This window comes from Camellia sinensis, chromosome 1 (assembly GCF_055761805.1).
Source record: "Camellia sinensis isolate YWXY chromosome 1, ASM5576180v1, whole genome shotgun sequence".
In the NCBI taxonomy this organism is placed as follows: Eukaryota; Viridiplantae; Streptophyta; class Magnoliopsida; order Ericales; family Theaceae; genus Camellia; species Camellia sinensis.
In genome coordinates this window covers 95,084,152-95,156,240 of record NC_138961.1, presented here as the reverse complement: position 1 = coordinate 95,156,240, position 72,089 = coordinate 95,084,152, and the positions used below count along the sequence as shown (strand labels likewise).

General features: G+C 37.7%; 1 protein-coding gene and 1 long non-coding RNA gene across 5 annotated transcripts; both read right to left on the bottom strand.

The window, feature by feature from the left end:
* Nucleotides 1-32,220: 32,220 nt before the first annotated feature.
* LOC114314967 (alcohol-forming fatty acyl-CoA reductase) lies at nucleotides 32,221-64,821 on the bottom strand. Of its 4 annotated transcripts, none has more exons than XM_028261535.2 (10): nucleotides 64,653-64,821; nucleotides 64,423-64,526; nucleotides 49,482-49,684; nucleotides 49,243-49,343; nucleotides 47,236-47,428; nucleotides 45,321-45,482; nucleotides 44,682-44,763; nucleotides 33,790-34,071; nucleotides 32,680-32,764; nucleotides 32,221-32,581 (listed from the first exon to the last, which is right to left on the bottom strand). In XM_028261535.2, exons 1-9 carry the CDS (start codon nucleotides 64,729-64,731, stop codon nucleotides 32,726-32,728), a joined length of 1,245 nt encoding a protein of 414 aa, XP_028117336.2. In that variant the 5' UTR covers nucleotides 64,732-64,821; the 3' UTR covers nucleotides 32,221-32,581; nucleotides 32,680-32,725. The 4 variants fall into 4 exon arrangements, with proteins under 4 accessions (XP_028117336.2, XP_028117334.2, XP_028117338.2 ...); XM_028261533.2 differs by having other exon boundaries at nucleotides 32,680-32,807; nucleotides 64,653-64,820; XM_028261537.2 differs by lacking the exon at nucleotides 32,680-32,764.
* On the bottom strand, nucleotides 57,973-59,688 carry LOC145796075 (uncharacterized). The gene is made up of 2 exons (XR_014336803.1): nucleotides 58,727-59,688; nucleotides 57,973-58,656 (listed from the first exon to the last, which is right to left on the bottom strand). It is a non-coding gene; the product is annotated as an uncharacterized LOC145796075 (long non-coding RNA).
* Nucleotides 64,822-72,089: the final 7,268 nt, after the last annotated feature.

The following is a 72,089-nucleotide window of genomic DNA, read 5'->3' as shown; positions in this document are numbered from 1 at the left end:
AGTGTTCAACATTGTCTCCTTAAGACAGATTTGTCCTCTCTAGGGTGCTCATAGATTATGGACCTCCATCTTTCACGATGAAATGATCTTTCACAAACAGTAGCAACACTACAAACTGTTAGCACAACGAACACACTCTATATATATACTCTTTCTTACAGAAAATATATGCAGTAAAATACAGAGAGCAATAGCAAAAGTAAGAGCAAGAATGGCAAAATTGATTGCAAAATCCAAATGAGAGACTGACTATTTATAGGAGAATTGGTGGCTTTTCAGAACAGATTTCAACAGGTAAAAACTTGTCGAATAGATTTGAACAGATAAAACCTATTCAGGTCGAATTTAAACAGGTAAGAACCTGTTCAGTTACAAGAAATATGTGCATTGGACCAAACTGCCAACGTTTAGAAACGTTGGGGTCAATTCGGAATTAATTTTGAATTTCAAACCGAAATTAAAATTCCAAACGGTAGAATTTAATTTAAGACAAATAAAATTCAAATGTTTTGGGCCAAAAAGATATGCATTGGGCCGGACAAGCCGAATCCAACCTCACACCACACACCCAAGCCCAGCCTAGCCTGCCCGACCGACCGGACGAATGGCGGCAGCGGCACATTTGTATTTGTTTTGGGTCCAATGGGTCCAGCCCACTTTGCACATAACCTCACCCTTCCACAAAACTTGGGTACCCCTTGGGGCCCTCCCCAAGATGCAAACCCAAGGCTTATAAACCACACCAAGTTTGCCCACCAAAGCAATATGGGACAACCGTAGCTCCATCCTTTATGGAAACTTCACCAAAACACCATTTTATGGAGCTCATTTTGGCATCGATTTCCCATTCACCCGAAAATGGTTTTAGCAACCAAATATACGACGTGAATCGTTACACGGCAAAGAACACGTTGCCACATGGACCCACCAACTTTGGCGCATGGGTCCTATCTAAAAATTCAACCAAAGTTTAGGAAAAATCTTACTATAAAAAAAACGTCTATGGTGACGAGAACACATGATGAAAAAATATTTTGTCTCCAAATATACATGTTTTAGTGATGAAAATAAGATTTCGGCTCCAATTGTACTATTTTTAGAGATGAAAAACTAATTTCGTCACCAAATGCTTAAAATCAAATAAAACAGTAGGTGACAAAAATTTTATTCGTCTCTAAATTTTATTTTTCGTCACAAAACAATTTCCCACCCTTGGAAAATTTGGCGGAAGATTTGGCGCCATTTTGGAGACGAAATTTTTCGTCACTATTGTAAAAAAATTTAGAGAGGAAATAATTTTGTCTCCAAATGTATTAATTTTAGAAAGGAGTGTCACCAACTGCTTAAAATCAATAAAAAAAATAAAATTGAACCACATATATCTCTCTCTATTTAGATGCATGTATTTTACTTTCTATATCTCTCTGTCACTCCCTCACCCATCCATCTCTGTCACACTATCCGTCCATCTTTGTCGCACTGGCTAACCCGCACGTCACCGGCCGGTGTGAGTGCTGTTGTATGGTGTTTGGTTGGGTTTTTATTAATCTTTATTTGTGTCATACAGTTTGTGTTGGTGGAATTTGATAACATAATACACAGGGGGTATAGGTGTTCTCTTTGATAGTTCTAATGGGTGCTTCACTGTAGAAAGTGTAATAGTGGATGTTAACTGGCTGTTCATAAGTGAGTGTTGGGTGTTTAAAGGTTTTACAAAATAGGATTACATCCGTAGGCACATATATAAGTATCTTTTTGTATTTTTGTTCCATAGGCAAGAGACAAATAGAAACTAGAATTTCCCATATGTACTGTATGTTGCATGATTCTTGTAATATTTATTAGAGTAATTCATCTACTTTTGATTTGAGTTTCTTAAAGTGGTCAAATGCGTTCTCACCATTCCAATGTTATTGTTTTTTGTGATATGAAGGTAATTGTCCTAGTTGATCTAGCTTGAATCGAACCAAATAATATACACGAATGTGAGGCAAGTATATGGGATGAAATATAACACATTAATACATACAACCATGGTAAGTCAAGTAAACCACATTTGACATGCATTTGAGCACTCAGGAACACTTCACACAAAAAGTAACACATTTTCAGCAGATTTTAGATTAGTAGGAGCCAAAGGATTGGGTTGGTAAAAATACTTTGGGACCTTTTTAGGTTTTGAAAATTAACAGAAACATAGAATAATAAGTTTACTTTCATTCCCAATTTCAGAATTTGCATAACCTAACCAGAATTTTTATCTATAGGCCATACACCATATTCTATCTAGATTTGACACACTTTTAGGATAATGAGCATTTCTCTCAATCTACCCATTGCTCAAATAAATTTTGTTGGAAAGAGGACTAAAAATGCTAAGTTTTGACATAATAACCATCTTAAGATGATTTTTCTAGATTTATTTTTTTTTTAAATACTCGAAGTGGACTGTTTTCTCGAAACACAGGGCTAGATTGTTTGAGAAAATTGTTTAGACTATAAAAATGTCTAATTAGGGGCAACCAAAAATGTCACATGCTCTAAACACCTCAAAGATCATCCCCTACATTCAGTTTTTGAAAAAGAAGTAAGTTTGATATTTTCCAAGAGTGATAAAGTTGCAGTAGTCATGAAATCAGCAGAAAATACAAGGTAGCATCACTTATTCATACTAACACCTAAACTTACACCCCATTTCCAAGCATACCAACATTTTGTATATGCACAAGACATGATAGGAGGTAGATTAAGAAGACTAAGTAGGATTGGAGAAGAGAACAGGGGTGTGTAATTTACCTTGAGGCTAGCTTTCAAGTTCTGCTTCCTTACTCTCTCTCTCTCTCTCTCTCTTCCTCCCTCTTTTCTTTTTTTCTTTTTTTAAGTCTCAAACTCTCTACTCTTCTTAGTTCAATAGCTCACAAATGAGAATGAGGGACAGAGAGAGGTGAAAATATATATACATAATATACACTGAAGAATTGGAACTAGGGTTGCATGTTTGTCCCCTTATTTGCAAAAGAAGTGTGTTGTTCTGCTGAGATTCCCACAAGTTACAAGGGAATAAAGGAGCATAGGAGTTACAAGGAACTGATGGAGCAGGGATTTGCCACCCCTTCCCCAAAGAATCAGATCAAACACACTTAAGGGATTTATGGCATATATGAAGTTTGAGTATGAAGTATCTGCCTACACAGTGGGTCATGTGGCATCCAAAACGACATTTGGTCTTGGTTGAGGATTCCACTGTTTGGATGTGGAATGCTGGCAAAAGTGTCTATTTAATCTGTTTTCAGTCATGCTAATAGTGTGACTTGTGGTGATTTTACACTAGGTTGTAATTGAACCTTAAGCAAAAAATCTTGTTTTGTTTAAGGCTGTTGTCACGGCTTGAATCATTTGAATGTGTCCTACATCATAACTATTACATGGGAAATAATTCTAGGTGGACAATGGCAACTTGATATTGAGAAATGCTATTATGTGCTCATGGTGTATTGTCACTTGATTTGGTGAGTTGGAATAATGCCTTCACAAGTATCAAACGCATTTAGTAAGGCCAAATTGCATTTAGTTTTCATTATTTTGGATAGTTTGGCTTTTCCCATTTATTTAGGTGTTGCCTTTTTTCTTTTTCTTTTTTCCCGATGAAAGACTATTGATCATAGGTGGCTAATGTAAATTTAGTGAGTTAAAAAGCATGGCCTTGTGGATGCTATGAATTAATTTGTTGTTGTTGCCCTACTGTTATGCTGACTATGGCTCCAGCCATGCTCATTGTTGTATTCTTTCACCTCCGTAGCTGTTTTGCTGCTATGATTCCTTTTTGCAGCAGCTTTGTGGTTTCATGCTGTCTATAGCCCCGGCTCAAGCCTAGACCAACCAATAAACATGATAAACATGAGAAGAAAATAGCCACCAGTGAGTAAATAAAGTAGATCAACCAAGACTATGTAGGGAAAAACACATACCACACTTGGTTGATGGCCAGATGTAGGAACCAGATTATATAAAGAAGAAAAACAGATTTAGAGCTATGGCTCTATCATATGTGAAAAAATCCAATAATGATAAGTGGTTTGTTAGCTCCTGGAGACTTCCTAGAACAATTCTCAACCGTTGAGGTTATCTATTTTGTTTGAGGGTTGAGTGGTGGTGAGCATATATTGAGCGAGCCTGTTGTTGAGAGAGTGAACTATGAGATTTATACACCACCATGCCACCACGTCCACCACTACCTTCATTCCACCACCACCACCACCACCAAACAAAGAAAAAAATTTCTCCGGAAAACATTTTCTGAAAAAAGTTTTCCATAGAAAATGTGTTCCACAAAAACAAATGCAACGTTACAAAGGATAACCCAGATTCTGAGGTACTACAGTATTATGAGTTTCTCACCACAGGTTGAAGTATTTTCAGGGCCTGCTATGCCTTCTCTAACCAATTTAATGACATTCTAGCAACAAGTTAATAAAGCATTCAAATAAGTTTAAACAAGTTAATAAGGCTAAACAATTGTGGTAAAGCTTTCAAAGTGTACTCCATGTGAATAAGGCTAAACAAGTTAAAATAAGGCTAATGTTCTGTTTTAGTCTAATGTGAATAAGGCTAAAATAAGACTAATGGGAATAAGGCTAAACAAGTTAATAAAGCATTCAAAGTGTACTCCATGTGAAATTATAGATTTTTCCTTCTTTCCATGCTCCACACAATTTTCATTTGTACAGAACTTCACTATTCTACTAATGTTTTGTTTCAGTCACTTAGGAAATGAAAATGTTTTGGCCATATCCTTGGAAACAAAAGAAAATTACGTTCCTTGATTGTAAATGTGTAAATTCATCAATTTAGGAACACCATTAGTAAGAATTTGGTAAATAAAAACATTTAAAAGGTAAAAAGGATGGGTAAATTCAACACTTACAGCCTTCCATGAAGAAATAATATAAAATGAATTGGTTTGTTCTGGTGTAGCTGGATTTGAGGATTGTGAGGATTACTAAACTATGGGTTGAGTGGTGTGAGACCATATATCTATGGGTTTATACTAATTTTATCTTTTGCCTATTGTAGACCGCCAGAAACTCCACTTCGTGCGCCCCCCTTTCGGAGAGGGCGCGGATTGTCGTTCTAGCTACTACAGTTCCGACTCCTGTCACAGTTCTGAATCTAATCTCACAAAGTGCAATGCAAGACTAATAAATCACCAAAGAGTCCAAATTCGGCAAATCATTTTGGAAAATCAATTTTAATAAAAAAGCGCCAAACATGGACTGCTTTACCAGATTTCAAAGTCGCCACCTAAATATTTTGTTTTTGGGAAATTTAAGAAACCCTGACTTGTGCCTAAGGCCAATTGTCCGTCATCACCAAAGTTGTCTCAGCTCGGGAACTTGGGTACGAGAGGGGAAGGTCTTGAAACGAGCACCCCTGCTCACCCGATCAAAGATCGGCCTCTACTAACATGATATGTTGTTTTTTAAAACACATGTGTTCTTATTCTAATTTATTAGCTAACATTACTATGTGATGTGCACAGCATACAAGTATAGACTCAATCGCAAGAATTGGAACAAAACATCTCATGCTTGTTTTTCGAAAATGGTTTGAAAGTGCTACTCACAAGTAGGCTAAGACGCGGATTTGCCACTCTCAAGTGGGCTTAAAATATGATGATTTGCCACTCCAAGTGGGCTTAAAAACGCACATTTTGATGAATCGTTCCAATTCAAGCGATGAAACCTTCATCCACAGGCATTTATGCAGTTAAACACTTAAGCAGTTAGCCTCATGGTAAGCATGCTATCATGGCAGTCACTTACACACATCCAAGGATGCTAAAGCATAAACACTCACAGTGTACTCCGAGCCAAAACAGAAGCTATGTTAGAAATCAATGCATGATCCTAGCTATGTTTGAAATGCCTAATGCAACACAAGCAAAATGTAACTAAAATAGGCTCGGCTATCTAAGATGGCATATGAATGTTACACTTTGATACATGTACTCAAATAGGAATTGAAATACAATGCAGTTTGAATGATGCGTCGAGCCCGGTGTATGCAATACGAATGAATGATTCACGCATGCAAAGCATAAGTATGCTAATTGAAATATGCCCTAAAACTAACCATCAAAAGCTGATAAGGAACAGGGAGAAAGAAATGGGGTTGGAAGACATGCATCACACACACACACACTTATTACAATGATTTCCCTCTCGACGGAGGGTCCGAATAATAAGCTAACTAGCTACGCTAATTAAACTAATTATTACAAATTAACTAATTAACTATTCTAGCTAATTAATTATTACAAATCATATTAAGCTAATTAATTACAAAAGCATGCAATTAACTACAACTAGCTAGTAAAGCGGTAAAATGGCCTCGCGGATGAGGGACATGCATGCTCGGTCGGCTTCCTCCCGGAAATCCACTACTGTGCCTCATGATGCCTCTATTTGCACTCTATTGGACTTCTGAAAATTGTGCCAACTTCCAGATTGTTTCTGACCCACCTTAGGAACATGCTGAAGGATGGTCGGCCAAGAGGGATGGCCATTGGCCAGAGTTGATGGCCATTGGCCACTTCTGATAGCCATTCGGCAGCCTTGGTGGCCGGTCGGCAGCTTTGATGGCCTGTCGGCCACTGCTTCCTATAATTTCTCCTTTTACTGCAACAGAGCACAAGCAGGGGCATGGCAGTGTATTTACAAGGGAATGTGTGTACCACTACACTCCTTATCATGCCTCAAGCTCAAAGGAGTGTGGTACTCGACTCTCGGGCCACCAACCGAGTATCGCAATGCACGATGGCTGAGAAGCCAAGTTTGTACAAGTCAATAAATGCACAAATAGACTCGATGAGCCTCCACCCTATCATGCACGATCAAGGGTGTCGGCCACTAAGAAATAAGGCATGTTTCATCACTTTGAGTATGAAACGTCCCTCGTTTCTCATGTTTGGATTAACATCCAATCCAAACACATGCAATGCAACACAAACATGTTATCTTGGAATGTTTTACTTCAATTCAATTTGTTTACTCATTTTAGATTACCAATTAATCCTTTAACCGGTTAAGTCCAAAAGTGAGAAGTCCTCTAAATGGAAAGACGGACTAAGCCACAAGCATCTTGAACATGAAAGAAGCATCATGCCGTTGGTTAGTAGAAACCCTCAAGAGAAGGCTAAAACCATTAAGCATGAACGCCTCGATTTCGTGCTCAAACCAACAAAGGGCTTAAAACCACTTTCCAAGTGATATAACAAATGAAGAATGGGATGCAATGACATAAATTCCAACACTGAAATAGTATGCTAAATGACATCAAAACACGAAAATGATGCATGCAAGGCATACTCGGAGCCGAAAGCATTGAAACTGGCAAAGAGCATAGCACTATAGGCATACAATACTAAGCCTAAATGACCAAACCAACCCCAGACAGAGGTTAAATATACCAAAACAGTGGCTGAAATATGCTAAGATCAAGGCATATAACACAAGGAAAACATGCTCATTTGATGGCTCGCAAACAAGGCATGAAGATTCAACTCTCAAACACATTGAATGTGATTCCCCTGTTCCGTAATATGCTAATCGGTCCTTAATTTAAATATGATTATGTGTTAGATATAATTTTTTGTGCCAATTATGTGAATATATGTGATTTTGAAGTTCTAGCTGTTCACCGTAAGAATATTTGTTTGAATAATCTTTTTGAAAATTAAATTGAGGGCCTTACCAGCCACAGAACCCGGAATTGATTTCGCCATTGTGATTGGCATAATTTTTAGAGCCTACGGTGAACTTTAATTGAAAATTTGATTCGGACCAGATTAAGCTGAGTCAAGTGATGAATTGGTGCCCAATTATTTTATTCTTATTATATTGACTTAGTGGGATTTGTTGTGTTTTAGCATTACACCTCATTTCTCTCCCTTAGATGATTTAGGCTGATCAAACTCTAAGAAAAGAAAAGAGAGGGCCGGCTGTTAGAAAGAGAGGGGGAGAATTGGGTGATTTTGGCTCAAAGTTTGGGGAACTTGAAGATCAAACCCAAGATTTTGTTATAGTTTGGGAGATTAAACTCTTAGGTAAGTAAACTCATGGATTTTTGTTTGCAAATTTGTAAATTCAAGTGTGGTTAATGGCCAAGAACATGAGTTAGCTTTATTATAAGGAAATTGAGTTGTTTGTGTTCAATTGAAGGTCAATGAAGGCATGCATGTATATAATTGTTGTGGAAATGCATAATCTAGCATGTATTGAGTTAAACATGAAAATAAAGGTGTTAAATCTTACATGCAAGCATGCTTTTGTTGTATTCCATGAGAATGAACACCATTTGCATTGTTTGGGATGGAAATGAAATCAAGATTAGCATGCATGTTTGAATAATTAAGAGATGGGCTTTGAATGTATGATTTTGTTTGTATTAGAATTGAGCTTGAATTAAATTGAGCCATGCATGTACTTGATTTATGAAATTGGGCTCCATGAAAATGTGCTTTGGTGTGTATAGCATGTTAGTACAAGTATATGTGAAATTGGAGCCATTAAAGCATGAAATGATGGTTTGAATGTTGAAGGGAGCTCAAGAACTCAATCTGGAAAACCCAGATTTTTTATGTCTGCTCGAGCGGGGTGATTGCCGCTCGAGCGGAAAAAACGTGCCCCCAGCACTTTTTGCAGAATTGGAATTCCGCTCGAGCGAGATATCTCACGCCCGAGCGGGGAGTTTTGTAGACAGGCCTTCCACTCGAGCTCTCTATTCCACGCTCGAGCGTATTTTTCATGTAACCAGTACTTTTGCAGGCCTTAAGGGTCCGCTCGAGCGGGTAAGTTGACGCTTGAGCGGGGACCCTGTTCTCTGAAATTTTGTATGCTCGTCTTGTGTTTTGTTTTCCGTTCTCTTTCACTTGTAAGCACTCTTAGGCATATGTTAAGCATTGTAAATGAGTTAATGAGATAAGAATAAAGCCTAAAGAGGAATATGTGAATTAAGGAACGAATTGAATGGTTAATGACCCTTTTGTGTTCATGGAATGTGTAGGGTCAAGCTCCAGGGCGAATCCACAAGCCGATCACTGTGAGTAATATCGATATTTGAAAGTTTAGCAATGTCCAACTGTTTCTTCCCTTATAAGTTTTATGAGTTGCTAATTGGGATTGGGGACAAAAGTCTGAAACGAACGAATGAATGGACCGAAGGTCGTTTCGATATGAATAAATGGACCTAAGGTCGTTTTGATAGAAATAAATGGACCTAAGGTCGTTTTGAAATGAATGAGTGGGCCGAAGGCCGTTTTGACATGAATGATTGGGCCGAAGGCCGTTTTGACGTAAGCGAATGGACCGAAGGTCGTTTGAACAGAAATGAATGGACCGAAGGTCATTTCGATAGAAATGAATGGGCCGAAGGCCGTTTCGACATAAATGATTGGGCCGAAGGCCGTTTTGACATGAATGATTGGGCCGAAGGCCGTTTTGACATGAATGACTGGGCTGAAGGCCGTTTTGACACAAATGATTGGGCCGAAGGCCGTTTTGACACAAATGAATGGACCGAATGTCGTTTTGACACAAATGAATGGACCGAAGGTCGTTTTGGCACAAATGAATAGACCAAAGGTCGTTTTGACATAAATGAATGGACCGAAGGTCGTTTTGACAAGACATGAATGAATGGGCCAGAGGCCGTTTCGACACGAAAGTGTAAATAGGCCTAAGAGCCAGTTTGATATGAAAGTTGAAAAGGCTGCAGGCCAGTTTGACACAAGTAATAGTTTGACAATGAAACGAATGAATTGGGCCCGAGGCCGTATGATGTGTTTGGAACCTCAGTTGCTTAACTTACATGTGTCTATGTATGTATATACTAGTTAAAATGTAAATTGGGCCCAAGGCCGTTTGATGTACATTGTTCCAATGTATCTTCTTTATTTGATATTATTCACTGGGCTATCGCTCACGCTCATTCATGTGTTTGTAGGTGAGCCAAGAGAAGTCCAGACCCAGCCTAAGTGAAGTCTATATGGAACAACTAAGGTTTTGAGAGAGTCAGCCCTTGTGTCTCACGCATAAGACCCGTCTTCGCCCTTTTGTCATGTATTTACATTTTGTCAGGTTGGCGAAGTTCCGAATACGTCTGTACGTAGTTTTGCTTGGCTGACTTAGATTTGAATGGTCCTGTCTGTACAGTACTTATGTTACTATACTTTCTGTTGTGAGTTATTAACATATGTATGTCTGGAATGTTATGATGTGCATATAAGCACGGCTCTATGGACAAAGTTTTAAAATTGCTTCCGTTTGGCCCCTTTTACTCTTATGAGTTTTTTCTTATTTGGTTTGAGGCCGTAGGTAATCTCGTGATTACTGGCCGGTTATGGCCTTAACCCAGAGGGGCGGGTTCGGGTCGTGACAGAGTGGTATCAGAGCACGAGTTAATAACTCACGCACTTGTCCAAAAGTGCAATGAGCGTCTAGAAAAGATCTAGGATGCATTCATGTGATAAGTATGAATTCGAAAGCATCGAGAATATGCTTAAGTGTTTTGATTTGGGCAATTACGTGCTATAAGTTATGCTGTACTTGCATTGCAAATTGTTTGACTACATACGCTCTCTAGTATATGCATATTTGTAGAATCTTTTGTATATTGTGTAATGCAAGTTTAATCAGATGGTGAGTAAGAACTCCATAAAGTTATGTTTAACTTTAAATATTTGTTGATGATATGAAATGACAAGTACCCTGGAATGCTATGTTTTGTATGAATGATTGTCCAAATTTTCCTGGAACGTAATTGTGGTATCCTTAGCAGAGGCCCTCGCCCAGGGGACATAATACTGTGGCTTATGGTCATGAGGCCCTAGCCTGGGAGAAATAATACCGTGGCCTATGTATGAGACGTGTTGCCGGTACCGAAGGTTCCATTATGGAACTTGATATGCTTGACCAATATGATATGCTATGCTAAAGGGAGTACCACACATGATTTGAATGTGAGATATGAATTGTTACACTAATGTGTACAACAAGTTTGTTTTGTTATAATATGCATACATGAATATATGAATCATGAAAAGTTGTTTATGTGCATTCAATTCTGCCTACGGGTGTCTATGTGAAACATGAACATGATTTGAGTATATAATTACTTAGTAAATGTTCAACATGCGATATCTGATAAGTACGCAATTATCTGTTACGTATGTAATTAATTACGTACGATATGTGAAATGAGAATATAAAGACGTGCCTATGTGTGACTATGTGTTTATTTTTGTATTGGACATTCCCGTATTTGGCATGATTTAATAAGAGTTCGTGTAGAACGTGGTTAAAGTAAGGGCATACGAGTTGGCAGACTCTTTTACAGCCCGACCTGATAGACTGGAAAGAATGGTACAAGAAATGGCAGAGATCTTAAGACAACAACGTCAGTTGCTGTTATGGTAAGAACTTTTGCCACCACCAGTGTAAGAAACGCCGAGGAGTCGTTGTCGGATTTCGGGGGCTTGTCATAGGTGTGGTAAATGGACCATATGGTAAGGAATTGTCCCCGAACTGAACAAATGCGAGTAAATCTTCTGCCTCAGTTGAATTCGTACCAATGGTGGGAATTGCTAATCAGGATAGAGTAATTGTACTCGTCCCAAAAAGCACTCAGAATACTGCAACCGTTATCCCAGGTATCAAAGATGTACAAACGTACTAATTCAGAATCAATCAGCACATAAGCATTTGATTCGGTTCAGCATATTTTTCCATATCTGCTGCATGTGTATCTGGATTGGTTAGACCTACATGATCAAGACCGTGTTCATGGGAGATATATGGCCCGTTTGGGAAATTTGTGAAATACGTTTTGGGATATTGATTGACTCTGCACATGCACATGTATATCTAAACCTATGCTCAGGTTGATTTGCTATGTTACTGTCTTCAATGACTAAACCACTGGAATTGTGACTTTGTGATTGTATAACTGAGTTGAGCACCCCAAATAATAAACTCTGCAAGTTACGAGACCATGCATTTTGATTGGTAGAAAATTGACTGGATTATGTGACTATACTGGGCTCGACTCATAAACCTACATTTTGTGACTAATTTGGAACTTTTGCGTAACAGACCCTATCTTGTGTACAACCGAGGAACTCTGTTTAATGTGCTACTGTGCACCATGTTCTCGTATATAAGACTTGTTTGGGAATTGCTGTATTGATTATGGTACATACCTCCTGATCTGAATAACTGCACGTTTATGCAACTACCCCCGAATTTATGTAGTCGATGCCATATTGTACATGACTTGAAATGCTTTGATATGAACAGTTGTGATGAATAATTTCGATATGATTTTGAGAACTGATGAACTTAGGGCAGTTGAGAAACTATCAACCATGTACCTAAGCAAACGAAGTATGCCTTACAGAACCGAATGTGCCCTATTTGAGAAATTTTTTATCTAATTCGACCTGATAGAACCTTTGCCTGATATTGTCTTGATGGAACCCTCATTTGATATAATCTGATAGAACCTTTGTTTGATTTAATTTGGCAAGACCTATGTCGGGATTGGGTTGATAAGACCCTCTATCTAATTCGATTTTGTTAAATAGCCAGATTATTCTTGGCGGAAAAACTGTTAGACCCAAAACTTGAATTCGTTTGGAATACTTGACTTATTTGAAAGACCTTTTGTGGGCTGTCAACAGATCGATCTAACTATGAACACCGTTGAGAACCAATCTCCAACTATTGAGGACATATGTGTTAAAAATGAACCGAATTGTACAAATCCCATGATTGGGTGTCGTAAGGAGTGTTGTTCCATTTTGTTTGTTTGACGCTATGGGAACCGATGACGGTAGATTGATTTGATTTTGAGCAGTACTGAACATTTGTCTTTGACTGATCAGAACGTGTTTTGTAAGGGAGAGTGGTTGCTTCAGTGTTACCAGATTTTGGGGAAATTAGGTTATAGCGAATGGTGTTGTGTTGGTTTGATGACATTCTTAGAGTGTCCTTTCGTGCTAGGGGACATTAAGCCTATGTAGCACCTTTGATTGAGATACCTTTTGCCACTGACGGTTTCGTACGGGTGGGTTTGACTAATCGATCTGGAATCGGCCACCGACGGTCGCGAACGGGTGTGCTTCGATTCCGAGACGGTTATTCCTTTGTTTTGTTCGGAATGTCATCCTTTGGTATTATGTAAATGTTTTAACATCCAAGAAGCTTGAAAAACCCTGATTGTCCGGAAATGTGTGAATTTAGTACGTCTTGTGAATAACTGCTCAGTGCCATTATATTCTGTGATTGGGGCTCTGAGGATGTGTAAATTGGGTCTAACATGTGACTAACTGTTTTGATATTATCTTTGACATCATGGGGATTAATATATGAATTGCCTTCTGCTTTGGCGACTATGAAATAGTGTGGAAAGACTCGATGGAGCAGGAAATTGAATATTGAACTGAATTGTAGACCGTAACCGGTTGAATAAATTGAGAACACGTGTATTGTGTTAGAAATTGACTGCTTCGATGTTATTATATCTTACAATCAGTATTATGGGGATATACGGACTATGTGCATTGTATGGGTAATTACTTCGATACTACCTTTGTTGATTCGAGAAATAGTATCTGGATCCACCTTATATTCCTGTAGACTTTTGATTGACTTTGGATAACCGTGATAAGTCACTGAGCTAAATACCGAATTGGATTGTGGATTGTGGGATTGTTAGAGAATGAATCGAATTTTTGTGACAAGGAAATAGACCAACCGTCTATGGTAAAGTTAGTTGGCATTTGAAACATCTAATGTTGGCGACCTATTGTGAAGAAGGAAATTGTTGAATTTGTGTCTAAATAATTTCGGTATCTATAAGTCGAAGTTGAACATCAGGTATAGACGGGGCTACTTCGACCTCCCTCTATTTCGGAATGGAATTAGGGATATGTGATTATGAATTTCATTGTTGGCCTACCTTAAATACTAAATTGCTCGTTTCCTCCCTGTGAAATTTTTGTATAATGCTTGTAGAGTAGCCGCTGTTACATCGATAAGGTTGCTTGTTTGCATGGGGTCCCAATATCTATTATTTAAACAGGAACCTAAAAATGTGTTCGGATTCTAACAAGCCTTCAAGGGCCAATGGGGACTGAATTGTGATTCGGCGTTGTTTTCCATCCGAAAATCGATGTATAATTAAAAAAAGAACTTTTGGGAGAAATGCTCCAAATATGTGCAGTAGATTTTTCGGGGAGTTTGGGGGATTTATCCATTGTTGGCAGACTTTTCTTACAACCACAGCCTACACTCTAGTTGGTGTGACACCATACAAGTCTTGTATGGAGGAAAAGTTGAGTCTTTGACTGATTGAGAACAGAGTGTTGCTTGATTTTGAGACTGACTAGATAACTATCAAAAGGAATGGAACCATTGAATAAGAAAGTATTCCGAATTGTTTTCGGCTACAGGTAACTTAAGTTTGGAGGACCAAACATCCTAAAGGGGGGAAGACTGTGATACCCCTGTTCCGTAATATGCTAATCGGTCCTTAATTTAAATATGATTATGTGTTTGATATAATTTTGTGTGCCAATTATGTGAATATATGTGATTTTGAAGTTCTATCTGTTCACCGTAGGAATATTTGTTTGAATAATCTTTTTGAAAATTAAATTGAGGGCCTTACCGGCCACAGAACCCGGAATTGATTTCGCCATTGTGATTGGCATAATTTTTAGAGCCTACGGTGAAATTTAATTGAAAAATTGATTCGGACCAGATTAAGCTGAGTCAAGTGATGAATTGGTGCCCAATTATTTTATTCTTATTATATTACCTTAGTGGGATTTGTTGTGTTTTAGCATTACACCTCATTTCTCTCCCTTAGATGATTTAGGCTGATCAAACTCTAAGAAAAGAAAAGAGAGGGCCGGCTGTTAGAAAGAGAGGGGGAGAATTGGGTGATTTTGGCTCAAAGTTTGGGGAACTTGAAGATCAAACCCAAGATTTTGTTATAGTTTGGGAGATTGAACTCTTAGGTAAGTAAACTCATGGATTTTTGTTTGCAAATTTGTAAATTCAAGTGTGGTTAATGGCCAAGAACATGAGTTAGCTTGATTATAAGGAAATTGAGTTGTTTGTGTTCAATTGAAGGTCAATGAAGGCATGCATGTATATAATTGTTGTGGAAATGCAAAATCTAGCATGTATTGAGTTAAACATGGAAATAAAGGTGTTAAATCTTACATGCAAGCATGCTTTTGTTGTATTCCATGAGAATGAACACCATTTGCATTGTTTGGGATGGAAATGAAATCAAGATTAGCATGCATGTTTGAATAATTAAGAGATGGGCTTTGAATGTATGATTTTGTTTGTATTAGAATTGAGCTTGAATTAAATTGAGCCATGCATGCACTTGATTTATGAAATTGGGCTCCATGAAGATGTGCTTTGGTGTGTGTACCATGTTAGTACAAGTATATGTGAAATTGGATCCATTAAAGCATGAAATGATGGTTTGAATATTGAAGGGAGCTCAAGAACTCAATCTGGAAAACCCAGATTTTTTATGTCCGCTCGAGCGGGGTGATTGCCGCTCGAGCGGAAAAAACGTGCCCCCAGCACTTTTTGCAGAGTTGGATTTCCGCTCGAGCGAGATATCTCACGCTCGAGCGCAGAGTTTTGTAGACAAGCCTTCCGCTCGAGCTCTCTATTCCACGCTCGAGCGTATTTTTCATGCAACCAGTACTTTTGCAGGCCTTAAGGGTCCGCTCGAGCGGGTAAGTTGACGCTCGAGCGGGGACCCTGTTCTCTGAAATTTTGTATGCTCATCCTGTGTTTTATTTTCCGTTCTCTTTCACTTGTAAGCACTCTTAAGCATATGTTAAGCATTGTAAATGAGTTAATGAGATAAGAATAAAGCCTAAAGAGGAATATGTGAATTAAGGAACGGATTGAATGGTTAATGACCCTTTTGTGTTCATGGAATGTGTAGGGTCAAGCTCCAGGGCGAATCCACAAGCCGATCACTGTGAGTAATATCGATATTTGAAAGTTTAGCAATGTCCAACTGCTTATTCCCTTATAAGTTTTATGAGTTGCTAATTGGGATTGGGGACAAAAGTCTGAAATGAACGAATGAATGGACCGAAGGTTGTTCCGATATGAATAAATGGACCTAAGGTCGTTTTGATAGAAATAAATGGACCTAAGGTCGTTTTGAAATGAATGAGTGGGCCGAAGGCCGTTTTGACATGAATGATTGGGCCGAAGGCCGTTTTGACGTAAGCGAATGGACCGAAGGTCGTTTGAACAGAAATGAATGGGCCGAAGGTCATTTCGATAGAAATGAATGGGCCGAAGGCCGTTTCGACATAAATGATTGGGCCGAAGGCCGTTTTGACATGAATGATTGGGCCAAAGGTCGTTTTGACATAAATGACTGGGCCGAAGGCCGTTTTGACACAAATGATTGGGCCGAAGGCCGTTTTGACACAAATGAATGGACCGAATGTCGTTTTGACACAAATGAATGGACCGAAGGTCGTTTTGGCACAAATGAATAGACCAGACATAAATGAATGGACCGAAGGTCGTTTTGACAAGACATGAATGAATGGGCCAGAGGCCGTTTCGACACGAAAGTGTAAATAGGCCTAAGGGCCAGTTTGATATGAAAGTTGAAAAGACTGCAGGCCAGTTTGACACGAGTAATAGTTTGGCAATGAAACGAATGAATTGGGCCCGAGGCCGTATGATGTGTTTGGAACCTCAGTTGCTTAACTTACATGTGTCTATATATGTATATACTAGTTAAAATGTAAATTGGGCCCAAGGCCGTTTGATGTACATTGTTCCAATGTATCTTCTTTATTTGATATTATTCACTGGGCTATCGCTCACGCTCATTCATGTGTTTGTAGGTGAGCCAAGAGAAGTCCAGACCCAGCCTAAGTGAAGTCTGTACGGAACAACTAAGGTTTTGAGAGAGTCAGCCCTTGTGTCTCACGCATGAGACCCGTCTTCGCCCTTTTGTCATGTATTTACATTTTGTCAGGTTGGCGAAGTTCCGAATACGTCTGTACGTAGTTTTGCATGGCTGACTTAGATTTGAATGATCCTGTCTGTACAGTACTTATGTTACTATACTTTCTGTTGTGAGTTATTAACATATGTATGTATGGAATGTTATGATGTGCATATAAGCACAGCTCTATGGACAAAGTTTTAAAATTGCTTCCGTTTGGCCCCTTTTACTCTAATGAGTTTTGTCTTTTTTGGTTTGAGGCCGTAGGTAATCTCGTGATTACTGGCCGGTTATGGCCTTAACCCAGAGGGGCGGGTTCGGGTCGTGACATTGAAGGAGTGGAAAATGTGAGAGTGTGGAAATGACATATGCTCTAAAATTACTGCCAAGTGATGCCATATCATGCACACATCACAAATATAGCATGCTAGTGGTCTCAAAACTCAAGACTAGTGAATCCAATTACACTAGAGTTATACAAAGCAAGCCATACATGACCAAGACCACTTTGGAACAGAGTTTAAGAATGCTAAATCAAGGCCAAAATCATGCTGAAACAGAGCTAAAGCAAGCTAGAATTAGAGGCATAAAGCATGATGCATGTTAAGCCTACAAAGAGGGATTGCACTACAAGTACAAAAACCAAGCAAGAGGTGACCCCACCAACTAAAATCAGAGTTAAAGCATGGAAAATAATGGCTAAAAACATGCTTGAACTAAGCAAATTCAAGGCACAAAGACATGCTACTTTGCAAGGCCACAAGTAGGATTACACTACAAGTGCAATAAGCATGCAAGAGGTGACCAAGACAGCCAAAAACAGAGTTATGGAAGGTCTGAAAAGTCACAAAAATGATCCCAAACAAAGCCACAAAGAAGTAAAAACACATGCTCATTTGGTTGGCCATCAACACATGCAAACAAGAGAAGAGGAGGGGGGACCACCCCCACCTATTTGGGATCTCAAAACTTGGTTTTTGCCAATGAAAAACCTCTGAGTTTTAGCAGTAAAAAGGCCCAAATAGTTGGATTTGAAGGTGGTGAGAAGTTGCACAAAAGGCCTCACAAGACAAGGAACAAAAAGAGAGAACAACACCCTAGCCAAACAAGGCACAAACCAACACTTTTAGGACTGAAAAGCAGAGGAAAAATAGAGGTTTTTGTATATCAACACCACCCCAAAAACAGCCCCAAAGTAGTTGAAAACTATGGCAAATCAATAGTGCACAAATAGCTTAAAAGGGATAAGGGGTTACCTTTGAAGCACAACAGCAAATCAGCCTCTTTTCTGAGCCAAACAACCTTCCAACATCCCAAAAATAGGTTCCAAGGGACCTCAGCCCAATGGTGATCAACTTTGATGAAGGAAGTGTATGCAAATATGTAAGGAATTCTCACTTTCAAGCCTAAAACAAGAGGAGAGAGGGATAATTCTAGAGAGGGGAGAATTTTCTCACAAAGCTTCTAGAGAGAGAGGATTCTAGAGTGAGAAGCTCTCAAATTTTCTCTAAGCCTTCAAAATGTTCTCACCTCCTTGAATATATGAGATATGGCTTCATATATAGCAAAAAAACAAGAGCTTTATCGAAATATCTAAGCTAGGACAGGTGGCACAACCTGGAAACAGCTGGAGGACAAAATATCTTCAAAAATTCTGAGTTTGGGTCACTCTTGGTTGGCTGGCCATCTTTTGGGCCAACCTTCTACTTGTGATGGCCGACTGTGCACATTTGTGGCTGACTACAAATTCTGCTCTACAGGTCCAACTTCAAATGGGCATAACTCCTTCATATGGACTCCTTTTCAGGTCATTCTTATGTCCAAATTGAAGCCCCAGAAGTAAAATTTCAAATGGTGGCAGCTTTGCATCAAAATTTCAACTGTGATAAGAGATATCCCTCTTTTAGTGAAGCCTAGTCAGTTTCGGTACAACCGGATTGATGCCCAACTTCAACCAACCATATATCCCCCATCCGGACTCGGCTTTAGGAGATTCTTGAGTGTAAAATGAAGCCCTGGAAGTATTCTTTCCAATGGTGGTTGCCTCATAGCTAAGATCCAAGTGTGCAAACAGATAGGCCTGATTTAGCGAGGATCATTGGACTCTCTCTTAGCGATTCTGGCCCATCTTCTTCTCCAACTTGGTTTCTTCCCTCTCCTCCAATTTTCTTCAACTTCAAACCCCTAGATAAGGTGTTTTGAAAGATGTTTTAGAGATTTCACCTATCTTTCATTCATTTCCACTTTGTCCTTGCTCGGTTTGCCGAAAAATGCAACATTTAACAAAATGCGCGCATCAGAACATCGCAGAAACTTTGTTTAAAAAATGTTTTGAAAGAGAGGGTTTTAAAGTCTAAAATCTTTGGTCAAAATAGTTTTAGTCCAAAAATGGGGTGTAAGGTTGGGATTTGACTCTCTCATTGCCGTAGAAATTGAACCTTTGCACTGCACACCTCATCACCAAGTAAACAATCAGTAGCGCCCAAGTCATAAGGGCGGTCAAAAATGGGGTGTCTACACCTATCTATGTGTATCTTCTATTGCAGGTATAAGAGGGAGTATTGTGAGTTTGAGTATTATGTGGTTCGCAAAAGTGGATTGAGTGTAGTAAGACCAAAATTGTGTGTAGATTCCCCAAGTACCTATTTTTCTTGATGAGTGTGAGGCACATTTGTGGGTTGAGTGACTTAGGAATTCATTGTGTGGTGAGATTCGGTACAAGTTTTGTATTATCTAGATATGATGTTAAGTGTACCGATTCATTTTAGTTATAATTTGCAGAACTCACCAAGGTGGTGCTAGTGTCACTGTATAATTGTGTGTAAACCTGCATCACGTGCTTAAGGCGTTTGATTGCTAAATTATTTGTTTGCCCTCACACAAATATTTGTTGTTTTCGTATCCAGAAGTTCGTTCTTAAATAACTTATGAAAAGAGTTAGCTATGTAGTTGTAATAACCCGACCCTCTTATATGTTTTACATCTCTAGTTTATGTGAAATTATATATTTAATGTGCAATTTCATGCTAAATTATGCTTACATGTGGGAATTTGAATTATGTTTATCTATCTGTTAATTATTGGAGCACATCTGTTAAAATTAAAATGTAGAGTGGAAATTTAAAGCCGTCGAGGCGCGATAAACTGAAATTAAGTATGCGAACATGTTAGTAGGAATTTTTAGAGCCTTTTGGGAAGTTTAATTAAAAACTTATTTCATCTGATTCGTTACGACCCGTTTGGAAAGCTTAGAAGCTAAAAGCTTATATAAGTGTTATTTGTAACTCCCTTTTTGAATTCATTCCTTAACATAAGTTGAGTGAAAAAGTCTAGAGAAGCTTGAAAGAGAGAAGAAAGAAAGGGGGAAGAAGGGGATCAACAAAATTTAGGGATTGAGAAACTTGCAGGGAGCAATTGAAGAATCCAACTTAAGGTGAGCTTAGATCATTAATAAATCCTTAATTCCTCTTCGATTGATTGAATTAAACTTTGACTTGGAGTATCTTCCCTCCTTGAAAACTAGGGTTTGGTTGTGAGTAATCAATTTTACAAGTGATCATGACTCTCTCGAGTGTGTGTGGTTGAAATTGATCTTTATGATAAGTTAAAAACTCATTATTTTGTGTGTTGGAGCTTACATGATGCATATGCATGTCTATCTATATATATACAAATATTTACATAGTGAGAATGAGAAATTGATGAAGGATTGGAGATGTAAAGGCCCAATGAGCAAGTTTTGATCTTAATTGATTACAATCACATGCTTATGTGTTGATTTTTAGTATGTATCTACGTTGAATTTGGCTATGGAACTACCCCTTGTGCACTTGGAAATGTTGAAGTTTCGGATTGAAAAACAGGGCAAATGACCGCACGTATAGGGCCCATGGCCGCACGTGCGGGAGACTCAGCTGCACGTGTGGGGCTCACAACTGCACATGCGGAAAACAGGGAAGAAGGTTGAATGCATTCTGCTAAAAAGGCACGTGCGGCGTACCATTCCGTACGTGCGGCGGGGGACTTCTGCACGTGTGGCCCAGACTAAAAAATTCCAAAACTTTCTTTCATCCTTCTCGACCCTCTGAATGTGTTGATATATCCATGATGTTCCTATAATGTATTTAATTACATATAATGTAACGAATCGAATAAATGAGAATTGAAAGGAAATTAAGAGTAATGTTCCGTTTCTGATTTATATGCTGTGTGTAGGGCATTTGTAGCAGGGAACCAGTGTTCACCTGCATCACAGTGAGTGATAGTAGCGTAGTATCATGCTTTATTCACATTTTGTGTTTTGTTATATTAATGGAAATCTTGGAAACTCTTATGAGCACTTTGGGTCATAAACGATAAGTTTGATATGCATTAAATCTTGAAATATGAAATATGGACCCGAGGTCATTCGGTTGTATTCTGTTACGCCCTAGGCCATTCTGTATTCTGCTGGGCCTGAGGCCATTCTGTATTCTACAGGGCCTGAGGCCGTTCTTTACTCTGATGGGCCTAAGACCGTTCTATTCAATATGGGCCCGAGGCCATCCAGGAACGGAAAAAGAAATAAGTGAGATTATGAACAATGAATATCGACTCATGTTTGTACTTTAGTTTATTATACTGCTATCATTCACTGAGCCTTGCTCACTCTATTTTTCCTGGATGTTTTGTAGGTAACCAGCTTGCAGGTCAACCCTAGGTCAGCCCAGGAGCCTGAAACTAAGCCATTTTGCTGAGTCACCCATAACTAACTCTTTTGTTATGTTTTTTAGGATCCCCTAGGATTACGTGTGTTGTTAATTTTGGGATCAAACAATATGTATGTAAGTTTGTTACTACCTAACTTCTACATGGGTCTTTTGTATATAGTATAGAATGTTGTGTATATATATAGTGATGCTACACGATCCTGGCATATAGTCACAGCTTGATGAATGTTTATTCTGTTATTATTTCGCTTCTGTTCAGGCCTTGAGTTTAAATGGCATTCAGAATAGATAAGTTAAGGCTTTGAATTAGGCCGGTCACGTCCAAACTTTTAGGGACAGGTTTGGGTCGTGGCAATTGGTATCAGAGTATGAGTTGCTACCTCACAGACAAGTTCATTGAGCATTAAGGCATCTAGTAAGGATATAAGTTATAGGCATGTGATATTTGGTGCATATACATATACGATAATTATGGATATATATATATATATATAAATTGGTAATGATCATGATCCCTACCTACTTGAGTATTTTGTATGTATTATAATTCATTGTTATGTAGAACATGGTGAGGACCAGAACAGATGATCAGGAAGATGCCACAACTGTACGGTTGGATAGGATGGAAAGAAAGATTGTGGAGATGGAAGAAACTTTGAGGCAACAGCAGCAACAACAACAACCACCACTACCAGTACCTGTACCACCGCTAGAGGCACGAGATTACCAAGTGAAGGATAGGACAATTACACTTGCTAAGGAATTCAAAAAGATGAAGCCGCCCTCATTCAAGACAGGAATTGAACCAATGTAGGCAGAAGCGTGGGTGTTAGGTACAAAAAAGCTATTTGAAGTTTTTTCTTGTATTGAAACCCAAAAAGTGCAACTTACTGCCTTTACGCTTGAAAATGAAGCACGGACGTGGTGGATGCTCACAAGAACTGTATAGCAGGGGTTAACATGGGATAGATTTTTGGAGTTGTTCTATGACAAGTATTTTCCCCAAAGTATGCGAGATAAGAAAGTGACTGAATTTGAGACCTTGAGACAAGGAAACAAGACTGTTGCAGAGTATGAGGCTCAGTTTGCTGAATTGGCCCGTTTTGCACCATATATGGTGAATACGGATTACAAGAAGGCAAGAAAGTTTGAGGGTGGGTTACGAACTGCTATTCTTGATCAAATCAATGTGTTGAAATTACCTACCTACGTCGATGTGTTGGAAAGGGCAGTGATCGTTGAGGGTAATGTTGCCGCTTAAAGCCGGATCTCGGAATGGAGAGGGAAAAGATAGAATACTCAAACCTTTAAGGGCTCGGTGACACCACCAAGTAAGAAGTTGAATTCAGGAGCTTCTAGTACATCCGCTTCCACCTGCGATTCTGTACCAACTTGTCCAAATTGTGGAAAGAAACACCATGGGATCTACTACCGGGTAACAGGGGCATGATTCAAATGTGGGAAAACAGGTCATATGGCTAGGGAATGTCCGCAAAAGAATCGACGGAATGGGAACAGAACTACTGCAAGCTCAGCTAGATCGACCCCTACCCTCACTATGAAAGCAGCTATGAAATCCACTAATGCTAAAGATACCGCCACACAAGGAAGGGTGTTTGCGCTGATTCCAGGTGATGTACAAAATACCGAGGCCGTGGTATCAGGTATAATTTCTATTAATGGTTATTCTAGGAATGTGTTGTTTGACTCAGGCTCTACCTATTCTTTTGTATCAAAAGCAATTTCTAGTCATTTAAATAGGCCAATAGAGCCACTACCTTATGTTTTGTGTGTGTCCTCACCAACGGGAGAGTCTGTGGTATGTACATCTATTTATTTTGCATGTGAAATCCTAATCAGGGGTGTATGGGTAGATGCCAATTTGCTGCCTCTTGACATGACTTATTTTGACATAATATTGGGGATGGATTGGTTGAGCAAGTATCATGCGACTATAGACTGCGTCTCGAAGCAAGTTATGTTCCAACTCCCAGGACAATCTGAGTTTACTTTTAAGGGAGAGGGTAGTTTCCCTACCCTATTTGATTTCTGCGATGAAGGCGTGCAAGTTACTACAAAAGGGTTGTCAAGGATATTTGTGTAGTATTTTTGGTGAACAACCGGTGGATAGGGGCATTGATGCAATTCCAATTGTGCGGGATTTTCCAGATGTATTTCCAGAAGAGTTACCAGGGGCGCTAGTGGATCGTGAAATTGAGTTTACGATTGATATAGTGTCAAGAACACAGCCTATTTCCAAAACCCCTTATAGAATGTCACCCGCCAAAATGAAAGAGTTGAAGATTCAATAGCAAGACCTCCTTGATAAAGGATTTATTCATCCGAGCACTTCCCCTTTGGGGCGCACCAGTCCTTTTTGTGGAAAAGAAAGATGGGACCCTTCGGTTGTGTGTGGATTATAGGGAGCTCGATAAGGTAACTATAAAGAACAAATATCCATTGCCCAGGATCGATGATTTGTTTGATCAATTGCAAGGTGCACATGTCTTTTATAAGATAGATTTGCGGTCTGGGTATCATCAACTGAAAGTTAAAGTTGAGGATGTCGAGAAAACTACCTTCCGAACTCGTGATGGACATTATGACTTTTTAGTTATGCCGTTTGGGGTCACTAATGCACCCGCAGACTTTATGGATTTGATGAACAGAGTTTTTAAGCCCTACCTGGACGATTTTGTGGTTGTATTTATTGATGACATCCTTATTTACTCAGCAAGTGTGGAGGCTCGTGAGAACCATCTACAGGTAATTCTTCAAACTCTTCGAGATAAGAAACTATATGCGAAATTAAAGAAATGTGAATTTTGGTTACATGAAGTAAGCTTTTTGGGACATGTAGTGGCAAAAGAGGGTGTTGTTGTTGACTCGCATAAGATTGAAGCTATTGTGAATTGGCCAATGCCTACCAATGTGTCAGAAGTGCGCAGTTTCTTGGGTTTAGCCAGATACTACCGACTGTTTGTTCAAGACTTTTCCAAAATTGTGGTACCGCTTACTCAGTTAACTCGGAAGGGTGTTTTGTTTGCATGGTCGAAGCAACGGGAATCTGCTTTGCAGGAACTAAAGACAAGATTAACTACAGCACCTGTTTTGGCCTTACCATCCAGTAACGAAGGATTTGAGATTTACAGTGACGCTTCTCACAAAGGGTTGGGCTGTGTACTTATGCAAAATGGAAGGGTTATTGCATATGCCTCTTGTCAACTGAAACCCCATGAAAAGAACTATCCCACGCATGATCTTGAGCTAGCTGCTGTGGTTTTTGCTTTGAAAATATGGCGGCACTATCTATATGGGGCTAAATGTGAGATTTATACCAATCATAAGAGTCTTAAGTATTTCTTCACTCAAAAAGAGTTGAATATGCAACAGATTAAAGACTACGATCTACAAATCCATTATCACCCCGGTAAAGCTAATACGGTTGCAGATGCCCTCAGCAGGAAGAGTACGGGGAACTTGGCAAACTTGCTCACAAGACAAAAGGAGTTACAACGTGACTTGGAAAGGATGAACGTGGAAATAGTGTTAAATGATAAAAATGCAACAGTAGCGGCAATGGCAGCGAGACCGGCAATTATAGAAGAAATTGAACAACGACAACTAGAAAATGAATTTCTACAGAAGATTTGTGACAAACTGAAAACGAAACCAAGGCCTGGGCTCATAATTGAGAATTCGGTGGTGAAATTCTAGGGTAGGTGGTGTGTCCCCAATGTACTGAAAATCAGGAGGAGCATCATGGAGGAAACACATAGTTCCAAATTTGCAATGCATCCTGTTGGCACAAAAATGTACCACGACTTGAAGCAGAATTTTTGGTGGCTGGGTATGAAGAGAGAAATCGCAGAACATGTCACAAAAAGTTTGCAGTGTCAGCAAGTGAAAGTGGAACACCAAAGACTGGCAGGCCTACTACAACCCCTTCCGATTCTAGAATGGAAGTGGGAACATTTAACTATGGATTTTATTATGGGTTTACCGCGGACTCCTCTGGGCATGAACTCCATATGGGTCATTGTTGATAAACTAACTAAATCAGCTCACTTCTTACCTGTAAAGACTCAATACAATGCAGATAAGCTGGCTACTTTATATGTGGATGAGATTGTGCGACTACATGGTGTTCCAATATCAATTGTGTCTGATAGAGATCCAAAATTTGCATCAAGATTTTGGCGAGGTCTGCAGGATGCCTTGGGCATAGAATTGAAATTCAATATAGTCTTCCACCCTTAGACAAATGGTCAATCAGAGAGGACCACACAAACACTAGAGGACATGCTTTGAATGTGTGCTTTGGATTTTAAAGAGAGCTGGGAAACTCATTTACCGTTGGTAGAATTCGCGTACAACAACAGTTACCACTTGAGTATAGAAATGGCACCTATGAAACCCTATATTGAAGAAAATGTCGCTCCCCTGTATGCTGGACTGAGGTCGGTGACAAATCTTTGATTAGGCCAGAGATTGTGCATCTAATGACAGAGAAAATTAAGATTATTCAAGAAAGGTTAAAGACCGCACATAGTAGACAAAAGAGTTATGCAGACCATCAGTGAAGGGACTTGGAGTTCGAAGTGGGTAAGTATGTTTTTGTAAAAGTCACACCAATAAAGGGGCACTCGAGATTTGGTAAAACGAGTAAATTGGCGCCCAGATACGTAGGCCCATTTCAAATCCTGGAAATGACAGGCCCAGTAGCCTATCGTGTTGCTCTCCCACCGAATATGGAGCAAGTGCATGATGTATTCCACATCTCAATGTTACGGAGTTATTTGCAGGATCCATTCCATGTTATAGATTATTAGCAAGTTACCTTGGATGACAAATTGGTTTATGAGGAGAAACCGATTCAGATTTTGGATCGGCAAATGAAGCAGTTGCGAAGTAAAATGATTCCTTTGGATGACAAATTGGTTTATGAGGAGAAACCGATTCAGATTTTGGATCGGCAAACGAAGCAGTTGCGAAGTAAAATGATTCCTTTGGATGACAAATTGGTTTATGAGGAGAAACCGATTCAGATTTTGGATCGGCAAACGAAGCAGTTGCGAAGTAAAATGATTCCTATGGTAAAAGTAGAGTGGCAAGAGCATTATGGAAAAGAAGCTACTTGGGAACGAGAGCAAGAAATGAGAGAACAATACCCAGAGTTATTTACAACCTAACGTAAAACAAGTTTGGGAACCAAACTTATTTAAGGGGGGGACAATGTAATAACCCGACCCTCTTATGTGTTTTACATCTCTAGTTTCTGAGAAAAATATATATTTCATCTGCAATTTCATGCAAAATTATGCTTACATGTGGGAATTTGAATTATGTTTATCTATCTGTTAATTATTGGAGCATATCTGTTAAAATTAAAATGTAGAGTGGAAATTTAAAGCCGTAGAGGCGCGATAAACTGAAATTAAGTATGCGAACATGTTAGTAGGAATTTTTAGAGCCTTTTGGGAAGTTTAATTAAAAAATTATTTCGTCTGATTCGTTAAGGCCCGTTTGGCAAGCTTAGAAGCTAAAAGCTTATATAAGTGTTATATATAACTCCCTTTTTGAATTCATTCCTTAACATAAGTTGAGTGGAAAAGTCTAGAGAAGCTTGAAAGAGAGAAGAAAGAAAGGGAGAAGAAGGAGATCAACAAAATTTAGGGATTGAGAAACTTGCTAGGAGCAATTGAAGAATCCAACTTAAGGTGAGCTTAGATCATTAATAAATCCTCAATTCCACTTCAATTGATTGAATTAAACTTTGACTTGGAGTATCTTCCCTCCTTGAAAACTAGGGTTTGATTGTGAGTAATCAATTTTACAAGTGATCATGACTCTCTTGAGTGTGTGTGGTTGAGATTGATCTTTATGATAAGTTAAAAACTCATTCTTTTGTGTGTTGGAGCTTACATGATGCATATGCATGTCTATCTATATATATATATAAATACTTACATAGTGAGAATGAGAAATTTATGGAGGATTGGAGATGTAAAGGCCCAATGAGCAAGTTTTGATCTTAATTGGTTACAATCACATGCTTATGTGTTAATATGCTATGTTTTTAGTATGTATCTACCTTGAATTTGGCTATCGAACTACCCCTTGTGCACTTGGAAATGTTGAAGTTTCGGACTGAAAAATAGGGCAAACGACCGCACGTGTGGGGCCCATAGCGGCACGTGCGGAAGACTCAGCCACACGTGCGGGGCTCACAACCGCACGTGTGGAAAACACGGAAGAAGGTTGAATGCATTTTGCTAAAAAGGCACGCGCGGCCCGCACATGCGACGCATCATTTCGCACGTGCAGCGGGGGACTTCCGCACGTGTAGCCCAGACTTAAAAATTCCAGAACTTTCTTTTGCCCTTCTCGGCCCTCTGAATGTGTTGATATTTCCATTTGATGTTCCTATAATGTATTTAATTGCATATAACGTAACGAATCGAATAAATGAGAATTGAAAGGAAACTAAGAGTAATGTTGCGCTTCTGATTTATATGCTGTGTGTAGGGCATTCGCAGGAGGGAACCAGCGTTCACCCACATCACAGTGAGTGATAGTAGCGTATTATCATGCTTTATTCACATTTTGTGTTTTGTTATATTAATGGAGATCTTGGAAACTCTTAAGAGCACTTTGGGTCATAAACGATAAGTTTGATATGCATTAAATCTTGAAATATGAAATATGGACCCGAGGTCATTCGATTGTATTCTGTTGGGCTTGAGGCCGTTCTGTATTCTGCTGGGCCTGAGGCCGTTCTGTATTCTGCAGGGCCTGAGCCCATTCTGTATTCTGTTGGGCCTGAGGCCATTCTGTACTTTGATGGGCCTAAGGTCGTTCTGTTCAATATGGGCCCGAGGCCATCCAGGAACGGAAAAAGAAATAAGTGAGATTATGAACGGTGAATATGGACTCATGTTTGTACTTTAGTTTATTATACTGCTATCATTCACTGAGCCTTGCTCACTCTATTTTTCCTGGATGTTTTGTAGGTAACCAGCTTGCGGGTCAACCCAGGAGCCTGAAACTGAGTCGTTTTGCTGAGTCACCCATAACTGACTCTTTTGTTATGTTTTTTGGGATCCCCTAGGGTTACACGTGCTGTTTCTTTTGGGATCAAACGATATGTATGTAAGTTTGTTACTACTTAACTTCCACATGGGTCTTTTGTATATAGTATAGAATGTTGTGTATATATATAGTGATGCTACACGATCCTGGCATATAGTCACAGCTCGATGAATGTTTATTCTGTTATTATTTCGCTTCCGTTCAAGCCCTAAGTTTAAATGGCATTCAGAATAGATAAGTTAAGGCTTTGAATTAGGCCAGTCACATCCAAATTTTTAGGGGCAGGTTTGGGCCGTGACAGTAGCCTTTATGAGCCACAGTCTTATATATAGTTGAATCTTGTTTCTGATATATGTTTTCCATGATTATGCATGAATCTGCTAGCAAACAAATACACCATGATTCAGGTGTTGGCTTTATTAGATGGGATTTATGCTTTTTTGGTTGTTGACTGGTTTTGTAGAGTTAGTTAGAACAAAGTTACTTTTCAATGTAGAAGTCAAATGACATTGGGGATCCAGAAAGTTTGGTGTTGCATTTAAAATGTTTGAAAATTATGGAAAATGCCACATTCCTAAGTATGGACAATCAGGTAAATTGAATATGCTTCCCCTAGCAGCCCCCCAACACAAAAAAAATAAATAAAATAAATAAATAAATAAAACACACACACATATAGAGATTAAGTCATGGTTAAGTAAATTTGCTATTAATTTTTGCATTATCATTTGTTTCACTTTTGGCAATTATTTTTGTGTAGAGTCATTTGCTTGAAATGAAAGGAAACCTCAACCATCAAGGTTCTCACCGAACTTTCACAAAACTCATTATAAGTGTCATCAACATAGTCTCAGGTATCTAATAGTGCTAGATGTTAACTTTTTCAATTTATTTTTGGGTTTGTCTCCTATGTTAGTAATGTCGCATACATCAATTCATATTTTGCATAATCTAGTTTACATTATGAACAAATTGCAAGGTTTCAAAAGTTAGAAAAAAACAAAGAAAGAAGATACAAAGTATTATAAAGTGTTTGAGGAGGAAAGATATCACGGGAAATTTTGAGAGTGAGGAAAGTTCAGATTCTGACGAACAAGCTTCTTGGTTAGTATATTATGTTTCTATGTTAATTTAGTATAAACTTTCTTCTTCAATTAGGGTACAATAAAAAAAACTAGTTTGACATTTAGGCACGAAAGGTCCCCGAAAAATAGTGAAATATGCATATAAAGGCCCAGAAAACAACATAAACACCTTGAGACAGAGCAACATAAGTTGTGCAAACTTGCAGAACAAGCACGTGGCTCTCGATTTGAAAATTACTTTGAAATTTTCACTATTCCAATGCTTAGGCACGAAAATAAGTCTTGGGGAGGGGGGAAAGCTTCAAATAGGCACAAAAAGGCTCGAGAAACATCATGAACACCTCCAAAGGAACCAATGTAAATTGTGAAAACTTATAGAACAAGCAGGAGACTCCCAAAAATTTACCATTGTATTCCAAACTTATAGTAACCAATGTAAGTTGTGGAAACTTACGGAACTAGCACGGAACTCCCAATTTGAAAACTAAGTAGAAAAATTCACTTTTTTAACACTTAGGCTTGAGAATAGGCCATCGGGGGGTCAAAGTCGTAAAACAACCACGAGAACGCCCAAAGAACGCCCTGAACACCTCAGGAGGGACCAATGTAAGTTATGGAAACTTACGGAACTAGCACAGGACTCCTGGTCTGAAAACTAAGTCGAAAATGCACTTTCCCCAACACTTAGGCTTGAAAATAAGTCATTGGGGGCCAAAATCGTGAAATAGACGCGAGAAGGCTTGGAAAACACCTCGAATACCTCGGAAGGGACCAATGTAAGTTATGGAAACCTATGGAACTACCACGGGACTCCCAATTTGAAAACTAAGTCTGAAAATGCACTTTTCGAAAAATGTTAAATTGTATATTTTATTGATAAGATAGTAATTGTCTTCCTCTTTTTATTTTCTTTTTTTTTTTTGATTTTGTTTTGTTGTAGATTGAAGATTGGAGATCGACGCGTTTGGTAATCTGGAGAGCAAGAGCTTGCTCATTTTGTGTTTTTGTTAATATTACTTTACATGTATTTTGATTGCGTTGTAAAGTTTGTATTTTTGTATATATTAGGAGACATATTTGGTAATCTGCACTTGACATTATATTTTTGTGGATATTAGGAGACACGTTTTTTGTGGATATTAGGAGACGTGTTTTGTAATCCGCTGTTGATATTGTATTTTTGTGAATATTATGAGACATATTTCAATTGTGGTATTTATGAAAATGAATAAGTTTTTGTATTGATCTGTAACAGATATTTTAGTAAACATGTTATTAAAATGGGCAGGGAATTTTTAGTGAAAAAAAAAATTGAAAATTTAAAATATTACCCCCATTTTTAAAAATGTTAATTATTATTAGCGATAAAAAACTGTCGCTATTAGTTTTCAAACAACTTTTCTTGATGAATAATTTTGCCACTAATGATATAGTTCCAACAAATAATTTCGCCACATTTGCTGAATATTTCGTCACTAACTTGAAATATTTTGCGACAAAATTGTTTTTGTCATTGAAGAATTTTGTTTTGTGCTCAGTTTAGTGACAAATTTTTTCGTCACCTTAATCTATATCAATGGTGAGGATACATTTCGTCACTTAAACCTCTATCTTAATATTTTGTGACGAAATATTTTGTCGCCAAAACAATTAAAAATAAAATATTATTTAATTATAGTGACGAAATGGATGTTATAGAGGATGAAAAATTCAACATTTAGAGACAAAGGCCTTGCTTGGTTTGTGTTTCCCAAAAATTTTTGGGAAAAATTCTCTACAAATAAGTTTTTAAAAGTAATTAAACCAAACAAATTTTTCCAAACAAATTTTTCCAAAAAAATTTCCCAAAACTTGTTTGGTTTATAAGTTTTCCAAACAAATCTCTCTCTTGTACACATCAAATCAATTACTTTTTCCAAAACTCTCAAAATAATTTTCCAAAACATCTTTTGAAAAAAATCAAACCAAATAACTTTTCGTACTTTTTATCTCTAAAACTCATCTCCCAAACTCAAACCAAACATACCCAAAAAATTTCGTCTCCAAAAATGAAGAATAGGCAACAAAACAATTTTTTATCACCAGGTACTTTCTACGACGACAAATAGACGACGAACGTGGTGACAAAATGTTTTTGTCACAGATCATTTTGGTGACAAAAATTGATGTTTGGAGACAAAATCAGTCTGTCACCAAAGGCCATTTTGTTGTAGTGTCTATTTTTGTCAATCCATTTTTCCAAACCATTTCTTACAACAAACACATTAGCAACCAAAAAGTAAATATTCATATTACATGTCTCTTAATCAATGAAATATATCAAATTGGGAAATTCTTTGAGATCTGAGTTCTCCCCAAACACAACATATATATACTATATTAATTTTTCAAGCAGATCTCGAGTTTGATTTTCAAACTCTTTCTCAGCTCAACTTGTTTGCAGTCCTAGTCATAAAGTCCAATTGCGACAATCACTTAAACACATATCTTACTAAGCCAGGAATGTGAGTATTCATAATGTAGTCTTCCCAATTAATGCCCTTAGGATCAAAGTAAAACACGTCTGTCTCAACACCGCTCTCTCTAGCTACCATGCGCAACTTTTCTGTGTTGATATCATCATATCTGAATCCAAAAAACAAGCTCATTAGTAGCAGTATTACAATGATAATCACAAGTAAATTTTCTTAATACGACTACATAGGTAACAAATATATACTTACATGCCCTTAAAGAACAAGTATGGTCGATAAATTTCAATCATCCGCATCACGTGGTTGATCTTTCGACGCAACTTGAGATATATGCCTTGAAAATATTGGCAAGATGCTATATTTACTAATTCTAATCCCTAAAAGATGAAAAAAAAAAAAAAAAAAAGAACATATGAAAAGAAAAATTAATAATAGAAGAGACAAGATCAGTGTTGTATAAGTAAAAATTAGTATTAAACTTAGTTTCTGAATAGTGAATCATATGATCATTCTAGTGTAATGCTTTGCTTGGTTACGGGGAAATATGGATTAAAAGAAAAGAAATTTTCAAATCTTAAAATCCCTTGTCAATTGGAATTAGAGGTTGGTGAAAAGCAATCCTATAAGGTTGTTTTTTATTACACACCCAAGAGAGTTGCGTAGAAATGAGGACAAGTGCCATCCATATATAGGCCTCTTTGTGTCTCTCCATTAAGCGTCACATCTAATTCAACCCAACCATTGAATAACAAAAATGCTTTAGAGATGAGGTGTGGCCCAATATCTGTCCATATGGATTTAAGGTCTACCCTCATTATTATAAGTAATAGTTGGTAATTTAATTTGTAAATTATTGAGAAATCGTCAAAAGGATAGTTGAATAACTACCATCCATCAATTTGTAACTCGACAAAATAGTTCTTCATTAACTTAGAGGAGTGATAGTATTGCAAAGTCATCCTTCAATATTATGGTTTTGTTAGACCTAGAAGTATTATTTGCTAGGGCTAAACTCAAATAAAGTCTTACGAGTTTGTCGCTTTGGGCTACATGCCTAAAATATGCCTCCAGAATAGAAGTGTCATGTTAAGTTCATTTTGGACATTGTTCTCATCCAATATGCAAGATGCCAACATTCTTATTTGGACGCAGCTACAACTTTGCATTTGATATCATGTTAAACTTGTGACCCAATCCCCCCCTAAAACCATTGTCCACTAAAACCCAAGTCAACAATCGACATCCCGGGTTTTATCTCATTGGGTTCCAAGCCCAAAAGATAACTCAAAATTAAAAGCGTCACACACTTGCTATTAAAATAAAATTAAAAAAATAAAATAAAATAAAAAACAAACAAACCTTGAGGGGAAGCAAGTAACGAAGGGTCATGTATCTGTGGAAGCTATCCATGGAGGTGAGTAGTGTAAAATTGCCAACAATGACAGGCTTTCCATCTTTACCAATCCATGGATGCTCTGTGAAGTAACGCTGTCCATAATCTTTAAGACAAATTAGTATAAAAGGGTTTGCTACTGAAGAACCCACATGGTATATCATCATCTCATCAGAGGCTGCAAATGCTTGATTTGCATGAGCCACCATTGCTACCATCATTGCATTCACCACCATATCTCCTGGGATCTGCGGAATCTTCTAAATATTATGAGTATATGTATAAATGATAAATGTCGTCGGATGAATTCATCTCCCATGTAGATCTACAATACAAATGACATGCCTACTCATAAAATTTATTATATTCAAAAATAATTGTGAATTCTTTATTTTCTCTTATTTATTCTATCCAAACAAAATAGGTGAAAAATTATATTGTCTTTTACTCATACAAACGTAATGGTGAGAAACCGTAATCATTTCTTTTCTTCTCACCTTGGTCAGAAATCACAATCATTTCTTTTTTCACTTCCCTTCACAATCCAAACGGAGTAATGACAACAATGGTAATGGTTGTGGATGGTAATAATAGTGAGATTGTAACGGTATATGTTGATACTAATGAGTAAGTATTTATAAATTCAGTATAACTAAATAAATTTTTGGCCATTTAATTGTTTTTTTAACCTACATTTTCAGAACCACTTAAAATTTTTAAGTAATAATATTTGTGATTATCAAACATGCTTAATTAATTTTTACTTAATACATTTAAATTTTATTATTAAATCAAATTATCAAGCATTACCTTAAATAATTTAATTAATTTATATTTCTTAATAAAATGACATCATTGCAACCTGGGACCGTCCTTCGAATGAGTCTTTTCTTTACTAGTATATATATAATATAAATAAGTAAAAATAAAATAAAATAAAATATTTATCATATATATTATATTTAATTCAAGTGATTAGTTCGAGTCTCATACTCATTATTTGCTTATTTTTATTTTTTTTAATAACAAAATAGACACTTGACATTAAAGTGAAAGATCATTTTAATTTTTAATAACAAAATAGACACTTAACATTAAAGTGAAAGATCATTTTAATTAACAAGGCATTAGCCTAGTTGGCCACCATACCTTCCTTTGGACTTAGGTCATGGGTTCAATTCCCTTTTGGCGGATTGAATTAAGAAAGTGCAAACACTTGATGCTTTGCCAAGGATTGAGAGATCTTTTCCTATAGGTGCTAATCTAACAACTAACATTTACCGATTAAAAAAATAAAAAATGAAAGATCCCTTTAAGACACCAACTAAGATATACCCTTTATTAGCAAGTATAGATAAATACTGTTGTTCATCTTTGTGAAATTAAAGAAATAGATTTATGAAAAAATCAAAATTATATACCAAGAACACATGCTGATAATTACAACAAAATTTCAACAGAAACACACAAAAGAATAAAAAATAGTAAAGAAACCAAACCAAAGCCTGCACGGTAGCAGTTTCCTTAAAACAGATTTCGCCGCCTCACGGGTCGAGTGCTTAAGGAATCCCGGCGTCTGTCTACCAGGATACGAAGGTCAAAACCAGCTTTGGCAGAAGCACTCTCTGTCTAGCTTAGCAAACAAAACAGTGGCAGCACTCTCTCACTGTAGAAATTTCTAGCAAACTGACTAAAAAATGGAAGAAACAATTTCTGTGTTGTGAAACTTGACAGGAGGGTCTCAATTTATACATGTATAGAGGAGAGAGGAGAAGCCTCCAACCTTTATGGCTGGTCATTAATACACCATTAACCTCTGAAATAAAGGCAAGAGTTACAAACCCCATTAATACAGGAGTTACAAACTCCATTAATGCTCTATTAAACTCTGTAATAAAGGCAGAAGTTACAAACCCCATTACCTCTTTCATGAAGCTAACTTCATGAGGCAATTTCTCATTCAAATGTCAATGGTTTTTGGCCATTCTATTTGTGGTGTAAAGATCTCATTGCAAAGTATCTAGACCCACTTAGACCCAACTCAATAGATGGTTGGGACCCACTTTAATATTTAATTAAAGTCACCAAAAACCCAGTTTTTTCCAACAATCCCCCACATGAATAAAAATTGACCGAATGACTCAACAAACGAACACCGTTCAACAGTAATGACTCGGAGAGTGAATACGACGAACTAACCCCGACATCAGAGAAGGTAGCTTTTAGCTTTGAATCTCTCCCTGTGAAAACCTATCGAGTTTACTGGCTGATCAGTGAATATGACATCTTGAAGTGCTCTGTCGTTTATGTAAACTGAGACAATAAATCTCACACGGGAATTACTCCTACCACCATTTTGTTCTCACTGGTGTGCCCTGTATGGCCCTGGACACTAGCCTGGTTCAGCGAGTGGTTTCAAAGAATCTTGGCATGCCCAATTCTTCTAGAAGCGGCCCCACTTCACACTCACATAGGTGACTCTACTTGAGTATCCTGCAATACTCAGCTCAACAGCTTAACACACTAGAGTCATTAAAAGCTCAGCTTAACCTCTACACTTGCAGGTATCACTGATAGAAGGAATGGCTGGAGGTTTAACCTCCTCGGTGACATACCACCGTTACACGCAATTAGGTTGTCCCATTGAACCTAGATCTTGGGATCTCCAGTCAACTAGGTTGGGTTTCCATTCTGGTAAATTCCAAAGGCCTCAACCCCATTCATTTTGACGACGTTTCGACTAACACTCGATTTAACCCTTTGGTTAGCGGATCCGCAATGTTGTCCTTAGACTTTACAAAGTCTAAAGAGACAACTCCATTCGAGAGTAGTTGTCGTGTGGAATTATGTCTACGACGGATATGTCTAGACTTTCCATTATATATATTACTCTGTGCCCTACCAATTGCTGATTGACTATCACAATGAATACAAATAGCAGGCACAGGTTTAGACTAACGTGGAATATCTTCAAGGAAATGGCAAAGCCATTCAGCTTCTTCCACTGCTTTATCCAAAGTAATAAACTCTGATTCCATCGTTGATCTAGATTTACATGTTTGCTTGGAAGATTTCCAAGACGCGGCTGCCCCACCAAGAGTGAACACATATCCATTAGTGGACTTTGAGTCCTTTATATCTTATATCCAATTTGCGTCACTATAGCCTTCAAGCACCGCTAGATATCGAGTATAATGCAGTCCATAATCCCGAGTGTAGCGTAAATACCTTAACACCCACACAAAGCCCTTCCAATGAGAAGCATCGGGATTACTTGTGTATCTACTAAGCCTACTAACAGAGTAGGCTATATCCGGCCTAGTACAACTCATCAGATACATTAAACTTCCAATTACCCAAGAATATTCTAACTGAGAGACACTTTCTTCATTATTCTTGGTCAAGTGCAGACTAACGTCTACTGGTGTCCTAGACACACTTGTATCTGATTTACTAAATTTCTCAAATATCTTCTCAACATAGTGAGACTGAGAAAGTACAATTCCACTAGATGTTCTGATAATCTTAATACCTAGAATAACATCTGCAAGGCCTATATCTTTCATGTCAAACTTAGAACTTAACAACTTCTTGGTAGTTTTGATCATTTCATCGTTACTACCTATAATGAGCACATCATCAACATATAGACACACAACGACATAACCTCTGTCAGCGTCTTTAACATAAACACACATATCACATTCATTGATTCTAAACCCACTTGACAACATTATGTTGTCAAACTTCTCATGCCATTGTTTAGGCGCTTGCTTCAAACCATACAAAGATTTGACAAGCTTACAGACTTTCTTACTTTGTCTTGGAGTTGAAAACCCCTCGTGTTGTTCCATGTAGATTTCTTCATTCAAATCTCCATTTAAGAAAGCTGTCTTTACATCCATCTGATGTATCTCTAGATTGCGCAAAGCTGCTAACGTAATCACTATGCGAATGGATGTTATCCTAGTAACAGGTGAGTACGTATCAAAGTAATCTAGGCCTTCTCCTTGCCTGTACCGTTTGATAACGAGCCTCGCCTTATACTTGTCAATTGACCCATCAACCTTCATCTTTCTTTTAAAAATCCATTTTCAGCCTAAAGGCTTGCAACCTGGAGGTAAATCTACCAACTCCCAGGTGTGGTTCTATAAGATGGAGTCAATCTCACTTTTGATTGCTTCTTTCCATAAAGGACTCTCAGGAGAAGTCATAGCTTCGTGGAAAGTTGGAGGTTCTCCCTCTAACATATAAGTCAAAAAATCCGAGCCAAAAGACTTTGTAGTCCTTGCCCTCTTACTCTTTCTTGGCTCATCTACATCTTTAGCTTGATCATGCAAGTGATCATTTGTTTGATTAGCTATGTGATCATTGTCACCTTCAACCTCTTTCATGGAACTCTGAATCCCTTCTTGGAGACGACACGTAAATACATTTTCAAAGAAAGATGCATTTCTTGATTCCATGATAGTATTCTTGTGTATATCTGGAATAGCAAATTGAACCACAAGAAATCGATATGCACTGCTATATTGTGCACAACCGTTAAATACACAGTCAACGGATTTTTAGGCTTATCCTAACCCTCTTGGGTTTAGGTATTCCCACCTTTTGCATGACACCCCCACATTTGTAAGAATTTATAAGAAGGCTTAACGCCTTTCCATAACTCATACGGGATCTTGTCCACTTCGCTTCAACACAAGTTTTACACTTATGTTTCGTCAGAATGACCTTGTCGGACTCAAAAACCATGCGAAAGTCTGGAACATACAGGACTTCGTTCAAGGGGGGCTTCTCCCTCATTCCAGAAAATTTTCCATGCTCAATGACATTGGCATTCACTGAAGAGGTACTCCCTCCTTTCTTTCTATTATCCTCCTCAATTTGGAGTCGGATAATTAAGTCTTCTTTGTAGAATTTATACAAAGTCTTAAACAAATCCTTGTGTCACAATGATTATGAAACTCTGAAAATCATATCACAGTAAATACATTCCCAGAATGTCATCAACCGAATTAGGCACCCAAATATATGTGGTCCAACCTATCACTCTGAAGCCAATAGTCTTACTATTATGAAACACAAATCCAGTGTTCAATAGTCTACTATTCGGAACTTCATAACCTGTCCAGTAGTCTTATCACTAGGAATCACTAACTTCTCAGCATGTGGTCAATAGACTTTCTACTACTAGGAATCACAATGTCTTAACCTGTGATCAGTAGTCACTTTACTACTAGGAATCACAACGTTCTGACATAGGATCAAATTACTAGGAATCATCATGCCTTGACATATGACCAGTAGCCTCTCCACTACTAGGAACCATGATGTCTTGACATGTGATCAGTAATTTGTTCACTACTAGGAACCACAACCTCATAACTGTGTAGCCAGTGGTCTAACACCTCCTAGGAACCACTAGTTTTCTATCTCTGTGATTAGTGATCTTGTACTCACTAGGAGCCACCAATTTAAGAATATATTTGGAATTTAAAAATTCAAAATATATTCACCCACCCTAACGGGTTGTCTCATCTTTGCTTTCAAGCAAAGTCACATAGCAATCATAAATGCTATAAATAACACAAGGATACCATACTAATTGCCTTTGATCAATTCAGAAATGTTATCATGCAATCTTATAATTTCCTTTAATCATACTTGATCTCTCAAGATCTTCCTTTAAGAATCTCGCGAGGCTAAAGTTGTCAAGTGGAATAACATTTCTTTTTGTCACATTTTGAAGCCATTTCTAAAGCATCACAACAGAATTTCACTTCTGTGATTCCAGAAATTAAACTTAACCCTTAGAAAATCCCTCAGATGGAAATTTAATTCAAAACTAGTTTTACCATTTAACCTAGAATCGAACATGGTCAGGAATGTTCCTAGGAAGACTAGAGAGGTCACATCGGTCCCACTTAAAACCCAGTTAACCTTTTGACAAAACATCTAAGAGCATGTTGACTCCTAGTCCATGGGAAACAACTTTAAAATTAAGATTTCCTGGGGATAAACCAGGTTATAACAAACCAATTCCCAAGCAAATAAAATTTGCTACCAGAATTACACCACTCATAAAAGTTAACCGGTACTCCCGGAACTGAGCCCATGATTTCTGAATAAAAATCACAGATATTTTAGCTAATGCTAAAATTTGGTTTCTTTTTTCAAATTAAAACACTTTGGAAATAATCAGATTATAACCAAAGACTTTCTCCAAACTTGGTTTTCCAACACTTTGGGAATAAAATGATTAAACCCAAAGACTTCCTCAAACCCCAAAGGTTTGAAACCAAATCCGTCTTAGTTGTCATTTCTGAACAAATAAGAACTACTCTTTAGCCAAGGCTAAACACTTTGGTTTTTATTCCAGAAAACCAAACCAAGTTCCAAACTTACAAGCAATTTAAAAATTGCTACAACTAAATACATGCATAAAAAATGCTTCTAATAATACAAGCAAATAAAACTTGCTACTACAAATTGGTAAACAAACCAACTAAATCTCAAGCAAAAAATTTCTTCAAATATAAAGGAAAAATAACCAATCCAATTGAGGATTATAAGTAGTCCATCCAATTCCTTTCTACGCTTAGGTATGCCTATAAAGAGAGTTAGTAGCAAACAACAATATAATATAAAGCAACTAATCTAAAGCAATTGTACATACAATCAAATATTATTTAACCTTCTAGCAAATCATAGAATAGCAAAATAACTAAGGAATTAAGATTTATAACTTCTACATTAAATTAAAAATTAATTGCCATAAATAATACAAGAATTTAATTCACAATAACCATGTAAATAAATATAGGCAAGTTACACAAATTTTATAACTCCAAAGAACTCCATTTAATTCAAACTTTAATTCATCCAATTAAATCACACACTATTCATGGAAATAAAACCACACATTACAAATCTTAAAATTTATATAAGAATTATTAAATAATAAACATGGAAATAACTTATGTGTATAACTCTAGAAAACTAGAAGCAATTTCACATGCAAATTAGATAGTAAAGCTAGAAGTATGCAAGACCAAAATATACAAGTGCAACATTAGTCAAATAGGATGAAACCAAATAAGTAGCATGCAGTTTATGTAAATAATTTGAATTGTTTATATGTAACAAACTAATAACCAAGCATTTCAAGTACAAATCTTAAAATTTATATAAGAATTATTAAATAATAAACATGGAAATAACTTATGTGTATATAACTCTAGAAAACTAGAAGCAATTTCACATGCAAATTAGATAGTAAAGCTAGAAGCATGCAAGACCAAAACATACAAGTGCAACATTAGTCAAATAGGATGAAACCAAATAAGTAGCATGCAGTTTATGTAAATAATTTGAATTGTTTATATGTAATAAACTAATAACCAAGCACTTCAAGTATATAACCATTTAACAATTAACATGCAAAAAATTCTAAAGATTAAATCATGTAATCTAATCTAGAAAATAATAAGCATGTAACAAATTAAAACCTAAAATAGAATTAGCATGTCAAAATTTCAACATCCATAAATTATATTTTATAACCTTAAAATTCATGCAAATCATAGAAGGGGAATGATGAATCATGCGCATAAAATAAGATCAGATTAATACAATTAAGTATACAAATTATGATAGAGCATTCTAATTAAACTAAGCAATTAGAGAATCACATTGCATAATTTACAATCATTGAAATAGTGAGGAATTCTGCAACAGTAACTAGTAACATTATACAACGCTAATCTAATTGTCTATATAAATCTATTCGATCAATTTCATAGAAAATATAGGGAAATCTGTTTTAAGCATGTTGTTCATCTTTGTGAAATTAAAGAAATTGATTTATGAAGAAATCAAAATTATATACCAAGAACATCTGCTGATAATTACAACTAAATTTCAACAGAAATACACAAAACAATAAAAAATAGTAAAGAAACCAAACCGAAGCCTGCACGGTAGCAGTTTCCTTAAAACAGATTTCGCCGCCTCACGGGTCGAGTGCTTGAGGAATCCCGGCACCTGTCTCCCAGGATACGACGGTCAAAACCAGCTACGGCAGAAGCACTCTCTGTCTAGCTTAGCGAACAAAACAATGGCAACACTCTCTCACTGTAGAAATTTCTAGCAAACTGACTAAAAAATAAAAAAAACAATTTTTGTGTTGTGAGACTTGACAGGAAGGTCTCAATTTATACATGTATAGAGGAGAGAGGAGAAGCCTCCAGCCTTTATGGCTGGTCATTAATGCACGATAAACCTCTGCAATATTGGCAGGAGTTACAAACCCCATTAATGCAGGAGTTACAAACCTCATTAATGCTCTATTAAACTCTGTAATAAAGGCAGAAGTTACAAACCTCATTACCTCTTTCATGAAGCTAACTTCATGAGGCAATTTCTCATTCAAATCTCAATAGTTTTTGGCCATTCTATTTGTGGTGTAAAGATCTCATTGCAAAGTATCTAGACTCACTTAGACCCAACTCAATTGATGGTTAAGACCCACTTTAATATTTAATTAAAGTCACCAAAAACCCCATTTTTTTCCAACAAATACAACCACCAATTATTTTTCGATAGGGACAAGCACCAATTACAGAGGCAAAAAAAAGTGTTACTCAAAAAACAGAAGACCAAAAAAAATTAGGTAAATTATCAATAGATCTTAATAGTTTGACTTAATTCCTATTAAATTTTATTGAAAATAAATCTTTATAAAATTGTCACTAAAAATATTTTTTTTGTGATAATTTTTTATATATGTCGCTAAAAATTGACACTTTGTGACTTTTTTTGTCCTTTCAATTACCTAAACGTTTAGGAAAAAATACAAAGGCCAATTAAGAAAAAAACATAAATAAAAAAATAAATTCAATGAGTAAAGGCTATAATATTATTTTCAATATTCAATAGATCTATATATATGAATGAGATATGAACCCTCCCCCCCTCAAAAAAAAAAAATTAAAATCCATATCCATGTACATAACGCAAATAGGGAGATGTAAACCCTTGTCACATAGCGCAATAATCGGTCACATTTCGACCATCTAAATTGTTATGTATAAATTATTTATAAGAAATTCAATTACAAGATATATGATTTTATTAAATTTGCCTTTAAAAAAAAAAATAATCTATTTTCAAAATTATATTTATTGTTTATGATTTTTGAAGACAGAGACCAATGAAATAATATGACTCTAATTATCAAATCAATCTAATATTCTTTTAATAAATGATTTATGCATATGATCAAATAAAATGGACGGTTCTGAACGTCAAAACGAGACTCATAGTTGGTCCATGGGCCCAACAAGACTAGCGACAATCTTATCCCATACTTAGGGCTCATTTGGAATTAATTTTTTATGTAATTTTTTAAGTTTTTACAAAAAATCGTGTAAAAAGTTAAGAGAATAATTTAATAATTTGTAGTAATTTCCTTGACTAAAAATCTAACTTTCAAAAAACGTTAGTGTCCGTTTGGTTTGGTTTTGAATTCAATTTTGAAAAATAATTTTTTTAACAGAGTTTTCAAATTAAAAAAATTTGTTCAGTTGTATATTTTGAAAATAATTTTATAGTTATAGTTTTGTAGCTTGGGATGATTTGTATTTTTTTGTAATTAAATGGATGTATGTGAAAAAAAAAATGATTGATTTATGTGTAAGATGTGAAAGAATGAGAGAAGAGAAATAAAAAGTGATTGATTGATTTGTATTTATGAGAGAATAAGAGAGGAGATAGAAAAAATAATTGAAAACATTTTTGAAAAAATTGTACACCAAACAAATTCTGGGTTTTGAACTCTCAAAAACTAATTTGAAAACTAGTAATTTTTTTATACCACTTTTTATTTATAACATGATTTGGCATATGCATAACTATTATTACAAGGGTAATTATTTACAGCTTTGTTATAAGGACAGGTGCATCACACAAGTGTTTGCATAGATTAAAACTCCCACAAGTATTAGTGATGGTTAGTGATATTTTTTTATAACTAATTTTTTAACTATTGCTAAAAACTAGCAATTAGTGGCTTTTTTTAAAAAACCGTTAAAAACATTAAAAAAAAATAAGACTTTACGATAACAATTAAAAGTGAATAAGACTTTTTAATACACTAAAAAGTAAAAAATACTTATTAATGCACCCATCTTAATCAATTTCCTTTATTACAATAAGTGTCAAATGAGTCTCACTAATATTTAGTAGTTATGTATGGCAACAATGTTACATCCCCTAATTTATCACTTGTAAATGATCTCTAATAATGTAATTTTGAAATTAGATCTCACATTATAAAATGTTTGATAAATAAAAATTTAATACTCACTAAATACATCATTAAAAGTGAATTTTAAAAATGATAAATTAAACGTTTCAAACATCCTTTTATATCATGCTTACACAGGACCAGCCCAAGTACAAGGGCACTAAGGCCACTTCCTTGGTCTCCGAACTAAAGAAGGCCCAATTGCTTGACTGTGCTTGCATATTTTATTTATGTTGTTGTGTTGGTGTAAAATTATACAATGAACATTAATCAATACGGGTCTTGTTTAGAAAGTTAATTATTTTAGTTAGTTATTTAATTTTTTTTATTATTTTAGTTTAGTTAACAAATTTGTATTTGGAAAGTTAATTGGCTGTTTTTTTTTTTTTTTTTTTGTAGTTAATTTGATGGTTGTAAGAGAAAAGTGAAATGATTATGGGTTGAATGTGAATTTTTGTCTTATTAATTATTTTAATATGTTTTATCTTTTAATGAACTATTTTAGCCCAAATGAAAAAAGAAAAAAAAAATAGAAAATGAAAGATTTACCACATCAATAATAGAGTGTGGATCAGCGAGGAAGCATGCCATATTTCCTTTGCCATAGCCAACTATCATGCTATCAATCGTTCTGTAATATCAAAAAAAAAAAAAAGGTCAGTATATAGACTATATGCCCTCTCTTTCTCTCTCTCACTCACTTCAAATGAAAAAACCAAAAAAAAGAAAAAAAAAACTTGTGCTCTAGACCACCTAACTTACTAAAAAGACTATTAAGGCCTCGTTAGGAACATATTTTTTTAGTAATTTTTAATTTTTTTTGCTAAAGTATGATGTAAAAAAACTTAGTATGTTTGGAATGATTTTTAAATTTTTACGAAAATATATACAAAATGTAGAGAGAAAAAGAAAGTTTTTGATTTTTTAGTATAGATTGTTAACTTTTTAATTTTTTTTAATAATTTTTTGACTTTTAAATTAAAAAATAATATAACCAAACGAGGTTTAAATAGTGTTTTAAGAATTGGTCCGAATTGGCTGGTCGGTTGAATATTGAACCGTTAATCGGTCTAGATTTCCGTTCGGATGGATCTCAAACCCATTTTAAACCAAAAATTGGTTTCAAGAAAAAAAATAACTTTAATAAATTATCCCAAACAATCCTAATGGACAGTTTTGTACTTTTACCTGACACCTTCAACCCAACCGGGGAAGGGCTCTTTGAAAGTGCTAGTTATGATGGTGGGCCTGATGATAACTAGGGGCATATTTTCTTTCAAGTGTCCCAAAAGCATCTCTCCCATTGCCTTTGTAAATACGTAGGTGTTTGGCCATCCAAACTTCCTTGCTCTGTACGATCAGTTGAAAAAATAAAAAATAAAAAATAAAAAAAAATAATGGAAAAATGGATTAACAATTCTATTATATAAAAATTGATCATAAAATTAGATATATAAAATATATATAAATGGATAATAATTTATAGAATTTGTTTGTGGATTTTAGTTTTAGAAAATTGTATCCATTCATATATTTAAGGACAAGACTTCTCTCCAGTCTACGAATAGCTGGGCAACAAGCCCCACCACAGGTCCAATTTCGATGATCCAAACCATTTATTGTGAAGAGCTTGTCGTGTATTTCATTCTTGCAAAAATTGCGTTGATCAGATATCAATTGTTCCTCGATCAGATCACATTTTTGTTAATGGTAAATACGATTTTAAAAATAAATTGTTAACAAAAAATGTGCTCTAATCAAGTATTTATCGATATTCAAGCAATATAATTTTTTGCAAGGATAAAATACTCAACAAGTTTTACACATAGAACTGTTTGGATCATTGAAATGAGATCTATGATGAGCCCTACAAGCCCAATAGTACCATCTAGTTGTGGACTGAGGAGAAGGCTTATCTTATATTTAATATGTCTAATTTTGAAGAGAAGGCTTATCTTATATTTAATATGTCTAAGTTTGTGATAAGTTTGTGTTAATAGACTTTTTCATGATTTAATCATCTGTAGGCTGCTAATAAAAGAGGTTTGAGCAATGTTTGATGTCCTCTTTCTTTGGTTGTCTCAAAAATGCAAATTGGAAGGTAAATTAAATTTATTCATTCATTTAAGAACTACAACTATTTAATTGAAAATTGAGAAATCAAAAGTCGAATTGCTCAACACCTTTAAAATCTAAATTAATCCATTTAAAAAATTTAGAAATTTTGAATAGTTAATTCAAAATGGAGCAATTCATGCAACCGAACATGCCTTTAATGAAATACCTAATTATTATTATAATTAACGTCTTGTAATTTTAATAGTGTCAAGTCAAACTTCTAATATTGAGATTCAATTGATGGCATGAATAATGTTACATACACAGAGAATCAAATATATAAATTGTTCATTTGAACAACCGGCCGACTGGCCGAATGATCAGGTGATCGACTGGATGACAAGATGATACCCACGGTCGACAACTTTTGACCATGATTGACAAGATGACAACTGCAATTGACAAGATGATAATCGCAGTCGACAAGTTCTAACCAATCATCCAACTGATCATTTGGATAAACAGTTTCTATATTTGATCCTCTATGCGGGTACCATTACTATTGATGGCATATTAGTGTGTTGTTGAAGAAATATGCAATAACAAAGGCTGCTTTAATTTAGGCATTATTAGCTTTATTCATAGAATCTCTCTCTTCTAGGGTTAATTACACTCGGCACCCATATATATATATATATATATATATTTTATCAAAATTTTTCTTTCACCCTTTCTTTTTCAATTATAACAGTTAACTCTCCACGTTTTAAGTCAAGTTACAATATTATCTTTTTGTATATTTGATATTAATAAGGCTAATAAAACTTGTTATGTGAGTTATAAATGACATTTTTCTCGCTTCATTAGCACCTTCAAATTTTTATTAAAATCTCAATTTAATCCTTACACTTCTATTGAAATATCACTCTGTCCCTCTATTTTTTATTTTTGTCTATCTCTTTAACAGTAAATGAACATAAAAATTAATTGGCACAATTAAAAATGACGGATTAGATTAAATTGGGTTGGGTTATGTCAAGCAAACCTTTGAATGCCCAACTTCTTCATTGCCATTTTAATTTCTCCATCTGTAGCCTCTTCCTCCCTAAGCTCTCTCAGTCTTTCTCCAACAACTTTTATTTCCATTTCAATGTCTAATCCATGAGCCCCATTGAGTGTCTCACCCATGTAATACGAGTTCTCCACTATGAGTCCCTCCCTTTCTCCTGATACATAAGCTGAAAACAAACCATACCAAATGAATGATTATTGAAAAATGATTTACAAACAAAATTTTGATGCGGAAAATATATTCAAATTAATTAATGCGTGGATGGTGTTTTTAAAATTATGAGTCAATGATGTATTACATTAGTAATATTACCAGGCCTAAAAATTTGTCTCAAAATTTAATTAGAAAATAGTTAGTGCGTGGTCCCCACTTATTATTAGTGGTAAATTACATTTTTCAAACATTTAACTTTTACATAAATTTCACTTTAATCTGTCAACTTTCACCTTAATTTTAATGTAATCCTTCTGTCATCCAATGTAAAAAAAATGGACAGAGAGTTCTCGTCATGTTTTAAAAGCATTAAAGAAAAAAAATTATAGCAAAAAAATTACTTTATTACTTTTAACTTTCATTCAAATATTAAATGATGGAATGAACTAAATTAAAACTCTAGTTGAAGTATGAAAACTTAATTTAAGTGAAATTCCAAGCATTACAAAATTTCCATGGAAAATTCTAAGAAAATTGTAAACATACATAAAATTTATACAAAAAACTTAACAAGAATGATGTGACAATATTCTTATTGTAAATAAATCCATCTTTAAGGATATTTTGTTTTGAAATGGAAGGTCCACATAGGAGTGTAAAAATGGCCCAGCCCGGCTCGGCCTGCCCCACTGTCGGTCCTAGCACTCTCCCGCCAAAAATTGGGTTAGGCCTGGCCTCGGGTGGGTTAGTAGGCTTGGCAGCTTGGACTGTGCTCAAACTTGGGGCGGGCCTGACCCTTTGTTATATCTTTTTTAATCAAAATTTTATTTTTTTCCACAAAAATATGTTGAATATGGCATTGGGCCTCGGGCGAGCTGGGCCTCAAACTGGGCCTTGGAGTATGCCAGGCTTCAGGCAGGGCTAATTGGGTCAAGCTCACGGGCCGGGCCGGGCCTCAAAACAAACAGCCCAAGCATTGGGTCACAGGTATTGTCGGGCTTGGCCAGACCGGGCCATGAGCGGGTTTCAGGTCGGCCGCGGATCGGTGGGCCGATTTTACACCCTTAGGTCCACATTAAGTCACATAATTATGTGTAAAAAATAAGTCCATCTTTAATGATATGTTGTTTTAAAGTAAATGATTTATAATGAACTATATCATTATGTATAAAAATACACTATTTTTTCTTTGTATAGCATAGCGGTTAGGATACCCGTGATTAATACATAGACAATAAATAGGGTTAACAATGTAATAAAACACGATGTAATTTTGGAGGGACGAACGAATTGGAGAGGGTGACAGCATTGTGGGAGACAACAATTAGAATTTAGAGGGATAGTCTCATTGATCATCGCAACAATCATTTATCAATAAGGTAAATAATTTAGAAAAATAGTACTGATAAAAACTTATAGGAAAAATTATTTAAAATGATACAAATAAATTTTGAAATTTTAATATGTATTTTTTTATTTTCAATTTAAATAATTCGTCTATTTTTGTTAACTAAAATTGATAAAAAAAAATGATATTTTAGCCATTAAATTCAATTTAAATTATTAAAAATATCTAATATATCATTTTCATTGAGTTTAAAAATTAAAATACTATTTTTTTCATTAGTTTTACTTAATGAAAATAGATGGATGATTTAAATAGAAAACAAAATAATAATAAAAAAAAATTGGGATTTATTTTATTAAAAGGCTCAATCCGTGAATATATGTATATATATATATATATATATATATATTTGTGTAATTTTGTTGAACTTTTATATGAAAATGAATAAGGTAATGAAGAATTAGAGGGATTGTACTAACCTGTAGATATGTGGAGCAGCATCTTTATATTAGTACATTTCTTTGCAAAGTCCAAAACAAGCTTAGCTCCCAATGTATTGAGAAGCAATGCAACATCATATCTACCAAAAAAATAATTAAAAAAAATAAAAAAATAAAAAAAATCATTATTTTAGTTTTTGATCGGCGAAGAAAAAAATCATTAGCTTGAGAATGTGTATCCAATATGATTAGATGAATTAAGATTTTGTAGCCGATACCTCTCTTCAAAATTTGTTGTTGCTGCTAAATTAACTACAATATCCACTTCTTTCCACATCTCTTCCACCAAATTAGAGTCTTTAACCCCCAAGTTCTCACAAGTAATGTCTCCGGCGACCGGAGTGACTTTTTCCGATATGAGGGAATTCAAATTTGCACCCAATTTCTCTCTTAGAACCCTAAACAAGTCCTTTGATATGACCTACATTAATAAAAATGATTACCAAAATTATAGTCCCAAGGCTTGAAAATAAAATGATGCAATTTTGTTAGAATGGCATTTGGATTTATTGGAATAATTGTTTCTACTATAATGGATGGCATGCAATGTTTTAAATAGGGGTATTGATATCAGGAATATCGAATTATATGTATCGAAAATTGAATAATCTAATCGTCTGTGGGAGCCGAATTAACGTAGCCCAATGGTATCGGGCCCAACATGCGGATCGGCCTATGGGGCCGCATCCGAGTAATATTTGCAAACAACAGCCGAGTAGTCCCTTACACTGGCATCACGGTTGGATTCCGATTCCTCGTCGTAGAGCGTCGAGATCCAAATGAGTTGTGGAGTAGAGGATAGAACCTAAGAAGTAAAAGTCTATAAACGAATGAGGGAGCTCCAGAGGTGAGGTACGTTCAAAAACTAAACTTCACACTAGATAAAAGAGAAGACTAATTAAACGGTTGGAGTGCTAATTCCGGCACTCCCGACCGGAGCTGTTCTTGTTTCAAGTACTTACAGGAGGACTGTTCTGAGATCTACTTGGACCCAGGAGTATTCCAAATACATCACTCCACAATTGGCGTTGTCTGTGGAAATACTCAAACTCATCCATGACAGATTTGGCACGGGATCTTCCGCTCATAGGCGATGATGTTGACGTTACACCAGGAATGGTGCATAGGCCAGAAGACATGCCCGCACGCAGAGCCCTGAACTTCGACTCGCTAACTCCTTTACCTTCATCTTTTGCAGAGAACGCCATGCAAACCCTAATCAATCAAGAAAAATGAAATGAACAATGAATGGAGAAGACGGCAGCTGACAATGAACGCCTACATCAGGAGTTGTCCAATGCCCAAGTTCCCCCACAACATGCTGGGGATCGGTCGCCAAAGAAGAAAGTAATCAAACAACGCCACCCCTGTAGGAGCGGGGATAATAGTGACTCAGAGACATCAAGAGAAGAGCCTAGAAAGCGGGTTTGACCAAACACTTCAAACTCATCGGATGATAGCCCACAAGTGCGGCACAAACATAAGCACAGTAGTGATGATTCCGACGAGAAGGCTACTCATGACCCTTTTGTGCGATGCATCGCCAAGGCCATTCTGCCTAAGAAGTTCAAAGCCCGTCATTTACATTGTACGATGGGAAGTCAGATCCTAGGATCATGTGCGACATTAGATGCAAGCTATGACATTGCATGGAGACAACGAAGCGCTTATGTGTAGAATCTTCCCCAGGACTTTAGGACCTTTGGCCGTTAGATGGTATTAAAGCTTGAACCTGGATCGGTCGGGAGTTTTCATTAACTCTAGAAATCCTTCAGGGCCAGATTCATCACTAATGAACTGCAACCAAAGCAAGCGGATTCTCTTTGGGTGATGAAGATAAAACAAGGAGAAACCTTGCGCGAGTATTCGGTACATTACTTGGAGTGCTTCAACCTCGTGGACGATGATTGCAACGACACTATAGCAATCACGACCTTCAAAATGGGACTTAATTCTGATAGCCCATTGGAAGCTCACTAACTCAGGGGCCTCCTAAAATAGTCTGGTCCTTCATGAAAAAAGTGGAGGAATATTGCAAAGCAGAGGATGATGCAATCAGAGTCAAAGTCAGCCTGCAAGATGAAGAAATGGTTGTGCCTGTCATGGCCCAACCTTTGGACTCTACCCTATCGAAAAGAACTCCATCGAGAAAAAGACCAGATACAAGGAACCGGTCCAGAAAGTATAATCGTCGGGATTCGCGACAAAATAAGCAGTATCAGTTGGAAAGTAGGCGTCGTAAATGGCCAGATAAGCCATACACTGAGTTTCGCGAGCCGATAAGCAAGGTTTTAAACTAGATACAGCGTCAGCCTTTTTTCTGATGGCCGAATAAAATGTTTGGGCCACCCGACAAGAAGCGCAAAGATTAGAGATGTGAATACCATCAAGATCATGGACATACGACCGATAAATGTTATGCCCTTAAAGATCATCTAAAGGAGTTGGTCCTAGCAGGAAAATTGGCCGAATTCCTGCCAAAAATGAAGAAAACCCTGGAGGTACTAACCGTGTGTCTTGATTCACCTCCAGCTGGTATGATCTATATGATATACAGCATACCCCCATGTGACAGTGTACACTCGGTGCACATACAATCGACCGATCCTAATTCAACATGTGACAGGGTGATCAAGTGACGTCATTTATCTAATGAAATCAATTTCTTGGATAATGATCTTCAAGGACTCACTATGTCGCATGATGACGTCCTCGTGGTCGGGTTGCGCGTTAATAAGTTCGTCGTCGAGTGTATCCTGATTGATCAAGGAGGTACGTCTGAGATCACGTATTACAAGGCATTTCTCAAACTCGACTTCAACGACCCAGACCTACACCTAGCTGAGTACCCCCTCTTTGGCTTCAACACTAATCTAGAATATCCCCTTGGCAAAATCATGCTACCAATGTGTGCAAGCACCAAAACACTGGATGTTGAGTTCTTGGTCGTTAAACTCCCCTCACCTTATAATTTAATCATGGGCCGAACATGGCTGCATGCCATGCAAGTTGTGCCGAGCACTTACCACCAGTTGCTCCGTTTCCCGACACAATACGGAATTGAGTAAGTCTGCGGTTCTCAACGATCTGCAAAGGAATGCTATATGTCGGCCCTAAGCAAAAATTCCAAGGAAGTGAAAGTGAATTCAATTGTAACCTTGAATCAGGAGAGCCTAGAAGACGTCGAAAAAGTCCCAGCTGACAAAGTTATAGAGGACCTGCATCGGATACTTATTAATGACGATCCAAACAAGTTCTTTTCACTCAATGCAAGTTTAAACAACGCCGAGCTTCAAGAGCTGTTGTCATTTCTTCTCGGTTATATTGATGTTTTTGCTTGGACACCCGACAACATGCCAGGCATTGATGCAACATTTGCAATGCATTGTTTGAATGTTGACTCGACAGTTAAGCCGGCTACCCAAAAAAGTCGCCGCTCAATTGCAGGGCATGCCGCTGCCGTAATTGAAGAAGTTGATAGGTTATTAGAGGTCGGGGCTATTGGGGAAGTCACTTATCCCACATGGCTATCCAACACTATTGTGGTGAGGAAGAAAACACTGGGTCGTGGCGTGTCTGTGTGGATTTCACAGACCTGAACAAGGCTTGTCCAAAAGATTGCTTCCCATTGCCGAGAATCGACCAACTCGTGGATGCAACTACCCATCACCACAGTATGATTTTCTTGGATGCTTACAGGGGTTAATCATCAAATTGCCATGAATCCAGCCGATGAAGACAAGACAGCGTTCCTGACACCAAGAGGCACCTATTGTTACATGCTCATGTGGTTTGGATTAAAGAACGCTAGGGCAACATACAAACGATTAGTTACGGGCATGTTCAAACGGCCTTACAGGGACTGAAAAGCCTACCTCTGTGCCTCTCCATTGCAGACCACTCCCACTCCATGAGATGTTCTCATTCTGTATCTAGCTGTTTCAGACCAAGCTGTCAGTGTCATCCTTCTTACCGAAGAATTCGATGAACAAAAACCCATTTTTTACATCAGCAAGACACTGGTAAATGCCGAAGCCTGATATCCCCTCCTGGAAAAATTGATTCTTGCCTTTGTAATGGCCGCAAGGAAGTTGATGCACTATTTCCAAGCCTACATTGTCCGTGTGTTGACTGATCATCCTCCCTACTCAATCCTCCAGAAATCAGAATTGTCGGGTAAAGTGTCCAAATGGGATGTAGAACTCAGGCAGTATGACATTCAGTTTGCTCCAAGGACAGCCATCAAAGGTCAGTGTGTTGGCGGAGTTCGTTGCTGAATTCACCATCCAATCCCAGTCGGTTATGCAGCCATTATCAGCTTCTAAGGAACCTGCATAATGGTGGATGTATGTCGGAAACATATGGAAATTGTATTGTGACGGTTCCTTGAATCAGCATGGAAGCGGAGCCGAAGTTGTAATTATGACACCTAGAGGGGCTGTCATCGAGCAATCAGTAAAACTTGGGTTTAACGCCTCCAACAATGAGGTCGAGTATGAAGCCCTACTGGTCGGCCTCAGGAACTCATTATACATGGGGGCCAGGCAAGTGCAAGTGTTCTGTGATTCCAAACTCGTCATCAACCAATTGAAGGGGGAGTATACAACTAAGAATGAACGCATGGCCGCTTATGTGTGCATCGCTAGTTCTGTTCTTGAACAATTCGATCAACATGAACTTAACCAGATCACGAGGGATCAGAACACATATGCCGATGCCCTCGCTTGCTTAGCTTCGACTTTCAATTCGGAAGTAAAACAGACCATCGAAATGAGTTTCTTGTCATAACCGAGTATCCACGTCCTTGAGCCTACTACTATCCATGTTATTGTGGCTTTCTTTTCCAAAGAGAAAGTACCCGAGGACAAGAAAAAAGCTCATAAACTACGCAACACGGCCCTACGGTATTATTTGGACCCTTAAGGATAACTCTTTAATAAATCTCTCTCTAGGCCCTACCTAGAATGTGTCCATCCAACTAAGGTTGAAAACTTTCTGGCCGAAATTCATGAAGGCAGTTGTGGTGCTCACATGGGACGAAGATCATTGGCTCATCGAGCCATCACTCAAGGCTATTGGTGGCCTACTATGCGAGCTGATGCTGACACCTACGTAAAGAAGTGTGCACAATGTCCAAAATTCTCCCCTTTAATGCATTTGCCCGCCGAAGCGTTGCACTCTATCACTAGTCCATGGCCCTTTGCTCAATAAGGACTAGACAATGTCGGGTCACTGCCTCGAGCCCCTGTAAAGAAATGATTTCTGCAAGTCGCTACCGACTATTTCACCAAATGTTCACCAAATGGGTGGAGGCCAAACCCTTGACCCATATCTAGGACGTCAATGTTAAATGGTTTGTATGGAAGAACATTATCACCCGCTTCGGCATACCTCGGGCACTTATCTTTGACAACGACACTCAATCTGATTGTGGGGTCTATCATGAGCTGTGTAGTTTGTATGGAATTCGACCCTACTTCTTCTAGCCCGCATATCAGCAAAGAAATGGCCAAGTTGAAGCCTCCAATAAGGTCATCCTGGATGGCATTAAGAAGCATTTAGAGAAGGCCAAAGGCAAGTGGGACAAAGAGCTCCCCACTGTCCTCTAGACTCATCGGACCACGCCTCGTCGATCCACCGGTGAGACGCCATTCACCCTATGCTCTGGTAATGAAGCTATCATTCCTTTCAAAATTGGTTTACCGACGCTTTGTTTCAGGGCTTTCTATACTAGTCGCAATGATATGCTGCTGGCACTGGATACGGATTTGCTCGAAGAACGTCAAGACCATGCACTTGTCGCCATGGCCCGGCATTAACAATTGCTCGCTAAGTCTTATAATCACCACGTGTGTTTGCGCCATTATGTTCTCGATAAGCTGGTGTTGAAAACGGTTATTCTTGCCGTGAAGACTTCGTCTGACAGCAAACTCGATCCTAATTGGGACGGCCTCTACCGTTTTGATTCCATCACCGGAGCAGGGGCATACTACCTCTCTAATATGAATGGCAAACCATTAGGCCTTGGAACGCAACCTATCTTCGCAAATTTTATCACTGACGTGTGCCTTTTGTGGCTCTTTTTGCATGATGTATCGTGTGCCTTCCGTGGTTCTTTTTGCATGATGTATTTGTGCACGATGTAATAGTACCGCATTATAGGATGAATATATGCTAGATGTCGTTTTTCTGTAATATATGCTGGATGTGGCTCTTTTTGTATCTCTAGGTACCATGGTTGCCAACAAGGGTCCCAACAAGGGCCAACGCAAGTCTTCCAATGCGAAGCGCCCTATGTGTTCGGCATGCATGCATGTTTAGCACGTGGGGCTAATGCAAGTCTTCAAATTTGGAGCACCCTACGTGCTTGGCATGCATGCATGTTCGGTACGCGGGGCCAACGCAAGTCTCTGAATTTGGAATGCCCTACGTGCTCCGCATGCATACATGTTCAGCACATGGGGCAACTGCAAGTCTCTGAATTCAGAGCGCTCTACGAGCTCGGCATGTATGCATGTTCAGCACGTGGGGCCAACTCAAGTCTCCCAATTCAGAGCATCCTACATGCTCGGCATGCATGCATGTTCAGCACGTGGGGCCAATGCAAGTGTCCGAATTCGGAGCTTCCTACGAGCTCAACATGCATGCATGTTCAGCACGTGGGGCCAACGCAAGTCTCCAAATTCGGAGCGTCTTACGTGCTCGATGTACAAAGATGTTCAGCACATCGGCCCAACACAAGTCTCTGAATTCGGAGTGCCCTACGTTCTCGGCGTGCATGCTATTCCGCACGTAGGGCCAACATAAGTCTCCGAATTTGAAGTGCCCATTGTGATCGGCATGTAATGCGGTATTCAGAAGAGAAGTGTGAAAAGAAAACACGGATTGGCAAGAAGTGTGAAAGACATATTATTATCATGTTTTGGGATACAAGACATTAGTCAATTTGTTATTCTAAATTACAAAGCATAGGTTGCTATGATTACGATAAACAACTGTCGACTAACTCTTCTTTGGATTTCCAACCTCTTCCTTATCATCGGTTTTCTCAAGATCATAGGCTTCAAACGACAATGTGTTATCTTGATATAATGAGGAGGCAGAATCAACTCCTGCCACCTGTAATGCCTTGAGCCATCTGTTTTTGAAGCCACAATTCTCGCAACAACATACGTCATCGGCTAATTTCTCCATCGTCTTGTCAATACTGACTTTTGCCCTTCAAAAAACCCCTTATTGTACTCCCGAGTTTCGATGGCTTCGCGCGCAAATATTACTGCTGTATCTCTGTCGGCTATGGCACGGTCCAACAGTCGCTATGCAGGCGTATCTTTCGAATGTCCTGCATTAGCCATTTTCAATTCGGCGATCTTCACTTTTCAGACTCCATTTTCAGCTCAATCTTCTGCCTCCTTGAGTCCGCGCTCCAAATTCCATATGCGTCTGTCTTTGTGCTCAATTTGTTTACGAGCAGTTCGAAGACGCATGCCAACTTCATAAGAGTATAGTCCTCTGACAACTCCATGAATCTCCTCTTTGAATATGTCATAGTCTATGCGCGTCGCCACGGATTGGTGCACTTTAGGCGGAAAGATTTGCCGAGTAAATTCGACTGCCATGTTTGGGTCATGGACAAACGAATCTGCCTCAGTCATTGGTTTACTGCTAATGAAGACCAAAAAACTCAACGGACAGGGCGGCCCACTAGGCTCACTATGAGTGGTGGATTGGGTGTTCGTGGTTTTGGTAGTTCTTCTAGTTTGCGTCTTGGCAGATCTGTTGGATCCCTTCTTTCTAGGGGGATTGGTTTGCTCACCAAGTGACCTGTATCTACTCTTTCCTCTTCCAGTGCCAATACCTTCATTTCGCAAGTTGTGGGTCATCTCGATGCCAAGATCTGCTAACGTTCTTCTCTCACCTCTACTGTTGTAGAATACTCTTCCCGACATATATGCTCTTCAGCACTAAGAAGACATAGTTGTCTTTACAAATAGTTCTTTCTCAACGTGTTTAAGATGCTTGTGGATGGCTGTGAACAACGTTTGGCATTTATTATGTTGGCACCATATCCAACGCCTCATTAACGCCACGCGCGGAAATGTAGATCAATTCGATGCTGACACCACTTGTGCATTAGCTGATTGTGTATTTGGCTCATCAGGCAGTCAACTAGGGCAAGAGAAGATATATGAACCTATTCGGCATCAAATCTGTTGAACACAAAACTGTTGCCAAATAGACCCATCTTGCCCCACTTGACCATTGCATGGTGCTCAAGGCGAATGAGGCATGCCGAACAAGATGAGTTATACGCATAAGCCGATCACTTATTTGGCGCATCAGGCAATCAATTGGGGCAAGGGCAGATATATGAATCTATTCGGCATCAAATATGTGAACACAAAACTGCTGCCGAATAGACCTATCATGCCCCACTTGACCGCTGTATGGTGCTCAAATGAGAAACGCTGAATATGGTGGTTTTTACGCATTACTTGGTTTCTTTAACATTATATTTGGCATCAAATCTTCTGTAAGAAAAAATTGCTGCCGAATAGACCCATCCTTCCCCACTTGACCATTGCATGGTGCTCAAGGAGTGAGGAATGGGGAATAGGGTGGTTTGTACACATTACTTGGTTTCTTTAATCATAGTCCATTGCGTCATCACTAATGCCATTGGATAATCAGGGATCAAGAAAAACGAAAAAAACAAAAATAGGTTGTTCTCATTGATAAAATGAGTCGTTACATCCGTTTCACTTTATATATGAAAACGTCCTCATGACAGCATAAAAACAAACAACAAACGTAAAAAGCAAGAAAACAGATTGACATTGGTTATATTATTCAAAACTCCTTAGGGTCCGACTCTAGAGGCTCTACTTTTTCCTGTTCCTGCAGAATCGGCATATCAAGCATGACTTTTCCCACCGCTAAGGCTTTCAGCCAGTTGTGTTTGAACTCCCTGTTCTTGAACTTTAACGCTTCATCGGTGTACCATTCTTTCGCAATCAACTCTCTGGCATCAAAGGCCTTGGCTACCGCTGACTTTGCTTCTTCCATGGCCGAATGAGCCTGCTGAAGTTCAACTTTCAGCTTGTCCAAATATGCTTGTGCCGTTTGAAGCGTAGAGTCTACAAGGTTCGCTTACTCCTCAGCAACACGGCGTAGCAAGTCCACATGCTTTGTTTTTTCTTCTTCGGCGACAACTTTAGTACATTCCTCCTCGGCCTTTTTTGCTTCGGCATCAGCCTTCTGTGCAGAAACAGCCAAATCATCTATAGCTGATTTCATCTTGCTTTGTTCGGTCGCCATCTCAGCCCTCAATGCACTAATCAGTTCCAAGGCATTGAGTTGGCGACATCCGATTTCAGCAATCCGCTCGGAGGCCTGGTGCAAAACCAAAATCCATAAGTAATGAGAAGTACTAAACTAAAGAATATAGAGCAGAGATAGCTACCAAAATAACCGATTGTGCGGCCAGAGCAACGGAAACCACATTCGGTTTGGCGTGGAATGTGGCCTTGTCTACTAGAAGGGCTATGGTCGCGGCTACCCTCAAAGCCACTATAGGATCCTTCACTGCGGAGGCGCCAGTTACGAGTGGTGGCCCTTTAACTTTTGACTGAACTACAGATGGTGCCGCAAGGTCAGGGGGGAGAAATCCTTGACCTTTTTTCCCGAAGAGATTGTTCGGCCATCTCCACTGATTCGGCGGCACGTTTCTCCCCCCTCTGATCTGCCACCGATTCCTTCAGTGTAGGCACAAGGGAACTTTTGTTATCGCGCACCGATTCCTGTGCCGGCTCAGCCTCGGTGACTTCGGTAACTTGAGGAACGTCAATGACCTATTCAACATCAGCCGCCTTGCTGTCATTCTTTTGGCATTACGTCATCTAGCAAACTGAGCAAGGAATTCACCCGCTATATCTTCTGAGCCGACTTCGAGTAAATCGTCCAAATCTAGGAAAATGTCTTCTTCTCGTTGACTTTTGATTTATATTCGTTCACTGGAGCTGACTTGCTCAAGGTCAAAGAACAGTTCGCTATAGGGGAAGACTAACTCAGCGTCTTCGTCTACGGATTGTTCGGCGTCGATAGTTTGGTCTACACCATTTTGGTTGGCTTCCCTCACGGCCTCTTCATCGTTGGCTTGTTCGCTGATGGATGATCCCCCAACGCCGATGTCCTTTAGATAAACGAAACTAAGGAAGATGAGAGCCGTAAGTTGCTGTTGGCCTCTCGGAATAGGAATGTGATCAGCCGCCGAAAAGGTGGTGCAAGTCAGGTCGTACCAAAGTAAGATGTGTGCGGCACGACCTTGGCCTTGTAGATTTGGCCTACCAACGAAAGCAAGGACCGTCTTGATTTGATCAAGCATTGACTCATCAGTACAGGCAAGGGATCTTTTCAGGTTGTTGCCTACATCAGAAATAAAATGGTTAGATGGTATACATGACAAATGAAAATAATGCCAAATGAGAAAAAGGCTTAGTTAGGATTAATCGGCGACTTGGTTCACCCTTACGCTTGGGAATAGGAGTTTGGCGAACTTTTCCTTCGCTGAACTCCCAATTGTCCCAAATGGCCACCATCACGTCATCCACCTTTTCGCCAGAGTTGGCAAGTATGGTGACCAGATAATGATTGGTATCCTTGGACCTGAGAAAATACCGCCCTTGCCAACCAGACGATTTGGCAAGGACGTAGCAGTGCCGAATAGTTGAAATCCCTAAGGTAAGTTGGAGGTGGCGATTTAATTCTATCACGCCCATCACAATTAGGTAGAAATTGACATTGGGTTGGGACGGAATCAAACCCCAATGACGTAGTATAGTTCTTGAAGAGGAAAATAGACACCCCATTCAGCGATTGCCAAGAGGGAGAACACAATGGTGTTCTTGTCGGCCCTCTCCATGCTCACTTCACCATCCTCAACCAATGATAGTTGAACGTCGTCAGGGATAGAAAAGTGACGACGAAACGTTGTCACTCTATCTTTAGAAAGAAAAGCCTTAAGGTGATTCACCATGGGAAGACCAGTGTGAAAAGAAAAAGAAGCACAAGGGGCTGAATGACAAATAAATGAGAAAAGAGGTGCTCAGAGAATTTACGGAGGGAAATGGAAGAATCGCAGGCTGGAAGAAAAACAGGAGGAAGACGGTGGAAGTCTTGGGGTAGAAGTCACGAATGCTGCGCAACAATGAAGCTAAGGTGAAATGAAATGATGGAAACATTTCAAAATGCATTAAATGAAGCGAGAGCACGATGAGGCGGGATGCCACAATCATTATGTAGCACGTCTTTTTTGGTTCTGGCATGGGTGTCGACAAAGCGCGTCCGCCGCCTTCCCAACTCAGAATACGTGTCTTAACTGATGCCTCTTCAAAAGCTAAGTTCGCCGACTATACGGGTCTGTGGATAGTCAACTACTCAGGGCGCAATTGTGGGAGGCGAATTAACGTAGCCCAATGGTATCGGGCCCAACATGCGGATCGACCCATGGGGCCTCATCCGAGTAATATTTGCGAACAACAGCCTAGTAGTCCCTTACACTGGCATCATGGTTAGACGCTGATTCCTTGTCGTAGAGTGCCGAGATCCAGACGAGGTGCAGAGTAAAGGATAGAACCTAAGAAGTAATAGTCTATAAAAGAATGAGGGAGCTCCAAAGGTGAGGTATGTTCAAAAACTAAACTTCACACTAGATAAAAGAGAAGACTAATTAAATCGTCGGAGTGCTAATTCTGGCACCTCCGAGTGAAGCTGTTCTTGTTTCAGGTACCTACATGAGGACTGTTCGGAGATCTGCTTGGATCCATGAGAATTCCAAATCTATCACTCCACATCGTCCATTTTTTTTAAAAATACTAGATCCAAATTATAGAATTTTTCAGAAAAAAACCCTTAAAGTAGTTTTCTAGTAGTAAAAAGACACTCCAACCAGTTTTATGTATAAAATCATTCAGAATAGATTTGTAATGGGACAAGTGAACTAAATTTTCTATACTACTATCTATATAATCATTCAAAATAGTTGGTTTAATATATATATATTTTTTTGGGGTGTTTAACTAGTGATTATTAGAGGAGAAATAACAAATCAGTGTTGGTTTTGAAAAATAATTATAGATTTACAGTAAAATTTATATACTTTAATGATTAAAGTCATAATTTTTTTTTTTATGAATTTGTAATTATTTTAAAATAGTATTGCTGATTTGTAAATTCCCCATTATTAAACGCCACTTCCTCCTTTTCAGCTTGAAAAATACAAAATAAAGTTTCACTATCGCAAAATAATAAAATTTTATAGTTAGAAAATTATAGATTGTAAAATACAGGTAATTAAATATAGTGAGTGTTTGGAAAGTCAGTTTTTTTAGTTGTAGGATATTATTAGAGAATTTTTTTTTTTTTGTATTTGGGAAGATAGCTGTGATCTTTTGTGGTTGGATGTGATATCTGTGATATAAAAAGTGAAATGATTATGGGGTTTGATATGATATTTTATTTGGATTGATTTTTTTTTTTTTTTTTTTTTGTTTCGTAACCAATTTGTCTTTTAGTGAAAAAAAAAAAAAAACCAAACTTCCCAAACACCCCAAATATTCTTGTATTTTCATCAAAATCTTACTTCAGTCCCTTTATTTTCAATGTAAGGATGCTAACGAGATAACAAAAATGTCACACATGCTTCAAATGACAAGATCTGTCACCTTTGTAATGATAAACAATTGTAAAAATGAAATTACAATTTGACTTAAAATATAAAAAATTAACTGTTATAATTAAAATTAAAACAACAAAAATAATATTTTAATAACAATATAGAGATACTACGTGTAAATAACCCGCAAAACTATTCACCTTACTTGTTTTTACTTTTTAAAAAATACTTTTAAGAAAATTCTATTTTCTTATTTTTCGTATTTTTTTATTTTTACTGAATTTTTTTAATATTTTAAGCAATTTTTTTACTTTTTAGACACACCTAACATAAATATACCTCAAAAGTAAAAAAATTATAAAAAAAATCTTTTAAAAATTCACTAAATACCAAAAATATAAAAAAATATAAGAATTCAGTACATTTTTGTATTTTTATGTATTTATTAATTTTAAAAAATATTTTTTTTAAAATTTTTTACTTTTTAGATACATCTAAGTAAGGTGCATAAATTTTTTTTTAAAAAATGTTTAAAATTTAAAAAATATTCACTAAAAACAAAAAAATACGAAAATCAAAAAAATCAATTTTCTAAAAACTTAATTCAGAAAACTCAAGCTAAATACACTGAATGTCATTTTGCACCCTTCGATTTAGAATTTTCAATCGCCAAATTTGAAATTATTTTCCCCTCTATTTTGTCCCTTCTAACTGCCAATTTTGAGATATTTATTTTTACTTTTTTAAATTTTGTATTTAACACAGAGTTAGATCTCGACAAAAACAATCTTAAAGTATCATTTTTTTTTTTTTTTTTTAAAAACCAAACGTGTAAGTTTCGTTTGGAAGTTGGGTTGGCGTTTTGCCCGTTTTAGTTTAGGTAAAAAAATTTATTTTGATTAATTTTTAAATTTTTTTGATTTTTATGAGAGAACAAAAAATTAAATGATTGTAATTTAGGTGTGATATTTTTTCTGATTAGTTTTTTAGTTTATTTTTTTTTTGTGTGACTAATTTAGCTAAAAAGTCAACCCAACCTAATTGCCAAATGACACCTGAAAGTGATAGCAGTTTAAAAATTGAATAAAACTATATGTACCAATTGATATACTAATTAATATATTAACGGTAATGTGACATAATTTTAGAAGTTTTAAATTTTTGTAATTTATATAATGAGTGAGATCCATAATTTTAAAAATATCATAACATATTTTGATACACTAATTAATATCCTAATTAATGTTTATAACACCATTGTTAAAAATTAAAAACCCAATTTAAATGCTACCGATATTCCATTTCTTGTCCCCAAAATATATGTCTTGTCATTTTATTTCTCATTATTTAAGTTATATAAATTTAATCCCAATGTATAAAAATATTCCATTTCTTTGTCGTTTAATATTTGATCACTTTTTTACCTTGACACTTAAATTTTTTTTTCTTTCCATTTTTGCCCGTAGTGTTTCAATTTTTTTTTTCAATTTATTCCTAAAGCTAATTTACGTTCAAAATTTTTCATGTAACATAAAAAAATATATTATTATATTAGAGTTTAATTGTATGTTAGATATGTGAGTTACATATAATAAAATATTTTTATGATACGCGATTGTTAATGTGCCATTCTCTATCTAACTTTTAATGAAAATTAACTTTAGGAATAAATTAAGAAAAACCTGAAACGTTAAAAAAAAAAAAAAAAAAACAAACAAATAAATTTTAAAAATCAAATTGAAAAAACGATCAAATATAAATTTACCCTATTTAAAATGTATCAATATGATCTCTCAAATATATATACAGGGAGGGACCTATGCGTGGAGCAACAGGGCCACGTCCCCCGCTTAAATTAAAAAAATAAATAAATTATATTACATATAATTGTGTAGGAAATATGCCCCTCTTTTGTCATTATCAAGTCGTGTGTGCCTCACCTATTCATTAGATGGCCCATTCCTTTTTTTTCGTCTCTTCTTTTCCAAAAAAATAAAAAAAAAAAAATTAAACTTAAAATAAAGAATAAATTATAATTAAAAATTCACTTCTTTTTATTCATATATTAAATATAATTTTTTACAAACTCTTTGTTTGTGTACATTAAAAAGGAAATTGCGGAGAATTTTATTATAAAGTCAATCATTGAACACTTTCGAGATATGAAAAAACGTGAGTTTCACTTTGATAGATGATTAAATTGATTTGTAAAAAGACTTATTTAATACATGACTATGTTTTTATTCATATATTAAATTCACTAAATATACCTATCTAAAAAAAAAATCACTAAATATATGATTGTTTTTTATTTTTTATGTACTAATTTAATATCAAATTTTAGTTTATTTTTTGAATTCAAAAAAAAAATTATATTAATTCATATAAAAAAAATTATTCATGTTGACCCCACAAATGAATTCTTGGTTCCCTCCTATATGTTTTAATTTACAGACTTCCTTCAGGGCTGCAACCATTATGCTTACCTCATTATGTAACCGTTGAGAGGCTGAGTGAGCGTCTGAAGCTCTTAGAAGAAGATAGAGTTTCTTCACATTTGGTTGAACTCTTAGTATCTTCTCCACAAATACTACATCCACACAAATACAACCATATTCTCATTAAAACCATGCATATATATATATATACATATATGGAGAGATATATATATATACATATATGGAGAGAGAGAGAGAGAGAGAGAGAGAGAGAGTACTCTTCGCTAGAAAGCCAGTGGCACCAGTGACTAAAATTGTTCTGTTCTCAAGAAAATGGACAACACTACCCAACTCCATTGGACAAGGAAAATGAGAAGCTAAAGAGAGAGTTTAAGATGCAATGCAAAAAGAAGAAAATAGAGTTCCAAGTGTTTGGGATTTGTATTGCCTTTCATGTATATTTTATATATAGCAAGTTCCAAAACGACAAAACGGTGCACTGTGTGGTTGGGAAATTTTTTATGGAATATACCACAAATAAAATTAATAAACATAATATAAATTCATATATTTACAAAAAAAAAAAAAAAAGGCTTGTGATTTTGATATAATTATTGTCATAAAGGAACCCAAATCACCGTTAGTCAGTGTAGTGTTAGCAGATAATTGGGCTTTTTTTGCGGTTTCAACATAGCTGGGAGCGTCTAGTTTGTTAGGATGATTTGTGCACTCACTTCCCTTTATTGATATTTATCTCTGTATTATTAATTTTTATCAATAATTTTTTTTTACTGATCATAAAAAGAAATTATTGTCAATCATTTAAGCGTTGTGTACACAGAAATATTAATAAATTACTTATGATTGAAGTTGTCCAAAATATATAATACAAAAATAAGAGAGAGAATCGAGTTTGGACTGGAGAAAAAAGACAATGGCGACTTCCAAGATTTTTTGTCATTGGGTCAATGACTCTGATCAATTTCTATTATTTATTTCAAATAATTTGATAAAAATAAATTAAATTTCTCAAATAATAAATAAATAAACAATTTAGCACGTTCATATTAATGTTAAAAAAATTAATATATCAATTATTGAGGTGTTCATAACGCTGTTCAAGAAAAAAGAAAAACAAAAAAAAAAAAGTGTTCATAATGAGTTTTCATCTCTTGGAACAGTTGATTAATTATCTCACTATTATTTCTTTAAAATACATTATTCTCAAACCGGTAGGTGTAGGTTAGCAAACAATTATTAGTTCACTAATCTCACATTCGGTTGTGTAACTGCGTGGACCCGTCACTGCGTGCGTTGAAATGTCAAAAACGTGTTCGTGTGGAAGTTGGGGCTGCTCTGCCAGGTCTCGCGGGGAATTGACCCAGAGTCCAGATCCCCTCCTTGAGCCCCTCCTTCATTCCTTCCTTGCAAGGGCCTTCGGGTCTACTTTGAGGCCTAGTTTTGATAATTCGAATCGTTCACATTTTTAGATTTATTCAATATATTATACCTGTAAAAAATCAAGTTGATCGGATATCAGAAAGTATGCGTTCAAAAAATTGGGACTACAAACTATTTTTTAATAAACAGTTTTCCGAACACATACTTTATGATATTCGATCAACTTGATTTTTTACAGGTATGATATACTAAATAAATCTAAAAATATGAACGGTTCGGATTATCAAAACTGGGCCTCAAAGTGGACCCGAAGGCCCCTACAAGGAGAGAATGAAGGAGGGGCCTCAAGGGGAGGATCCCAATTCATTGACCCAAGCCTCTTTTGATGAGGGTGATGGTAGGATGCAAATTTTTTTATCAAATAAATAATTAAATATTTTATATGTGAAATATTTAAATTATTTATATAAAAAATTAAATTAATTGTATATTTTATAACCTTACAATAATATTACATTTTGTGGGGATATGGTTTGGAAATACTCTTTTGTTCCACTGTGACGCTCGAGATCCTCAGCTAGTGACCTAAAAAGAAATGAACAGTCCGGTTGGGGGTGCTGGAATTAGCACTCCGACAGTTAAGTCAGTGTATACTCTCTTGATTACTTGTATTTTAAGTTAAGTATACTAGTTCTCACCTACCACTCTTTGGTTGTTATTTTTCTATTTATATATGCTTCTGGTCCTTAGGATAGGGCTTACTATTAATCCGCCATGTGATTGCTCAGTCGGCCCTTCTTTCGTCGTGTTCCAACTTTCAATCGGCCCCTCGTTCAACTGACTTTATGGCCGAATAATATATTCGGCATCCAGAACGCATAAAACAGGGACGAGTATAATATGTACCGATTAACCAAATATGTACTCGGCCTATCTGTATCCCACTTTTATCTGGCTTCCACAATTGCCCCCCAAACACCCCACTAGCACTAGTTAGTCGGCGTGTTTGGTTCCGAACTTGAAAAGTCAAAAATTCGGTGGTTAACCCCATTACAATGTGTGTCAGAGCGCACACGTTTTCTGGTCATCATTACAAATTCCCGCTTCTTCGTCCGCGTCCTCTATTTAATGTGATTTAAAACTGTCTCTTCAAATGTATATTCTGAATACTCAAAGTTTCTGGCTCGCCTTCTAGTTCAACTACTTCACTTCGCGACCTCTGCAATTTCCTCCCATTTCTCATTATACCTTCTGCTTACTGTAATTTTTCTTTTTCTTCGCTCCCAATACTATTTCCTTGTTTACTTTCAGTTTTGCATAATCCTTAGGCTGTCCGCGATGGCAAAAAATTTGAAAGAGCTCATTTCGGTGGATCGAATTTCTGACTTCCGACGCCATTATTTCATCCCCGACGACGTCCATCTGTCACTCGTGGCAGACATCACCACTGATATGGAGAGGACCGATGAAAGTACAATCATCTTTCCTCTCCTATGGATTGCTGAGGGCGGAGTCCGTTTTCCCCTTCACCCATTTTTAAGAGCCGTCCTTCGGCACTAGGGTCTAATTCCTTCCCAGCCTAACGTGAATTTTTTCCACATCATAATGGGGATTACAGAGTTAAACCGTCGTCTTAGGATTAACTTAGGTACACCTGCAATTCGGCATTGTTATGTCTTAGCCAAGTCTACTGGCCGGCTAGGACGTCATTTTCTCAGGGCCAAGGATACCGATCATCACCTAGTGACTATGCTTACCAGCTTTAGCAAGTGTGTGGACGATGTGATGGTCGTTGTCTGAGCCAACTGGGAATTCAGCGAGGGTGAAGATCGCCTAGATCCCGTGCCAAGGCGAAAGGGCGAACCAGGTGGCCGTATAGCTCACTCTAGCTTATCTTATTACCTTATTTGTATTCGGCTTTCCTTCCATGCAGGTAACAATTTGAAAAAAGTGTTGGTTTCAGCTGACGACGCTGTACTTGCAGACATTAAAGTCGCTCTATAGTTTGTTGGCCATCCAAACCTGCGAAAACAATGGAGGGCCGCCCACATTCTTTTGTGGTACACGCCATCTTACTCTACATTTTCGGCAGCAGACCACATTCCAACTCCGAGTGATGAAGATCATCTTACCGCCCTTATCATCCCTAGCTTCAAAAACATAAAGGAGGTTGGTTTAGAAGACTTTGATTCGGCATAAGAGGAAGAACAAGCAGTTGATCCGATTGCTGAGGACCTGAACCAGTCGGAAGCCGAGATAGACGAAGCACTTAATTCGGCTTTTGAGGAAGTTGGATTCAATTCGGCTGACCCTCCGCCCGCCTCAAGCCAAGGGGACTTTTTCGAAGACATCTTTACGAACTTAGGGGACTTGCCCGGCTCTTATCCTGACAACATGGCTGGCGAGTCACTCACCTAAATGGCCAAACGGAGAAACGCTGAGAGGATGGTTGCCCGGAGAAAAGCTGAAGCTGAGCGAAACCAACCTCCACCCTCTCCACTTGACGCCGGGGAAGAGACTCCACCCGTTCCTGTTGAAGAGGTGGTTCAGAATCAAATTACCGAAACGAAAACTGTTGTCGACCAACAGGAGGGTCAAGTGACGGAGCTCAGGGGTGAAAAGTGCCCAGCCGATCAAGAAGCTGTTTATTCTGAAGACCCAGTGGATAAACGGCCACGCTTGGAAGAATCAGACTTGGTTGTGCCGTTCATAGCACAACAAAGGATTAGAAACGTGCCAGTTGGCTCCGATTCATCGGCTATAAGGGACCCGACTGTGGCCCTGAGCCTGGCTTCCTTCATTTATCTGCCGACTGACAGAGCAACTTTTAGGGCGGACGCCGATCTGCTGGCCATCGCGTTAGCCGCTTAATTAGCGATACTGGTACGTAGTCCTTTACAGTTTTGGAAGGCTAAAAAAGGAATGTTGCTATATTAGCTTACTAATCCTTTCTTTTGTAGGCGGCGGGGAGAATAGTCGAGATTGGACGTCGCCAACACGACGCAATCGAATAGATCGGCTTTCTTACAGCCGAACTAGAAAACGAGAAGGGCAGAATCGCTGAGGCCTCTCTCTGAGCCGACTCTGAGGCCGCAAGAGCAGCGGAAGAGAGAGCTAGGGCTGATACGACAACAAATGATGCTAGGACTGCTGTTGAACTGAAATTGGCCACTGAGGAAAAGGCGAAAGCGAATGAAGAAGCGCTCAGACTGGCCAAAAAAATGATTGCCAAGCTGGAGGCCGACCTGGAAGAATCGAGGCTGGTGATGGCAAACGCCGAGTCTGCGCTTTCCGAGTCATTCCAGGCTGGTAAGAATGCGGCCTTGGCGGATTACATCGAAGAGGTGCCGAAATTTGAAAATAAGGGGTTCAAACACGGCTGGCTCAAAGCCTTGGCTGCCGCTAACATGGTATCAGAACAGCCGATTCTGTACGGGTAGGTAGATGTTGAGCCGCTAGAGTCTGGCCCCGAAGACAGCTGAATATTTTCCATTTTGCTTTTGGTATTAAGCGTATGTAGATTTTGCTGTATGTATTAGGTTTTTGTTTTTGATTGGTCATTTTTGTGAGAAGCTGATATAGGGTAATTTTCATTTGTAAAGTGAATTCTATTTGTGCTCAATTTACGAATGAAAATTGTTTTTGCTATTTGCGCACAACTTATGAATGGAAATTATTTTTGTCTTTCGTGCTCAATGAATGTGCTTATTAGCAACCAACTAAGATGTAAAATCATGCAATGAATGAAACAAGCTACAGAATTAGAACTAACTGTAAAGTGCTGCAGTTTAGCTGAATATATTAGTGAATAAGCCCTTGCTGCAGCAAGTTAATAAACCAGTCGGATTAAAAATGGTAGTTCAGGAGTTTGTTGGGGCACAACGGTAATTCAGCTGATCTCTGGCAGTTATGCCAAATATATTAGTGAATATGCCCTTGCCGCAGCTAGTTAATGAACCAATACAGATTAAAAACGGCAGTTCCGGAATTTGCTGGGGTATAACGATAATTCGGTTGATCTCTGACAGTTATGCCGAATAGATTGATGAATCTGCTCTTGCCCCAACAAGTTAATGAACCAAGACAGATTAAACACGGCAGTACAGGGGTTTGTTGGGGCACAACGGTAATTCGGTTGATCTTTGACAATTATGTCGAATAGATTTATGAATCTGCCCTTGCCCCAGCAAGTTAATGAACCAAGACAGATTAAAAACTCTAGTTCAGGGGTTTGTTGGGGCACAACGGTAATTCTACTGATCTTTGACAGTTATGCCGAATAGATTGATAAATCTGCCCTTGCCGAAGCAAGTTAATGAATTGGGACGCCGAAAACAATTAATGGTGTGAGGCTTTTAGAGTTGAGCATTAATAATATTGGCTCGAGGGTGCTGCACCCATAAGGAATAAATGGGGCGAGTGCTTCGTGTGCATAGGTTCTATTAACGTGCTCAGATTCAACAACTCAGACCAGTCTGTTGAGGAAGGTTAGACAAGCGCAAATGTCAAATAGACTATTCTTCAACAGCAGAGGAGAGAGAAGGACGTTGGCTGAGCTGGAAGGAGAGATGAATCGAAGTGGCGAACCTATGCGCACGGGAAGTAGGACTTCGAGGGAGCAGAAGAGACGCCAGTCCGCTCGTCGTCGAAATAGGTCGCCCAGGAGGAAAAAGCAGCAACGGGGCAAATCCCCTCAACCTCGGACCGGAAGAGAATCCGATGCGACATCGCGTCTGTTGAGTTTTGCGGTCTTTGTGGGGGAATAGACCAATGACAGAAGTGGATTCAATCGTTCGTGACCCAAACGTGGCAACCAAGTTCGCTCGACATATTTTTCCACCTGAAGTCTAGCAGTTGATGGTAGGTTGGTAGGATTTCGAAGTGTTTTGCGAAGGCATTCATGGGGCGGTGAAGGGGCTGTACACTGCCTAAGAAATCGGCATGCGTCTTCGTGCCACACGGCGAGATATAGAGTAGAGAGACGAACGCATTCGAAGCTTAGAAGCTCGCGCGGAAAGGATTGAGTGCGAACTAAGAAAGTTCAAGACTGCTCAGACACAATCGGCCGGCCATCCTAACCCGGTCGTGGAGGAAAGGGTGACCCAGCGGCTAATAAGTTATGCGATTGCCGATCAAAATACGGCTATCATGTTTACAATTTAGACGGCCAGGTCCAGGGCCTATGAAAAAGGCTTTCATGACGGCCGAAAGGTTGGGTTAGACAAGACCAAGGAAAAACTTGCCGAGGAGGTCTGCCAATGTGAAAATCGTGGATTTAAGCACGGTTGGATCAAGGCACTTCAAGCCGCGGATGTTCTCTGGGCAGCAGGCGTTGCTTCGACGTCGCCGCTATATCAAGGTCATCATTTTCCCTTTTCTGCCTTCGAAGTTGAGAAGAGTGATGATGAGGGACATGTCGAATAAAAGTAGACATTGTAATGCTCGAACGCAGATTGAGTGCAAATTATGTATTTATTGGTTAATTTAATAAAACACTATGTTTCAGTCGATCAATTTAATGAAACATTTCATTTTGAGTGCTTGCATGTTTCAACTTTTGCAAACTTCGTGTGCTTTTCAATTGTAATATTCACGAGAAGCGTGCAGAATCTACGGCTTTTATCTGCACTAATCGTCATGCCCACGAAAGGCGCTCCGAATCCGGAGTCTTATTCGGCCCAAATGTGGCTTGCACAGATGGGGCTCCGTATCGAAGGCTTTTCTAGGTCAATTGTGATATCCACGAAGGGCGCTCCGAATCCGGAGTTTTATTGGGCCCAAACATGGCTTGCACGGATGGGGCTCCGTATTCGGAGGCTTTTCTATCTTGGCCAACCGTGATATCCACGAAGAGCCCTCCGAATCCGGAGTCTTATTTGGCCCAAACGTGGCTTGCACGAATGGGGATCCGTATTCGAAGGCTTTTTTATCCTAGCCAATCGTGATATCCATGAAGGGCGCTCCGAATCTGGAGTCTTATTCAGCCCAAACGTGGCTTGCACGAATGGGGCTCTGTATTTGAAGGCTTTTCTATCTTGGCCAATTGTGATATCCACGAGGAGCGCTCCGAATCCGAAGTCTTATTTGGCCCAAATGTGGCTTGCACGAATGGGGCTCTGTATTCAGAGGCTTTTCTAGGCCAATAGTGATATCCACGAAGGGCGCTCCGAATCTGGAATCTTATTCGAACCAAACGTGGCTTGTACGGATAGGGCTCCGTATTCAGAGGCTTTTCTATCTTGGCCAATCGTGATATCCACGAAAGGCGCTCCGAATCTGGAGGCTCAAACCGGAAGACTTTTGAACTGAATTTC

What these genes read in the sequence shown, in the direction of transcription:
- LOC114314967 (XM_028261533.2), bottom strand. Translation starts at nt 64,731, where the DNA reads ATGGAGTTGGGTAGTGTTGTCCATTTTCTTGAGAACAGAACAATTTTA. An exon ending in ACAACAAATTTTGAAGAGAG is followed by an intron (nt 49,344 to 49,481) that starts GTATCGGCTACA and finishes TTTTTTTGGTAG; the next exon opens with ATATGATGTTGCATTGCTTC. An exon ending in CACACTCTATTATTGATGTG is followed by an intron (nt 34,072 to 44,681) that starts GTAAATCTTTCA and finishes AAGATTCCGCAG; the next exon opens with ATCCCAGGAGATATGGTGGT.